General features: G+C 36.4%; 3 protein-coding genes across 11 annotated transcripts; 2 read left to right on the forward strand and 1 right to left on the reverse strand.

Annotated features, from left to right (window-relative positions):
* The first annotated feature begins 3308 nt into the window (after positions 1-3308).
* LOC127796700 (casein kinase 1-like protein 6) lies at positions 3309-22053 on the forward strand. Of its 3 annotated transcripts, none has more exons than XM_052329000.1 (15): positions 3309-3551; positions 3777-3961; positions 4146-4186; positions 4924-4993; positions 5640-5788; positions 5877-5972; positions 17857-17927; positions 19081-19142; positions 19246-19309; positions 19444-19528; positions 20139-20265; positions 20393-20466; positions 20544-20607; positions 20744-20877; positions 21520-22053. In XM_052329000.1, the coding sequence occupies exons 2-15, from the start codon at positions 3886-3888 to the stop codon at positions 21784-21786; spliced, it is 1380 nt and encodes a 459-aa protein (XP_052184960.1). In that variant the 5' UTR covers positions 3309-3551; positions 3777-3885; the 3' UTR covers positions 21787-22053. The 3 variants fall into 3 exon arrangements, with proteins under 3 accessions (XP_052184960.1, XP_052184961.1, XP_052184962.1); XM_052329001.1 differs by having other exon boundaries at positions 3309-3546; XM_052329002.1 differs by having other exon boundaries at positions 3309-3532.
* A 450-nt stretch (positions 22054-22503) lies between these two features.
* LOC127796702 (60S ribosomal protein L14-1) lies at positions 22504-27593 on the reverse strand. Its single transcript, XM_052329003.1, has 5 exons — positions 27426-27593; positions 27206-27307; positions 25599-25728; positions 25403-25515; positions 22504-22846 (listed from the first exon to the last, which is right to left on the reverse strand). The coding sequence occupies exons 1-5, from the start codon at positions 27426-27428 to the stop codon at positions 22790-22792; spliced, it is 405 nt and encodes a 134-aa protein (XP_052184963.1). The 5' UTR covers positions 27429-27593; the 3' UTR covers positions 22504-22789.
* A 3041-nt stretch (positions 27594-30634) lies between these two features.
* On the forward strand, positions 30635-40994 carry LOC127798167 (rab GTPase-activating protein 22-like). Of its 7 annotated transcripts, none has more exons than XM_052331529.1 (12): positions 30635-30772; positions 31144-31253; positions 31732-31827; positions 32167-32270; positions 33533-33750; positions 34181-34303; positions 34391-34479; positions 38349-38454; positions 39311-39408; positions 40144-40410; positions 40495-40578; positions 40697-40994. In XM_052331529.1, the coding sequence occupies exons 1-12, from the start codon at positions 30763-30765 to the stop codon at positions 40709-40711; spliced, it is 1320 nt and encodes a 439-aa protein (XP_052187489.1). In that variant the 5' UTR covers positions 30635-30762; the 3' UTR covers positions 40712-40994. The 7 variants fall into 7 exon arrangements, with proteins under 7 accessions (XP_052187489.1, XP_052187492.1, XP_052187491.1 ...); XM_052331532.1 differs by having other exon boundaries at positions 30638-30776; XM_052331531.1 differs by having other exon boundaries at positions 30638-30772; positions 31147-31253.
* Positions 40995-72089: the final 31095 nt, after the last annotated feature.

Here is a 72089-nt window from a genome sequence, read left to right on the forward strand (position 1 = left end):
CGGAATCCCTCTAGTAAGGGTATGGACATGATGAACTCTAAGAAAGGATGGCTCGGAATGTATAAGGATGCTGACGGTGGAGAAGTAAGGGTGTGGGTAGCCTGGAGCAGTTGGTGATGGCTGACTTCTGCATCATCGTCAGCCCGCTCATTGCACTGGTCACACTATTAGTTGGGGGTTAACTCGACGTGTGGGGTAGGTGAGTTTTACCGGCCCCATGGTGGGCACTAAATGTTCCTTCTCGCCCAACGGGATTGATCGTACTAACTTCAGTAGCAGCGAAATGTTGTGATTTGGTGATCTGTGTGGGATGGAGTGGTTGGCACCTACAAGCACTCCGACACTCAAGTTAGTGAGGATTCAGAATGTCAGAGTGTGGGTAAGGTTTGGAAAGAACATACATTTGCCTGTGATCAAACTGGCTTATATAGAAATGAATGTGTCTTGCGTGTCGCTAGTTGTTGTGAAATGATAGAGAGTCAAGATGCACGATAGTGATAGGGATCATTCTCGAAGATCTTGGATTTGATGAAGATTACAAGCTAATGAGGATCAGTGTGCGAGTTGTTCGGGGTTGATAGAATCCGTTACTGGCGCAAGGATCTTGGCTTAGACATAAACATTTTCCGAGCTCTTAAGCCAAGATCTAGCATGGGGACCAAGCTAAGTGCCAAGTAGTGAGCTGGCCCAATGGATCAGTACGGTCCATATTATATATCTAACCATTAAGATTAAATTAAATGGAATATATCTTGAAAATCTTACAAGTTTTACCCATTGGACAAAAAGACTAATAGTTATGAGGCAAGAAATGTTAGATATAAACCCTTAAGACCAGTTCTAGTGACACAATGGGGCTTGATCTTGTAATTCTTTAAACCCTATTTAATGGCAAGTTTTATGTTTAATTTAAATTACAATATGATTTGAATTGAACATACAAATATCCTTTAGTATAATAAGGAGTGGATACCATTCTTAATTGTTAAGAATAATTGAGACGGATAATCCACAATATGTTATATTATAAATATGTTCCTGGCCATAGAGTTCTTAACTTGGATAATTAGTAACTCGCAAAGGCTGGCACATCATTTTCCTCCTTGTTCGGTATAAGATACCGAAAGACAAGATTGGTGGGTTTCATACCACTCTGTATAAGATACAGAAGGAAGACAAGTGAGTGCTCGTTATAGGAATGAATTCACTAAACGGGACTATTAATATTGAATCACGTGGGTTTTATCTCACAAGTCAATGATTCAATATTAACTAAGGATTTGCATTAGTCCTTAGACTTGAGATGACATAGATATTTGTGTGTTGGTGGATTAGGATATCAACGATATTGTATGGTTGTCCTAATCAGGGATAGCCGTATGTATCTATGTACCTAGTTCAATGACACACAAGGTATGTGTGCATCAGACATGGAATCTATCATCTCGAGATATACGAGGAGGATATCCTATGTGATCCAGTGGTCACTTGACGATAAATACTTGGCCAAGGTAATATGACGATGGAATTTAGATTCCGTAGAGGTTGTGTCATATTAGTCAAGTGTGATTATTGGATTTGGTCATATGATGAGATCGAGAGATTTGACCTGCTGACCGTGATCTCATATCTCGTCGGGATATTATATGATAAAGGGACTGTATTGCAGGGCACCATAGTGTAAGATTCACATTCCCGCTTCACATTAAATTGGATAATCATGACATATTACTAGATGTCACTCATGATTTATGAGAATTAATAATTGATTAATTCTCGTTGCTAATTTAATTGTGAACCCAGAAAGTCCCGCCCAATAGAAATCGTTTTAAAAGAAAAATAGGGCAAATTTAATAATTATGGAATTACTAAATTATAAGTGTAATTATTTATTAAAGAAATAAGAATAATTAAATAAGTAATATGATTATTTATTTAATTATTAAATTAGATTGGGCTTTTTGCTAGCACCTAAAGTCCGGTCCAATAGCACTTAGGGTTTTAGGGTTTCTACTTATAAATAGGCCATTAAACCTAGAATCCAAGATCAATCGGTTGTATCAAATAAACGAAATTTTAGAGAAAATTTTCGTGTCCCTTTTTCTCTCAAGTCTATTGAAGTCTTGACGATTTCGGGTGGACCGACTCGACATCTCACGCGTGGGAGATATCAGGCGGATTATCGTCTACGAAATCAGATTTCGTTTCAATGTAACTTTTCGTTTTATGTCTTCGATTTAACCGTAAGATTTGAAAAACGTGATACCAATAAAATCATATTTTATTTTCTCCTGCGTATGATCAGATCATGTTTTCTAACAAGAAAAGCTATAAAAAAACATATGGGATTCAAGAAAAACAAGGAGATGTTAAGATAAATTTTTTCACAATCATACTCAAGCAAAAGAGCCCTCAAAATATACATCTTATATCAAGGAAAAAAAAAAAAAAAAGTATTCTTATCTTCACATTCTTTTCATCTCACATTTATTTGTGAGAAGTTACTTTCATTATTTGAATTCAATCTTGTAAAAACTTTTTGAAGTGTTTAAGTTGTAAGGTTTACTTCTCTTTTTGTGGTTAGTGCTTGAGCTCATAAAAAGTACAATATAAGAGATTCCAACTACTCTTTATAAAAGCTGTTTGAATCCGATTATTGATGAACTATTGAAAAGCAAAAGTTACAACTACACCTATTAAAAGCTGAAGTTTGAGCAAATCCTGAAAAAGATAAAGTGAATTATTGAAATTCTTGACAAGGAGACAAGGTAGTGAATTGGTGAAAAGTTTAAACCCATTCTCATTCGCGTCTAATTTAAACACTTTTTAAATATCATACTAGGTTTTTAATTTTTTAAAACAAAAAATTAAATAAAAACTGAAAGCAAAAAAAAATTAACAACTGTCAAACACCCCATAGGAATTTGGTTTAATTTGCTTCTACTTCAACTCAATAATCCAAATAGTACAACTAATTATGTCTTTGTCTGTTTTTTGTAATTGTTACTTAACAAGAAAAAAATAAACAAATAACCAGATCCAAGAGTGTGCCAAGCCCAAGATCTTGCAGAAGTAACCACATCAGGTCCAAGCCCAAGCTGAAGCCCACGCACATCAGAAGCCCAAGCCCAAGACCAAAGCCCGAATAAAAGAGTTAGGATGCAGCTGGGGCCTGGAGAGACGCCAGGCGGCCAACCAAACCACCACTTCGTGACAAAAAGGCATCCACTTGAGAAATAAGAATATAAAAAATAAAATAAAAAAATCAGAGGCAGGGGGGAGAGAGGAGGAGAAGAAGAAGGCAAATCCTTGTCTCTTTACTTTGGTCGATTTTTCTTCAAGCGGTTTGTCCTTTTACCAGCCTCATCGTCATCGGGCCCTGATCTTCGCTTACTTTTTCCCCAAAATCTTCTTTTTTCGGTTTCATTTTTGCAACAGATCATTTGCATATATATACACATTCTCGTGGATGTAGCAGTGGAGATTGGCGACCTTGCAATTGGATGAGGTCCGCTGGCGCTTCTGAATTATGGTCTGTGTAGCTCAGTAAGGTGCTCGGGATCGAATTTGCATATATTTTGAGTCGATCGCTTCGCAATTGCCTTTCTCGTTGTTTTCATATGTTTTTCCTTTTCAATTTGAAGTGTCAGTTCTGATATTCTCTTGGTCTTTTAATCATGAAACTGTAGAGAAACGATTTCGATCCGCTGGATTGTTGCTCGGCCAATTCTGATCCCGATTCTCCCTTTTTTGGTTTTTTATTTTATTTTTTTTAGGGGCGTGGGGGAGAAGTAGATTATATATGAAAGTTAAGTGAGAATACCTTGTGGAAGTCAGGAACTTGTTTTGGCGAAGAACTTCTATCTAAGTGTTCATCACTAAATCATGGATCATGTTGTTGGTGGAAAGTTTAAGCTCGGGAGGAAAATTGGAGGTGGCTCTTTCGGGGAACTCTATTTAGGTAAAGCTCATTACCAGTTTAATTTGCATTTTTGTGTTTCCTAGTGGTAATATTCTTTAGCATTCTATCTTTTGGAAAATTTGCGTAATGCAGTTGTTTATTCACTCAGGTGTTTCATACTAATAATCTTCTTAGCTTTGTGTCCCATGGAAATTATGTTTAATTTCGTTGTTTATTCATTCAGGAGTGAATATACAAACTGGAGAGGAAGTTGCTATCAAGCTGGTATGCTTTATTGCAATTATCTCAACGACACATGTATATGTATTGGGGTGCTCTTTTATTGCAAAGAACGTATTTTAGTTTGTTAGAAGATATCTATGGTATGCTAATCAATTATTTGTTAACTTAGTATATTTTTGTTTTGTCTGTCTGAAGTTGTCAATTACAAGTAGTGATTATGCATGAGCATTCTTTTACTTCTGACTTGAAAATCTCTTCAAAGTAAAAAGGAAGTTTAACTACATATTGGGATAAAGGCTTTGTATGCCGTTGTGTTTTATATTTTTACTTGGAAAATGCTTGTTGGTTCCATCATCATAGTGATACTTCCTGTAGGTAATGATTTATTCAGTGTTCTTAAGTTGCAGTATCAGTAGAGTTTGTCTTATTAGGCTAATTGAAATCTTTAATAACTGAATAAAAACAATGAATACATTGAAGTTTTTTTTTTCTTCAAGTTCTACGAACGGTAACAATGCTCCTATTTAGTGAGCTTCATATTATAAACACTAGGAGTTATACAACTGGGCACTGGCATAAAATTTGCTTTGAAAAATAATAAGATCACCTTTTGGTCATTATGTTCTTGATATGAAATACTGGCTACTGGATGACCTAGAATTTGTTTCTTTAGGTTTTACTGTCTTTTATTTTGGACTGTGTTGAAGGGCATATATAAGTTACTATGGCACTTCATATTATAGTTTTCAACTTTATTTTCTCATTTACTGTATTTTCAGGAACCTGTCAAGACCAAACACCCTCAACTTCATTATGAGTCCAAAATTATCATGCTTCTGCAAGGAGGAAGTATCTCTCTCTCTCTCTCTCTCTCTCTCTCTCTCTCTCTCTCACACACACACACACACACACACATGCATGTAGTACCTGGGGGTTTAAGGTTATTTATAAAGTGATTTGCTGTTGAGGAGCCCTTTTGAAATAAAATTGAGAGACATTATTAAGATGGTTTGGACATGTGAGAAGAAAACTGATAGACACACTTGTGTGGCTAGTGGATGAAATAGAGGCAGTTTGTAGCAAAAGAAGGGGAGAGACGGAAAATAATTTGGTTGGAAACTCTTAAATTTCACATAGGATATAACAACATTACAGATGATGTGGCTATAGATAAAGATGGTTAGATGTCTAGAATTCACATGGCCTGCCCAATCTAGTTGAATTAAGGCTTGTGACTGTTGTTTGTTACAGCTGAATGCAGTTTAAATTGTAGAATCAACTTTATATGATTCCTTTATGGCTTCCCTTGTATTATTTCCTTTTCCTTTACTTAGTCCTATATCTTACCCAAAAAAATCTCTTTGGTATGTGGCTATCATTCTCTGTGTCATGCTATGTTTTTATTTACATTTTTTGCTTCATAATGTAATCCTACTTCTGCACTTGGGTGGTTTTTATATTGTTTTTGTTAATTTAATCTTATATTTTTATGAAGCGGGGATTCCTAACCTCAAATGGTATGGAGTTGAGGGTGAGTACAATGTCATGGTTATTGATCTTCTTGGACCAAGCTTGGAAGATCTATTCAACTATTGCAACAGAAAATTTACGCTGAAAACAGTGTTAATGCTGGCAGATCAGTTCGTAAGTATGCATAGCTATTCTCAATTGACAAATTTGTCTTGAGCTGCCAATGAGTAATCTAATGAACTTTCAATTGTTATCTTTCTAGATTAATAGAGTGGAATATGTCCATTCAAGAGGTTTCCTTCATCGAGATATAAAGCCTGACAACTTTTTGATGGGCCTGGGAAGAAAAGCAAATCAAGTATTGAATGAACTTTTGATTAATGTTATGCTTGACTTTCTAATATTTAGGGTGCATTTCCCTGCTAGTTGTTGGAGGCTATTTGTTTATTTATTTATTTTTTTTAGGGGAAGGGGGGGGGGAGATTCTGTGCACCTTGTTTGTCTATACCTACATGCTTTCACGCTCACTAAATTGAATTATTATTATAACATCTGGAACTCTATGAACACTGTTAAGTTGGAAGACACCTTGTGAGTTATGGTATTATCCACTATTATCTAGTTGAAGATACTATTTTGTTCAAGCTGTTAATCACATCCTGTCACAGGCATGCAATTTGTAATAATTTGGGGGAAAATTGTGGTTAATTGATTGTTTAGATGGGAAGAGTAGTTAGGCAATTAGGCCTAAATTTAAATTCAAACTACTCATGTGATTGTGATCAAGTGGGCCTTGGCGCCACTAGTAGGAGCCGGATCAATATATAAACTCAATGATACCACGCTCCCAAGGCATCGAAGATCAATACACAACTCATTTCTCCCACCTAATTCTTCTCTCTCTCTCTCTCTCTCTCTCTCTCACGTCTATTCTATTGCAATGCTCTATGTTCTTCCCCCTCCATTTCCTAACTCTCCCCAATTCGAGGAGAATTCACGCCTGTTAGAGTTCAGCTCTGACATTCTAGTGTCAAAGCAGGATCCTTGGGCAGTTATCAGCACTAGAATTCGCCATGGCCAACAGCACATGCATGAAGCAAATGGAGGCACAATTGTAACAAGTCACTGCGGCGGTGATTGATATGTATATCAGGATGGGAAGTATGGAATCCTCCATGGAAGTAGTGGTGGAGAGGAGGATTGAAGGAGCGATGGATCGATGGCGGGAGGAGAATCGGGAACAAGACAACCAACTGAAGCAACAAATGCAATTGTTTGTTAGGATGGTCACCAGCCAACACCAGGTAAGGCTCTCCTTGGAATTCCCTCCCCAAGAGAGATCCAATCCAATCTTACCGAGGCATACTCTGGCCCCACGAATAGAGGACGCCTCTAAATTTGAGGCAGATCCGGTGGTGGTAGGAGAAAACACCATGGAAAGGAGACCGAGAACTCAAGTTGCTCCCTATCAGCTTGGATTTCCATTTCCTAAGTTGGAGATCCCTATGTTTAATGGAGTGAACCCAAGGTGGTGGGTGTGTAGGTGCGAAAGGATGTTCAGTTTCTATGGTGTGCTAAAACAGCAGTGAGTGACCCTCACGATTGTATACCTGAACGATGCAGGGGATGTATGGTTTTAGGGATGGATAGGATCTAAAAGGGGCTGCCAGTGGGCGGATTTATGTGGAAGGTTTGTTGACAAAAATATGATGGAAGTGGTAGAGGAGTTTAACAAGCTCTGTCAAGAGGGGACGGTGCAATCGTACCAATTGAAGTTTGAAGAGCTCAAATCCCTTATGCTAATCCTAAATCCATACTTGACCGAGGGGTACTTTGTCTCTAATTTTGTGAGTGGACTAAGTGAGGAATTGAGGCCCTCGGTACTTTGTCTCTAATTTTGTGAGTGGACTAAGTGAGGAATTGAGGCCCATTGTAAAAATGCAGCAGCCTAGAACGATAAAGCAAGCCACAAAGTGTGCAAGGCTGCAAGAGTTGATGGTAGAGGCGTTAATGAGGAAGCAAAGGGGATAGATGAGGACCATGAATTTTGGAATGATCCAGATGGGGAGCAAAGGGATAGGGAGAGAAGGGAGCAGACTGAGCCAAGGGAGCACAGGAGGGGGTCAATCCTTTGCCTTAGTCCCTATGTCCATAAACAAGGGGAAACTCACTAAGCAAAGGAGGAAGCCGGGGCTATGCTTCTGTTGTGTGATCGATATGCCCCTAGACTTCAGTGCAGGAGGCAGCTTCTGTTGATAGAAGGAGACGAGGAGATGATGGAAAATGATGATGGAGAGCTTCCCCAAGGTGATAAAGAAGGGGAAGAAAGTGTAGAGATATCACTCCATGCCCTCAGGGGTCTTGCTAACAGCAAGATCATACGAGTGGAGGGAAAGGTAAAGGATCACTAGTTAATGGTCTTGATTGATAGTGGAAGCACGCATAGCTTTCTCAATGAAGGGACGGCTAAGAGATTGAGGTGTGAGTTGACAAGGACTCATCCGTTGTCTGTGACTGTAACAAACGACAAGGTGATGTGCCGGTCTACATGTGAAGGGTTCTGTTGGGAAATGCATGGGGAACCTTTAGAAGCTGACTTGAGGTTGTTGAAGTTAGGGGGTCATGACATAGTGACGCAGCGTGTAGCGCGCGTGTGAAAAAAATACACTAAAATAAACTCTTGAAATAACAAATTTCAATGGCTGAAGCTTGGCTTCCAAGAAGACGCAAAAATAAGACTGTTTGCTAAGAAAACCCAAATAGGTTGCTAAAATTTGATTGAGAAAAACTTGATTACAAACTCTAGATCCTAGGCATATTTATATTGTTTGGCTAATCCAAATCCATCTAATATTTGTAAACAAAATCCAACTAGAATCCTAATAGAAATAAATCCTAATTAAATATGAAATAGAATTCTAAATCAAGTAGAAACATGAAGTAGAATCCTAAAAAGTATTAAAATACTATTTTGGTACTACTGTTCTGGCATGGTCGGCTCGGCCTTGGCTTGGGCCAGGTCTTGATTAGTGTCTTCATCATTCACCTCAATTTGAGAAGAATTCGTCCTCAAATTATGATCCGAGTATGATAACTCAACATCTAGCAAATACAAAGAAAGATCAACAACATTGAATGTTTTGGAAATACCCATATGATTAGGCAAATCCACAACATAAGTATTATCATCGATCTTCTTTGTAATCTTGTAAAGGACCATATTTTTTTGCCTTGAGCTTGTTCTGCTTTCCTGCTGAAATTCATTCATTCTTCAAGAATATCATGACTTCATCTCCAACCGCAAATATCATGTGCTTCCTATGCTCGTCAGCTACTGCCATGTACTTCTTATTTGCCTTATGCAACTCTTGCTTGACATCTTCCTGAACTACTTGAACATGCTCGGCTAAGTCACTAGCTGCAACACTGAAACTTGGTATCTTTGGCAATTTTAGGAACTTTCATGTATACAATGGAAAATGGCGATCTTTTTGGTTGAGCTATGCACGGCGGCGTTGTAGGCAAATTCCACTTGAGCGATGACTAGGTCCCATTGTCTTGGCTTGTCTTTGCAAACACTGCGAATCAGATTTCTCAAGGTACAATTCACCACCTCTGTCTGTCCATCAGTCTGGGATGTGCTGTGCTGCTGGAATTCAAAGATGAATCGAACATCTTCCACAAGGTAATCCAGAAGTTACTCAAGAACCTTGTATCACAATTTGAAGTAATAGTTTTAGGAACTCCATGTAGTCGAACAATCTCCTTGAAAAACAGTTTGGCTGTAGCTACTGCATCTGTCGTCTTCTTGCATGGAAGAAAGTGCGCTATCTTGGAAAACCTGTCAACCACTACAAAAACAGAATCCATACCTTGTTGGGTTCGCGGTAGACCCAATACGAAGTCCATAGACAAATCTTCCCAAATAACATTGGGAACACGCAATGGCATGTAGAGACCAGTGTTAGAAGAGTGCCCCCTAGTTGTTTGACATATATAACACCTAGCCACAATAATAGAAACATCTCTCCTTGTTCTTGGCCAATCATACCTTCCCATAACAGCTTCAATAGTCTTGTCTCTGCCAAGATGCCCTGCTAAGCCACCACCATGTAAATCTCGAATAATTTTCTCACGAAGGGATGTGCAAGGGATGCACAACTGATTTCCCTTCATGAGAAACCCATCATGCACATAGAAATCTCCTAACGATTACTGAGACATGCATTGTTCCCGCACATGTTTGAAATCCTCGTCTGTCACATATAATTCTTTCAAGCACTCAAACCCAACAATCTCAACACTAAGGGTCTTGATCAAATCCACACGCCTACTCAAAGTGTCCGCCACTCAATTATGCTGTCCCGACTTATGCACAATTTTATATGGAAATTTATCAATAAAAGCAGACCATCTAGCATGTATATCACTCCTCAATTGCCTTTGCCTACTCAAGTACTTAAGAGCTTGGTGATCCGTGTAAAGAACAAATTCTTTGGCAATCAAGTAATGTTCTCATGTCTTAAGAGCCATCACCACTGCATAAAACTCCTTATCATAAGTAGACCACTTTCTTCTGGCTTTGCACAATTTCTCACTGAAAAATGCAATTGGTCTCTTCTCTTGGGACAACACAGCACCTATACCCACTCCACTCGCATCACACTCAACTTCAAACAACTTGGCAAAGCTAAGACATGAGTGGTACATAATTTCTCTTTTATCAAGGTGAAACTTTGCTCTTGTTCTTCATCCCAATGGAACTTTCTTTTCTTTAAACACTCAATAATTGGAGCCACAATACTACTAAACTGTTTGATAAACTGCCTATAGAAAGTTGCTAACCCATGGAAACTCCGCATATCACTGACATTTTTAGGGGTTAGCCACTCTCTAATAGCTCGCACCTTTTCTTCATCTACCTTTATGCCATCTTTTCTTATAACAAAGCCCAAGAACAACAAGCTCTCACTCATAAAAATACACTTCTTCAAATTAGCATAAAGTTTGTTTTCCCTCAACACACTCAATACATCCCAAATATGCCCCACATGCTCATCAATAGACTTACTTTATATCAAAATATCATCAAAATACACCACAACGAATTTACCAATGAAATGACGTAATACTTGATTCGTTAGTCTCATGAAAGTGCTTGGTGCATTGGTTAGTCCAAAAGACATAACTAACCACTCAAACAACCCATCTCTCGTCTTGAAAGCTGTCTTTCACTCATCTTCAGGTCGAATTCTAATTTGATGATAACCACTTCTGAGATCAATTTTGGTAAAAATCACAGCCCCATCAAGTTGATTAAGCATGTCATCGAGCCTAGGAATTGAAAACTTGTACCCAATAGTAATCTTGTTGATGACTCTACTGCCAACACACATCCTCCAACTCCTTTCTTTGATGTCAATAATGTTGGCACTGCACATGGATTCATGCTAGTCTGAATGTGCCCTTTTCTCAACAATTCCTTTACCTGCTGACGCAAAATCTCATTTTCCCTAGGACTCATCCTGTAGTGTGGTAGGTTAGGCAAGTTAGCACCAGGAATCAAGTCAATGTGGTGTTGAATATCCCTCATAGGAGGTAGCTCATTAGGCAACTCCTTAGAAACCACATTGTGAAATTCCTCCAACAATCCCTTCACCCCCACTAGAATTTGATTCACCTTCAGTGGCTTACTCACGCTCTCTCCCTTGACAACTAATAAGTGAACCTCCCAAGTATTCTTACACTCCCTCACAAACTCAATGTGCTTATGTGTAATGGTAAGAAAATTTCGCCCTTCCACTTTAGAAGCTTTGGTTTGGTTCTTTTCCACTATGGGTAACAAAGTATAACTCACACCTTATTTCTCAAGTTGATATGTGTTCTTCCTACCCGAGCGCTTAGCATCCACATCAAATTGCCAAGGCCTCCCAAATAAAATATGACAAGCATCCATATCAACAATATCACAATAGACTTCGTCGGAGTACTTACCAAAAGAGAAAGGCACCCTGCAGCGTTCATCCACATACAACTTCTTTGATCCATCCAATCATGTGAGGGCTTGGATGTTTTTCAGGAGTTAACTGCATCTTCACCACCACGTCTCTTCCTATGATGTTTTCCTAACTTCTACTATCAATAATCAACTCAAAAAAATTTTCTTTCACCGTACACCTCGTGTGAAAACACTTATGCCGTTGAGTAGTATCTTCATTCTTTTGAGATAGCATTAACTTCCTAACTACACATATATACTCCCCATGTCCATAATCTTCTTCGTCATCCTCCCCATCAGGCCTACAATATACTTCCTCTTCAGTAACATTTTCCTTCCTTTCTACAATGTTAACTGTTTTCCTCCTTAGGCAATCACTAGATCGATGTCCAACCTCATTGCATTTGAAACACTTCAAAGAAATAGACTTTGCATAAGGATTAGGGGATTTTGGAAGATTAGAAGTAGTACCTCAAATGTTCCCCCCCGTTGTAGCCTTATTAGGGTTGACTATATGAAATGGATTGGAGGGTTGCGCTCCCTGAACTGACTTACCTTTATCAAAAACTACTTGTTTATTTTCATTCCCACTATACCGACGATAGTTGTCATTACGGGCTCTCTCACTTAACATTAACTCAGCCTTTAAAGCTAAGTTTCTTGCTTCTTGTACACTTAGAACCATCTGAACCCCAATTTTATCATGAATAGCAGACTTCAATCCATTCAAGTAACGAGCTGCTTGTTGGTTGTCACTTTCTGACAATTGGTTTCTCTCTGCCAATCACAAAAACTCAGAGGTATATTCATTCACACTCTTCATTCTCTATGCACATCTTTGATAAGTTTCAAACATATATTGTTCATAGTCAGGGGGTAAAAACCTACCTCTTAATAGCTGTTTCATTCGTCTCCATGTCTGAACTGGCTGTCGGTCTTCCCTCAATCTCGTCTCTCTCAATCGCTCCCATCAAATAGATGCACCGCCTTTCAATATGTAAGCTACTAACTTTACTTGTTGTTCATCTGGGATCTCCATATATTCGAAAATTCGGTCAACCTTAGTGATCCAATCCAGGAACCCCTTAATATCAAGATCTCCACTAAAGGTAGGAATATCAACCTTTAGTTTATACTCATCGTTGCCCCAATGGTTGTGTTGATGCCCATTCCTCCTAACCCCTCTACGACCAGGGTTAGCTATTGCGCGATCAAGATCATCCTCTTCATCGTTATCTTCAATCACTGGTCTTCTAGGATTAACAAGGACATGATTAATGGGTGGTCTTCCCGCTCTGGCTTGATTTACCCCATTATTCAGGTTCCTGTCATCATCAACTCGTATTAAGATGCCCAATTGGTTGCTGATTTGCTCCAATTGCTACTCCATTGTACGAGTTATTTTCCGTTGTTCTTCGATTGCTCTCCAAACCGCGGGCAACCCCCGATCACCGTCACGAGGCTGGTTGCTACCGTTACCTTCAAGATTGACCATCTAATTGGTTTATTAATCGCTCTGATATCACCTGACGCAACGTGTAGTGCATGTGTGAAAAAAACACACCAAAATAAACTCTTGAAAGAATAAATTTCAATGGTTGAAGCTTGGCTTTCAAGAAGACGTAAAAACAAGACTGTTTTGCTAAGAAAACCTAAATAGGTTGTTGAAATTTGATTGAGAAAAAATTGATTTCAAACTCTAGATCGTAGGCATATTTATAGTGTTTGGCTAATCCAAATCCATCTAATATTTGTAAATAAAATCCAACTAGAATCCTAATAGAAATAAATCCTAATTAAACATGAAATAGAATCCTAAATCAAGTAGAATCCTAAGACATGTGAAATATTAAAATATTGTTCTGGTGTTACTGTTCCGACATGGTCGGCTCGGCCTTGGCTTGGGCCGGGTCTTGATTAGTGTCCGCATCACATAGTCCTTGGTATGGACTGGATAAAGGGTGTCAGCCCTATCAGTTTTTGACTTCAACAAAATGGAAGTCACATTCGAGAAAGATGGGAGAATGATGACTCTTATTGGTAGCCCCGAGACAAGGATCTATAAGAGGATAACTAGAAGAAAGCTACAGAAGGTCCTAAAGTCCAAATGGACTCAAGGGGCCCAACTATTTTCAATTCATGCAATGGAGCATGGAAGAGGTGAGGCAAAGCATGAGGAAGCAAGGGAGACCATCCACCAACAACTATGGAAGGCACACGAAATAAACTCCCTTAATAAACTATTGCTTGAGTTTAAGGACCTATTTGAGGAACCCAAATCACTGCCACCCCATAGACAATTTGATCACTCCATTGTTTTGAAACCCAACATTGAACCCATTAATATTCAAACTTATCAGTATCCTAAATAAAAATCCGAGATCAAAAATTTGATCAAAGACTTGTTGACAAGGTCAATCATTTGACCAAGTCAAAGCCCCTATGCCTTACCCATACTTCTAGTTAAAAAGAAAGATGAGAGCTGGCATTTTGGCATAGATTATCGTCAACTCAATTCTCATACAATAAAGAACAAATTCCCTATTCCTATAATAGAAGACCTACTTGATGAACTGAAACATGCCATGGTATTCACTAAGTTGGACCTGAGATCAGGGTATCATCAGATTCTAATGAACCCTGATGATATCCCTAAAACAGCCTTCACCACTCATAAAGGGCACTATGAATTTTTGATGATGCCTTTCGGCCTAACAAATGCCCCTACCACATTTTAGGCCTTAATGAATCAAATTTTTGAACCCTACCTCCGCAAATTCGTATTAGTCTTCTTTAATGACATTCTTGTTTTCAACCCCTCGTTCCAACAACACCTAAGTCACCTAAAAATTGCCCTAGAGGTCCTAAGATTCAATCAACTGTTTATTAAGAGGTCTAAGTGTGCTTTTGCCTAGCCAAGGGTGGAATATTTGGGACATGTAATATCCAGCGCAAGAGTGAGCACTGACCTCAAGAAGATGGTTGCTATGTTGACTTGGCCGAGGCCTATATTAGTAAAGGCCTTAAGGGGATTCTTGGGCCTAATAGGCTATTACAGGAGGTTCGTGAAAGACTATGGGGTGATTAGCAAGCCCCTCACTAATTTACTAAAGAAGAAGGGATTTAAATGGGATGAGAAGGCAGAACAAGCTTTTAAGAAGCTCAAAAAGGCGATGAGTGAAGTACTTACCCTGGGACTCACTGATTTCTCCAAACCATTCATTTTGGAGACTGACGCTAGTAGTACAGGAGTAGGGGCAGTGTTATCCCAAGAGGGAAGGCCTTTGGCCTTTATTAGCCAAGCTCTGAGCCCAAGGCATCAAGGACTTAGTGTATATGATAAGGAGATGATGGCAGTGCTGATTGCAGTGAATAAATGGTGTCACTACTTGGAGGGCAGGCAATTTGTTATAAAAACAAACCACGAGAGCCTAAAATTCCTCCTGCAATAGAGGCTACACACCCGTCTTCAAAAGAAGGGCATGGCAAGACTGATGGGACTGGATTATGTCATCCAATACCGGAGGGGAAGAGAGAATAAGGCTGCTGATGCCTTATCCAGATGCATCGAGGAGGTTGTGGCGAGCTCCATTGCAATGGTTGTCCCTAATTAGTGCCAAGAGGTCAATGCTAGCTATGAATAGGATGAGTGGACGAAGGGGATTATGGAGCAGCTCATTCTTGACCCTACCCCTAGACCAGGGTTTACTATCCAAAATGGAGTGTTGAGGTACCAAGGGAGATTAGTCATTGGAGATAATGAGGCCTTAAAGAGGCAAATTTTGGACACTTTACATGGATCCCCACTTGGGGGCCATTCAGGAATACAAAATACTTACCAGAGGGTTAAGCAACTATTCTATTGGCCTCAACTAAAAAAATAGGTAGTGGAGTATGTGTTGTAGTGCGATATTTGTAAGAGGTGCAAAACAAAGACAATAACAACCCCTAGGCTACTGCAACCACTCCCTGTACCTATGCAAGCGTGGTCTAACATCTCTATGGACTTTGTGGAAGGGCTTCCAAAGTCCAAGGGGAAGGATTGCATTTTGGTTGGGGGGGGATAGGCTCACTAAATTCTCTCATTTTATTTGATTGACCCACCCTTTCACTACTCAAGAGGTAGCACGACTTTTCTTAGACAAGGTGGTGCAATTGCATGGAGTACCCCAATCCATCGTATATGATAGAGACAAGGTGTTCACCAGTCTCTTTTGGAAGGAATTGTTCTAGCAGCTGGGAGCCAAGCTACATATGTCCTTAGTCTATCACCCAGAGTCCGATGGACAAACTAAATGGGTGAACCAATGCTTGGAGCCCTACTTGAGATGCTTAAGCTTCTTACTACCTAAGGAATGGCATAGATGGTTATCATTGGCTCAGTGGTGGTATAATACATGCCATCAAAGTTCTATTCAGATGACTTCCTTTGAGGCTTTATATGGATACATACCTCCCTTACTCCCTACTATATGAGGAGAAACCACAGTAACTACAGTGGACTCCAATCTACAACAGAGACAACAAGTGCTTCGAGTTCTACAGGAGGAATTAGCCAATGCCTAGAATAAGACCAGGCAATTTGCAGACAGGAAGCAGAGTGACAAAAAATTCACAAAAGGAGAGGAAGTCTACCTGGGACTCAGATAAGCTCACTGAAAGGCTCTAGCACCAAGGCAGCACTCCAAGCTCAGTCCAAGGTACTATGGGCACTATCCCATTGTAGCCATGATTGGAAAGGTGCCTTACAAGCTTCAGCTACCCCAAAACTCTCAGATCCACCCGGTATTTCATGTGTCCTTATTAAAGAAGTCAGCAGGAGCCAACTCAGTGAGCACAACCTTGCCTCCCTTACTGCCACACCCTACTAAGGCTATTGAACCCATGGCCATCCTTGATTAAAGGATCTTATACCGACAAGGCGCCCCCCTAACACAAGTCTTGGTGAGATGGTCCAATCTACACCTAGAAAACAACACTTGGGAGTACCTCCCTAACATGCTCAAACAATTCCCAAAGATAGCAGGACTACTTTAACCTACTTGTGGACAGGAGGGGGAGGGGGGGGGGGAAATTGTGGTTAATTTAATTGATTGTTTAGGCAGGAAGAATAGTTAGGTAGTTAGGCCAGAATTTAAATGCAAACTACTCATGTAATTGTGATCAAGTAGGCCTTGACACCACTAGTAGGAGCCGGATCAGTATATAAACTCACTAATACCACGCTCCCAAGGCATCGAAGATCAATACACTACTCATTACTCCCGCCTAATTCTTTTCTCTCTCTCTCATGTCTATTCTCTCTGTTCTTCCCCTCCATTTCCTAGTTCTCCCCAATTCGGGGAGAATTTACCCCTATCAAAGTTCGGCTCTAACACATTCCTTATCTTCTATGAGTCTCATCATATATGGGGGGGATTCTGTGAACCCTTGGTTTGTCTATACCTAGATGCTTTCATGCTAGCTAAATTGAATCATTATTATAACATCTGGAACTCTATAAACACTGCTAAGTTAGAAGGCACCTTTTGATTTCTGATATTATCTATTATTACCAAGTTACAACAACAATAACATCCCAAGGCTTTATCCCACTATGTGGGGCTATTATTATCAAGTTGCAGATATTATTTTGTTCAAGCTGTTGATAATGTCCCTTATCATCTATGAGTCTTATCCTGTGTGTTTAGATAATAGTTTATGTGAAAAGGCTCATCTGTTTACTCTTTCCTTATCAATGTAAAGATAAGCGTGTACTACTTTTGCCTTCCTTACAGTCTGGCTATATTTGCTTTGTCCACCATTACAGTCTGAATTTATTTTCATGCAAATACATTTATGTGTTTGCTGCAAACTGACTTGCTACTTCCTTACCTCGGTATTCCTTGCTTAAACAGTAACTATCTCATTTTTCAACATAAAATGGAGAAATATTGTTCTTGACCGAAAGAAGGAAAAGAATAAAAAAAAAAAAGAAAAATATTTTTGGTGATGAAAGTATACCAAGCATAAAGGAAAGTCCTTCCCAGTAAAGGAGAATAAGTATCTTGAACAAAGTTAAAAAATAACAATCCCCAAAGGGAATGACCCTAATTTCTTTGCATAACTTGCTGCATGCTTGGATAGAGATTTGTGTAAAATTTGCATCTAATTTTAATTCCATGTATACATCTTTAGAAAATTTGCATATGATATGCTCCCGGGGTTAATAATAATTCTTAACGTTCCCGATTTTGTGTCACAGGTATACATTATCGATTTTGGCCTCGCAAAAAAGTATAGGGATCTTCAGACCCATAAGCACATACCATACAGGTAATAGCATATGCCTGTCAATTGATGGTTTGATCTTTTCATGCTCCCACAAAAGAATTTTAGTTGTGTTGAACGTAGTCTATTCTCTGAAGTTTATCATGTAAAAGCTGGTTTGGGCTGGCACTTAGCTCATGCACCACTGGAAGTCCGCTCTACTTACCATTCCATATCCCATGTTCATTGTGAAAGCTTATTGTGTGCAAACAATTTGTCTGTTTGTGCAGCACCATTACTCTCTCTTAGTCGCTTACACAAAAATGTGTGGATCATAAAATTGGGTTGGAATGAATGCTTGAATCATATAAAAACTTCTCTACATGATTAGAAAAACGAGCATTATTAGGAACTTCTCTACATAAACTTGACGGAGGAACGAGAGATGATTTCTTTTCGTATTTCCTAAACCATAACAGTGTTGAAGAGGTTTACTATAGTTACCAAAAGAATTCAACAGACTCTTTGTAACGTTCAAAAGTATCAAGGGACAAACCTACCTTCGTTGCCACTCAACTATTTTCTTCCCCTTTTTGATTATCACATGACAATACAAACTATAAAGAAAATGCTATTTTGCTTGGTAAATACCTTCAGTTCTTGAAGAGCAGCAATTATTTCATTTTCCTAAGTGCACCAGTTGAAGAGGAAAGGGTTACCTTTTTTAACAACTCCACCATCATACTGCCTATAAAAGCTTGAAAATATGCACATTCCAAACAAGATAAGGGATGAAAAAGGTGATTTATCAATTGCTGCACCTCCTCATATGTACAATTAATATATTTCTTCTCTTAAGGTATCTACTTGAGGGGTTTTTGGGTGCATTGTCAGCCATGTGAACTAGTTTGTGAAGGCTTGTCAACCACATAAAGTAGTTTATTTGGTTTTTTCTTCTCTTTTGGTAAATCTTTCATTTATTTTCTATTTCATGAAGGGATTTTGTTTTCCAAGACATTCTTACTGGTGTAATTTTATAATTGGATCTACTTTCCTCAAGGAAGTTTTTCCATGGACATGCAACTGGCTAAGAGAGAATAATTGGCCTATGTTAAACAATCCTGCGTTGATTCTAAATTTTTAAAACTAGTTCCACTTTCTGCTAATAAACTATTTGTTATCTATTTACCATGAAATCTTCTCGATCTCTCTTTTGCAGAGAAAATAAGAATCTCACAGGCACAGCTCGTTATGCTAGTGTCAACACACACCTTGGAGTTGGTGAGTTCACCAAATCTTTGCTGCCAATGAATGATGTGAGATAGATTATCAGAAATTCAGATACGTAGAGTATATTGATCTATTTGTTTGATTTTGCTGGCAGAACAAAGCAGGAGGGATGATCTGGAATCTCTTGGTTACGTGTTAATGTATTTTTTAAGAGGAAGGTTGAAAATATTTACCAGAATCAATTTTATTTTACTATTTCTTGGTACCTACCTGGAATTAGTATTTGGCACAGCATTATTTTTCTTTGCCTTTCTTAAATCTTAATCTGTTGCATATGATTTTTTTGCATCAGTCTTCCCTGGCAGGGGCTGAGAGCAGGCACCAAAAAGCAGAAATATGACAAGATTAGTGAAAAGAAGATGCTAACTCCAATAGAGGTATTGCATCCAATTGTGCCCATACAATACATTATAATGTTGCTTCTCAATCAAAAATAAATCTCTATCCTCTGAGGTCTGATTGAGATGCTGCATGATCAAATTGTTCCTCTGACCTAAAGCGGCAGTCTCGCGGCCAAATTATTGAACAATGCCTGAACATGCCATGTAGACTAATAAAGATGGCTGGCTCTTTAGCCATAAGTAACATTCCAGCGGGTACAGTAGCCCTATGTTCAAACTACAGCCCATCCTTGTGATTATGGATTTATAATGCAGCTTTTCGTTTTTTTTTTTTTTCCCAACAAGCAACGATGTGACTTCAAGGCATTCTTCATAAATACATTTCTGTTATTATATGAGTAGCATGCCATAAGGACTTTATCGCCATTCACCATTTTTGTCAGCATGGCTATATCCAGGTTCCACTAAGTTTCTCCTGACAATTGATCCAAGGTGCTATACCTTGGTCACATTTGGGCCATTTCATATTGGGCCTATATGACACTCAGATTCAGTTAGTGGGCAGAACTATAATTGTAGATCGTGCTACTTTCCTTGTGATCTTGCCAGATTGATAGATGATTGAAGATTCAGTTGTGTTGAATAGGTGCTATGTAAATCATATCCATCCGAGTTTGTATCATACTTCCACTATTGCCGATCATTACGATTTGAAGACAAACCAGATTATTCATACCTGAAGAGGCTTTTCCGTGACTTGTTTATTCGAGAAGGTAACTGCATATTTATGCCCCAATTTCTAGTACACTCAGCTCATTTTCCCATCATCAGTAACTCTCTTATCCCACAGAGTTTTTCAAGCATCCATATTTTTATCTTAGTAGTATCTTCATACTGCAGGTTATCAGTTTGACTATGTCTTTGATTGGACCGTATTGAAGTATCCTCAAATTGGTAGCAGTTCTAGAGGACAGGTCAGTGCTTGAAAATTTTATGAAAATCATTTCTTTTCTCTGAAGAATATGTCTGAATGCTGTTCCCCGTCATTTAGAATCCAAGTGGGAATATGGGCTTAAACCCTGGACCAGCTGCGGAAAAACCAAAAAGGATCTCAGGTATTCCCTCTAAATAGAAGTAATTGGTATGAACTTGCTGTATGTGCTGATTTCTAAAGCGCAGAAATCAGTGGACAAGTGGAAGGCTGTTAGATGCACTTGCTGACTCTTCTTTTTTTTATTTTATTTTATCCAGTGGTGCCAGAGATTAGAGATAAACTCTCAGGTGCAGTCGAAGTATTTTCTAGAAGACATGCCTCAGGTTCTGGTCGGCACGGTGACCACACTAAATACCAAGTTTCAGAGGATATTCCTTCATCCAAGGATGTGGTAATTTTTTTTTCAAAGAGAAATGTATGCATGATTGTTGTAAGTTTATAACTTAATTATTCCTTCATGCTATCCTGTTTATTCCAAGTCTACTATATATTGCTCATGTTTATGTTAAAAGAATCACATGTTACTCATGCTAGTCAAGTTGCTTAATTATTGTTTACATGGATATCTTTTCCGTCATCTAATCTAATATTAAGTTGCAATCTTAGAAAAAATTATGGTGCAAATTCTGTCTGTAGTGGCTCTACACTTAATTGCATTAGCAGACTTCAGGCATAACCACCAAGCTATACCCTCAAATATCAACAGCTCAGGAGTGCCTGCACATGTTCCTTTACTGAAATAGTTAGTTTCTTTCTATTTCTACTGTCCCTACAGCTGGTATTCTTTTTTTCTAAACACCAGATTGGTTTATGGACCATACTAAAGTCTGTATGTGCCGATGATGTAGATTTTGAGTTTTACTCTTTCCAGTAAATGTACTATAATACCAATCGCCTTATTACGTTCTGGTCATTCCAAAAAGCCTTAAATGTCTATTGTTTTTGTATTCTGCATTGTATAGAAAGTTGTCTGCAATTAAATGTCTATTGTTTTTGTATTCTGCATTGTATAGAAAGTTGTTTGCATTTGCAGGAACCTGATTCAGAGAGAGGCCAAACTTCTCGAGCGGGCAGCTCTTCAAGACGAGCTATCTCCTCCAGCAGACCAACTTCCCTTGCAGAACCCAGTGAACTGCCCCCAAGCAGGCTAGCGTCGAGTGTTGGGCGCTCATCCACCATACAGAAACCCCAACCACTGGTGGAGCCAAAATTGTCATCTTTTGCTCGTTCTTCTGTCATGAAGGGGGCTACGCGCAATGACCCTCTTCGCAGCTTCGAGTTTCTCTCACTGCGGAAGTAAATGAAGTTTATTTATCCTTCAAAAAAGTACATGTGTTTGAAACAGACAACTCCCATCTAGCTCTGCGTTCACTCTTGTATATGGAAGTCAAAATGCCATACACAACTAAATGTCATGTAAGCTGGCCTTTTTGCAGCAAGTTTTGTGTCTTGGTATTCAGTTGTTAGCCACTCTGATACATTTGTTTCTCTTATTGTTATTATGTTGAAAATTCTCCTCATTAGTTGCAACAATAGAATGAAGGTAACTTAAATAGGTTTCCTCCAACATCTTTTCTCAAAAATGAATTTGTGCGTTTCACTTGTTACATGCCTCATATTTGTGGTCATAAGAAGGAGCATCTGTGTTTTATACAGCTTCTTAACCTTGCTTTTTGTGAAGATACAATCTTTGCATGGATATTAATACTAGTCAAAATGGTCTGAACAAACCGGAGCCTAGCACAAGCCCCTTGTACATGCCAATGCCCAAACCCAATCCCAAGTTCGAAGCCAAGCATGGTCCAATCCCTAGCCCAGACACAAGCATAGCCTAATTCAGCAAGTCCTGGATCAACAAGCCCATGCCCAGTTCCAATCGATGTTTTAGTTTTTCTTTCTTCTTGCCAATTTGATTTCCCTTAGATTGGGTTTGAAAATCAATTTCACTTCTGCTGCTTACCACCTTTCGTTCTTGCAGTTTTAACTACTTATATTTTACTTATAAATGCGGAGCAAGTAATGAAATCAGTATTACGTATAAATATAAACAATATCCAGTATAATCTGATGGTAGAACCACATCAACATGAGTGTTGAAAACACAGGTTGCCTGATGAAGAATCACCCCTTAGAAAAAGGTTGCAAACGAGAATAATTGGGTAACGTGACGTTGATAATGTTAATAATTGGTCATCTCTCTTGCAGTTAAGTAATCCATACACCAATGAAGATAAAACTGAAATCCAGGTACCAAAAATTTTGCTAAATGCCAAGGAAATTTCTGGATGGGGCGGGGGATTCAATTAGGCTGCAGTCTGCTTCTTAAGCTTTGCAAGCTCCTGCCTGACAACTCCCGCTCTCTGCAAAACATATCAATATCTCGTAAATTCCAATTACCGGTACTCGTGACAGATTATTTCCCCTTGTTAAGAAGATTGAATAACAAGTAATTTCATTTTTAAGCAGCGTGCATCAATTCCACAACTTTAGGAGAAAAAAGCCCTAAATGACTCTTGGAGTCACGAGTCATCCCGCTTTAGATTCCTAATCCTCGTAAGCAAGGTTGAATTAGGAGTCCTCCTATGAAATACCCGAAAAATTCTTGAGGTTATAAATGAAATTTTACAAAAGGTATAGGTGAAATTTTTGAAAGAGTGGAGCTATAGGGTACATTATCACAAATTTGAGTGACCAAATCAATCACAAGAGTGTCCCAAACCCTAGATATTTAAGGAAAATTGTACAGTACTGACGAGTGTTCTAAGATAGGATTTATGGTATTAAAAGAAATTGGAATCGATATTGTTTTCGATATAGATGTGATTCAAGCTAAAAAATCGAATCGTCATACAGGACTTCCGAAAAGTCAACAAAACCTTAAAGGGGCTCCGATTTTACATAAGGATTAACCCTGAAGTGGTTTTGAGATGAAACAAAAGTCCCGTGAGAACGCGGGGGCGAAATCGTCCTTATCGAGTAAGTTTTGAGTTATTAATTTTGGAATTTTGATATTTTAATCCAAATGAAATTGATATGTGAGGATATAATTGCAATTATGCAATGCTTAAAATGGAATTAAGAATTTAATTGAGGAATTTATAATAATTTTAATAAATTATACATTATGTATAATATATTATATAAATTACATATATACATGTATATATATCTGTGTACTGTGAATGAAATCAGGGGGGTAATACAATAGGCTATGCGTGGTGCCCAAGAATTGTGAATATATAATATATATATTTATGTGGGTGAAATGTGCGTGAAAGGCAATGAGCTCCTCGAATGCAATTATTATATGCATATATAGAGTAGAGGCCAAGTGATAGCTATAATATATAATATTCATATATATGCTTGGAGCCCAAGCCTAGACAAGTATATATAGGCTTAGGCGAAGGGGCAGAAGGCAGGGAGAGAATAGAGAGGAGGAGGAAGGAGGAGGAGGGGGGAAGAAAAAAGAAAGAGAAAAAAAAGGAAAAAATAGTAGCAAGTTTTTGAAAAATTTTAGAAATTTATTTGAAGTTCAAGGAATGTGTTGAGGCTCGAAATTTAGTATTTAAAAGTTTGACACCAGAGTTGAGGTTGAACTCGAATTTCGAGGCATTCTGAATTACATTTAAGGTGAGTGTTCGCCCCCAAAACTTGGTTTTATTGTGAGTAGTTCTATCCTAAAAATTTGGTATTTATTCTACCTAAATGTATTGTGATTTCATGCAAAATGATTTTGTTGCATGCGAATGGTAACCGGAGATGGTTGGTTTCATGTGGAAGGTTCGTCCTAAAACATTTTATACATGTGCGATGTATTTTATAAAATGTTGTTTATATAATGCATTGATTTGTGACATGTGGCATTGTCATGCGTTTTGTGTTGCTCCTATGGGATGTTAGTCGAGAACGTTGTCCGAATAGTATAGTCGTATCAGAATAATGTATAGGGGTATCTTGTGCTGGTGTGCATGCCGAAATAGCCGCCTAGGTTTCCGTGTCGAGCCATATGGCTAGGGAAGTTGCACTAAGACGACTGGTGGTCCATATGGGATATGAATTGGGATTGGGTAATGGTTTCTAAATGCTTTTGAGTGGGAATGTAATCCCTGACGTAATTATGGTGAGTCGGGTTCCTACGTCGATGTGACCCTCCTGGGCCGGGAGTAGTTACGATTGTTCTCGAGATATTGGGGAGATGCGTTGACATTGCCCCTCTTAAGCTAGGACCGTGTTGTGTCAATGTGTCAGTGTGGTGATGTTGCCTTTAGAGATATTGTTCTTTCCCCGTGGTTAAGTTAAGCGTTGTGAGGGATTCTCTTGAGCTAGGTCTTATCGGTTTGTATCATGTCTTGCATACATTCATGAAAACGTGTTTTGAACTCTCACTTAGATTATTCATCATCTAATTTAGACTATGTCCCTGGAATATTCAAACGTTCTAGGTGAAGGCAGCAGTGCGAAAGGAAAAAAGATTGCCGAGAAGTGACAGCGATTAGTGGATAGTTTATAGTATGTCGTTTTCAATTATGTTGTATATTTTTATAACGTCATGTAAAACGATGGTTTGACTTTAAAGTTATGAATAAGATGGTTTCGGTTGTATACCATTTGAAGTTTCGATCTACCTTCTGCATTTGAGGTGATTTACCTGTCTTAGTATATTAATGATTCTGAGTTAATATACTAAAAAGGTGTAACGGGATTGTCGGGGAACGGTTTATATGTTGAGTTTTTGTTGGAAAAAAAATATATTCCCGAAATCTTACGTTATCTAATGCCCTGGGAAAGCGGGGTGTTACATCCTAAGCAAGGATTGCCCCTCAAATTGACACAAACATACTAGTAGTTTCTCAAAAAATTAAAGTAACATAACTCAGAAAAATCCAGAATATACTTATTAAAGTATTCCAAACCTTGATTTTTGCCAGCATAATCTTAAACCTATCAAAATCATTGAGAGAAGCCCTTCTTTTCTGCACAATAAGCTTCCTGCCCCAAGAACTGTTCTCCCATTTGTTCTTGACATCTGCAATCAGATTTGAAGAGTTTAAATATTGAATCATGCAAATAACAATGGGGAAAGGGCACATTTACTCACTCATTACTCACCAGCAGCTTCCATTGCAGCAATTAGAGTTTTCTTCTTTGGAACCCTTTTGATGTCAATTGTGATATCAGTGAGTGTAAGCCTCTTAAAATTCATTTGGGTCCGGACCATGTCAGGGGCATCCACAAGAGCCTGCACATGTGCAACGAGCCAACAAAAGATGGCCAAATCCCCCATTGTGTTTTAAATGCAGGAGGAAGTCAGCACCATATGTTATCAACCCCCAACATAGTATCAATCAATTAATGAGTAGGCATGAAAAAATTGACAAATTTTAAGAAGGGTGAAGAAAGGAGCAAAAGACAGTCACTTAACAAGCCACCTCAAAGTTACACAGATCACTTAAGTTTCCAGAAAAATGAGACAACAGTGATACAACCAGAATATAATAAAATTATGAAGAGAACAGACAAGAAATAAAACTAAAAATAGAACTGATAGTGGAACCCTGCAGAACCTACCATGTCATCGTGTTGCCCAAGTCATCATGCCTACTTTGAGTTTCCTTTTTGAGCGATGTCATCCTTGTAGAGCGAAAGCAATAATAGAGCCTTCAAAAGAATTCAGCATTCTTTTTTTTTTTTTTTTCTTTACAAAAACAGTCAAGAATTTAGCATTCTGTTTTTTGCATTTGAAGCATTCTGATTTCCATAGTTTTGTAATTCAGAAAGGGTAGTCCATCCAATCATGACTATTTTGTACAATCTTGATTACTTGCACTAGCCTAAGGATATATAGCCCTTTCCTTAGCTTACTATTTACTTGTAAAAGACTCATTGCCTGTAAAAGACTCATTGCCTTATGGCGCTTTCTTTCTCTAATATTCTTGCAAGTCATAAAAGCCGAAAGAAAAAGGTTTGTTCTTACATACACATGAAACAGAGTTGCCTGTAGGCAACTACTGGATTAGCGTATGCATTCAAGAAGTCTATAGTATAATAACTATGTTTCAATAACATTCTAACATTATTACATGGCATGACAACATTCTAAAATTATGATTTAGTATATACCTTACAATCAAGACTTCAACAAGGGTTTGGATAAGCAAATACCTTTATAGCGAGAGTTAGCCTTATTTGGAGATAGAGGAAAACAATAAATCCAGTATGCCAAACAAGGAATACATTATCATACAATCATTCGACATTCTCATAATAAACTCCACTCCCAAGTACAAATACTGGCACCAAATTTAATGTCTCCACCAGTTAATATTGAAAACTTTAGTTTTTACATGGTCTGAAGAGTTTTCCATGCAGCCACTACCTGCCCAAGCACCTAATTGACTCCAACGATCACACCATATTTCCTACTTTGAGCTGACACGGACCAAACTAACTCATCGAAATGTATAAAGAAAGCAAGGACCAATACAACTAACTTCTTTTTCCCGGTAAGTAATAATGTAAAAACAACCAGATTAAGCATCGGACAGACACAAATATATTACACACGTGAAACAGAACACAATATGTAAAAAACGAACAGCAAGTTTGGCGTTCTTCTTCAGTTTCTCTTTCATTGAAATCAATTTGAAGTCCTCCCAAGCTATCAAAAGTTAGAATGCGAAAAAAGGGAGCAGGAGAGAAATTAAAAAAAAAAATACCCTATTTTGATCAATGACGTCAACAATGACAACGAGCTTGCCGTAATCCTTGCCGTAATTGACAAGAGCAACCCTCCCAATCTCCACGTACCTCTTGAACGGCTACGATACCAACAGAAGTAAATAGCCAAAGAAACACCAAAATCATTACTACATATGCCGTCTGGATAGAAAGACACAAAGGAAGGCATTGTAAATGAGAAAATAGGCTGAAACTCACCATTTTCGTCGATCTTGGGGGTTCCTTTCTGGTGCGAGCAGACTATCGATAGACGAAGAGGTGTCACTAAACTAGGGTTTGGGAACGAAGAAGAGGTTGATATAGCATTGTGTAACTAGGGTTTCTCGGATTATAACTTAGGCTTGTAATCGCGGCGGATCGATACCTGGCAAAGTTGTCGACGTGTCCACATTAAGCTGGTCGTGTAGTACATGTTGGAACAATATAATTCTTTTTTATTTTGTTTGGCTAAAAAATATATAGTTCCTTTTTTGGCCAATTAATTCTCTTTTGATCTTCAATTTATTCATTGTTAAATTATGATTTAACCACCCTTTTATTAGCTAACAGAATATAATTCTTTTTCTTCAATGTAATTTTTTTCAATTTATTTGTTGTGCATGTCCACTAAGATAGCAAATGAGTTGAACCATTCATGAGCAACTCGATAAAAGTTTGTTTGAATTCATTCGTTAAGATAAACAAGTTAAATTTGAGGTTAATTTTAAAATTTGATTTGTAAATAAGCCGACCTTGACCTCAATAAAACTTGAATCGTTAATTTACGAACAGATTTGATTAGAGACTTGTGAGCAGATCCGATTAGAAATTTACAATTAACTCGTGAAAACAAACTCGTTTATAAAATGTATTAATAAATTTATTCATAATTTTATAAATATATTATTTAGCATGCATATATATTATTATGATATCATTTATTAAATTATATATTAGATATATATATTTTATAAATATATTATTTAATATATACATATATATAGATACATATTAGCACTATATGTATTTTTCCCCCACTTTTCTCTCGTCTCTAAAACTCACTTTTCCTCTTCTTCTTTTCCTTTGGCCGCATATTACTATTATTTTCTAACCCTATTTCCTTTATCGTCTTCCTCTCTCTGTTATCTTGTCTTTCGCTGTTGCCTTTCATCTTGTTGTTGATCATTGCTCATCACTCATCCTTCATCTTCACCATCTCTCACCACCACTGCACACTCCTATTTTTGTTGTCTTCGCAGCACAACCTCCTATTTGTGGCAAGCCAAGCTCGAGTTTGGTTCATGTTAATCAAGCTCAAGTTTACCAAGTCGAGTTGAGCTTAACTATCTCAATTGCAACCCTAATGTGCACCCAATATTCTCATTGCATATCAACTTTGCCCTCTACTAAATCATGTAGTTTTTCGTTATATTAATTAATGACAAAGGGCTTAGTCACTAATTGAATCTATAAGATTTAACACAAAATAAAAATTATATGTCAAGCTAATCTAGCCTTAGGATTATTGCATAAACAAAAAAAGAATAAATATTATGTCTTGACCAAAATAAACTCATCTGATATTTGAGTCAGTAAATAATCCAAAAGCGATTCTGTAAACATATTGAAAATAGCACTGAATCTCATATTATAGGCACACCCCTTGTCATCTTTTTATATCCTAGAGTTAAGTTTTGTTATGAGAATGAGACAATTTTGCCAATATTGCAAAAAAAATTGTTGATTTTTCTTAATTCGCAAAATTGGAATTGAATTATATTAAAATTGTTGAATAAGTACAAGTTGTCTTAGCCTAGATTCAAGAAGATTGGGACACGTGATATTAAAGAGTCTTGGAATGCCTATCCTATGATATTCTATACTAGGTTTAGATTTATTTGTTCTCCAAGTCTTGGGAATTGCTTTGAGTCGAGGGTTTAGCATATAAGAATTGCTTCCAAAGGAGGATTTAATTGATTGTCTTTTGTTTAGGTTGTGCTTGCAATGACTATACATATCTTGCCATGAAGGATACATACCTTAGTGTCTCTTTTCTACTTAAATTAAGTTTCTTTATCTTGTGTCATTTTTAGAAATTCGACAATATAATTAATCTAAAATTCTAATTCTTTATAACAACATATTTATTTGATCCTAAGTTAAATTGCAGGTTAATAGAGCATTGACTTCCAATGTAACTTTAGTAACATGTCCCTTTGTTTAACATAAATTTTCTTTATTTATCTCGACTCAGTCACTAGTTTTTTTTTTTTTACATTTTCGTTATTAAAAATTTAAAATAAATGCTTATTTTTAAAGGGTAATGCTTAACTTATGTAATTTAGCTTTTATTTTAATTTTGTTTGCAAATTTTAAATGAAAAGTGGTGCAATAACCAAGTTATTTAACCCTATTATATTTTGAAAATCGTAGTTTTAAGTTAATAAATAGTTTTTTTTGGTCATTATAAAAATAATTTTCAAAAATATAAAAAGGCTTAGAGCTCCAAACATCACGCTTACTTTGACACCTTTTTAGTTATAGAATTTGGTTTCAATACAATTATGTAAGTTTTTAGACCAAAACTCAACTCTATCCATATTGATTAAGTTTGGTTGATTGGCTTTAATTATGTTTAGTTATATTTTAAATATGAGATTGTAAATTCATTTTCTTATATAAATTTTGAATTGATATAATTGCCGAGTACACCTAAATATAATAAGAGATGCGTCACGTGTTATGCATATATAAATAAAAAAATGGAAGACTTCAATTGATATTTTTTTAATATTATTTTTATTCTATTCTGTTACAAATTGAAGTATTGAAAATACCCATATTAGTTGTATTTTTGTTGGACAAAATGCTAAATGCCATTATATTTTGGTACTAAGGCTAAATTATTCATTATACTTTAAGATTAGAGGTCAAATTGATCATTATACTTTAAACAACTCTAAACTATAATTATGTAAAAATTTTCAAATCTAAATTTGAAGTTTGATTTCTATGTTCGTGATTGTTTAATATAATTTTGATAAGAGATTAAGTTGATACAATATAATTAAATCATGGTTGAACGATGTTAAAAAAACTTATATTATAATAGTGAATTTTGTTTTGAGTTTAAAAATATAATATTTTATTTGATAATTTTTAAAATATAATAATTAAATTAGTGTTGAATATGAAAATACAATAACTTATTTGATATTTCTTTCTTAAAATGCAATGATCAAATTAGTCCGTAACCAAACCATACCCATTAAAACATAATCAAAATAGAGTAAATTATTTAACATTTTTGCTATTTTTTTTAGCAAAATAAATAAAAAGAAATTATTAGAAAATGAAAGAGAGTATCCCTAATTTAGTAATTTCATATGCAAGCTGTTTGCAGGCAGCTTTATGAATTATGATGATATTTTCTCTTTTCAAATTTATTCTAAGCCATTTTCAGTACACAAAGCACTTCATTCATTCCGATTATCTCGCGGTCACAGCAAACTGATCCCTAATTTCTTCCGATCCGATCTCATCTCTGCCGGTTCGTATGTGCACGCGTGGGTAATCCTTCTCCATCTGTATTTATGTCACTAGGACACGCAATTTAGCTGTACCATCTCTTCATTTGTTTCAAATTTTCTGTTGAACCAGTGCTTGTTCAAACTTCAAACTAATCGCCAATCATTGTAATAAGTTATTGTTCGTTGTCGTTGTGAGATCATTAAAACTGAGGCGTTTCGTTTTTTCAATTTCAAAATTGATATGGAGGTGGGACTGATTTGGGGACTTGAATTCAGTCGATTTTGTGGAAATTATGTGTTTTTTGTTTAATTTGCGCCTCTTTGGTTTCCTGGTAAACATCTTGATAGTAGTGTTAGGTTTTACTGAAGAATGATGTGAGGGACTCACTAGATGCCGGTGTGAGCAGCAGCAGGTTTTCTTATGAAGAATTCGTCCACAGCTGGGGAGGTGGACTCTCGGTTTGAAGTTAAACCAGAATGCCAAGGCGATGTACCCAAGACCCATTTCAAGCCCAGGGTGCGCCAAATATCTTAATCTGATGAGTTTTCCAACTTACACGGTCTATTACCTTGATTGAATTGAATACATATCGGAGACTCACAACTTAGCAGCAATTTATTTTCTTATATAAATTGATTTTGCTATTGTTTTTCCAAAAAAAAAAAAAACTGTTTCTGTTTAGTCCACAACCAGCACTTGCATAACTTCCATTCTACAAGAACGTTGGAAAATACTATTTTAGAATGGAAGATCCGGGGTGATTATATTTATGAAGTAATTATTTCATAGTCAGTGTGCTGGTGTTATGGAAGCAACATGAATATGTAGGAATAATGATATTGAAGGATAGAAACATAATTTATTGATGCTCCTTTTGTTTATATGTAGAAGGATATGTCATTTTGTTATGCAATCATGATGCCATATCCTAGTGTTATCATAACATGCCATGGTTTTTTTCTATAAACATGCTTGCTGTTTATCTATTTTATAGCGTCGGAAAACTCTTAGTGCAAGAAGATGGCAAGCTGCATTTTCTAAAGATGGTCATTTGGACATTGCAGGCGTACTGAGAAGGATTCAGAGAGGAGTAAGTTTATCATTTGTTGATTGATTCATAAGTACCACTATACTATTGCTGCAACTCCTATATTTATTTTGTCTATTAACGTTACCATTTTTTATTGGAAAATAAAAGCTAAAATCACCTAGATTGGGCGATCTTTAGATGATTTTGTTTTTGGTATGCTTGTTGGCAATGATAGTGCAGCTGAAAGAGTAGGCTTTTCTATGGGGATACTGCATAGATAGTTTTAATCTATTGATCAGTTTTGTAAATTTGGTTTAGTTATTAATTTAGTGCCTTTGGTGGCATATGAAACCAAATGAGTATTGATGCTTGTGGGTGCTCTTTCCTTATCTGTGCTAGGGTATTCATCCGTCAATCAAAGGGGCTGTGTGGGAGTTCTTGTTGGGTTGCTTTGACCCAAACAGCACTTTTGATGAAAGAAATGAGCTCAGGCAACGTCGGAGGTTAGATCCCCCCAAAAGATTATATTTCACTTTGAAGACCATACACATCAAATTCTGTTTTCTAGGGATGTACAGATCCTCTCCTGTTTCCTCACGGCATCCAACAGGAGTTGACTGGAAGATAAACATCATTTCCATATGATAGTCTTTGTCATTTTATTTTCTTGGTGATTAGGATTGATGACATTGAAAATCATGGAGTCATAACACTATCATTTAGAGATTGATGACATTGAAAAGCATGGAGTCATAACACTATCATCTAGACTTCTGAATCTAAATTAGAAATATGGTCATTCAGTTATCTATTTAAATCATGATCATGTTGAGTGTGCAAATATAAGGAATGATAACAAAAAATAAGGGAGGCAAAAATATTAAATGCTGTCTCAAAAAGAAAAAATAAAAGTAAATAAGAATCAATTATAAATATAGAGGTGTCAAACATGGCCTGCTGGCCCACTAAGAAATATTTAAAAAAAAATAAAATTATATTTATAAATAAATATATTAAGGTAAAATTTAGCATATACATCATTGTAGTATATTATTTGTAACTTTTTACATTATATTTTGTAAATTATAAGTTAGTATGTATTTTATAATTTTTTACTTGTCAGTGTTTTGAGACAATAAAATTATTTTAGGTATTATTCAATACAAAAAAAATTGTATTATATGATTTTGTGTATGATTTCAGTAAAATGATAAAATAGTCAATAAAATATTTTCAATGTACTACTAAAAAATGTTCTGAATTTAAAAAAAATAAAATAAAAAACAGTGGGCCAAGTGTGCCAGCCTGTGTGGAACAGCCCAGCATGGCACAACTGTGCCAACCCCGCCCAGCTTGGCCTGTTTTACATCTCTAATCAATTAGAAGGCCTTTCATTTTTTTTTTTTTGGGAAGAAAAAGAGGTCTCCAATAAAATCAATGAAATGGGACAGATTAGAGTGCATGGAGTCATGGAGAGGAAAAAAGAAAGGATTCCTTTGAGCATAGGAGGCCCAGCATTGCTATTAGATCATTGATAGAGCGTGCCCCAGGAGGCAAATTAATTGGAGAGATTAGATGGGTGTATAATCAGAAAGCAGTTAGCAAGAGGTTGTTTTCATTTAGGGAATGAGGTTGAATATATATGTGTTACATAAATCTATTACATGTGCATATGCATGCATGGTGCTGTATTATGCTATTCATTAGTAAATTGAGTTCTATCTGCATCGAACACTGTGACTTAGTATAGCAGTTATATTCTTAGGGAGCAGTATGAAGCATGGAAGGCTGAATGTCAGAAGATGGTTCCTTTTATTGGTAGTGGGAAGTTTCTTATGACACCTATAGTTACTCATGATGGTCAACCAGTCAAAGATCCTTCAATCTACAATAATCCAGGAGATAACAATGACGCCGCAGGTAGCAGTGATACTGGTCTAGACAAGAAATTGATCGGGTGGAAGCTTAGCTTGCATCAAATTGGTTTGTAGCTGGTGCAAACTTGTTTCTTTTGTAAAGTATTTATGAAGTTTATTTTGGTTATTGTTGCAGTCTTCACTTCCCATTTTGCTTCTTGCAGCTGCTCTTCCATTTTTGCTTTTCTAACACAAGCATTGTCTCTTAAGAAGTAATCCTACAGTGTGTGCTTTGATTACTTGTCCTCGTGTCAAATTTCCTTGTTAATTGTTTATACATCCAATATGGACCCTGCTGTGAAATATAATAAGAATATGCGATGGAAAATTGAATTGTGTCATGTTGGAGCCAAAATACTAAACTTTTTTTTACATTGTAATTCACAAGTAGGAACTCCACACACAGTTTATTAGGATGCTTCCAGAATTGGTGCTCATTTTTCCTTTGTATTGACTCTCAGTGCATCTTAATATTTCTGGTGAAATTTGTGTACTAGGTTTGGATGTCATACGCACTGATCGTTCTCTAGTGTTTTATGAAAGCGAGTCTAATCGGGCAAAGCTTTGGAACATTCTGGCTATTTACGCCTGGGTGGACAATGTTATTGGTTATGTGCAAGGCAAGTTCCTCTGCATTGAAGGGCAGTTAAAACACTTTTTAAGTTTAAATTCTTACATGTATTTTCAAAAGTCCTTTTATTGTACAGGAATGAATGATATTTGCTCTCCAATGGTTATTCTTATGGAAAATGAAGCAGATGCATTTTGGTGCTTTGAGCGGGCAATGCGTAAACTGGTGAGATTTCTTTCAGTTCCCGTTGGTGATATTGTTATAAAACATAATCCTCTTGTGGACTTTGCTTTGCCAGTCGTTGCCTATGGAACCAATATATTTTGGGTAAATTACAAAAAAAAAAAAAAAAAAAAAAAAACTGAAGTTTTAGGTTTATTACAATTTTAAAACAAACTTTTAAATTTTGCAATTCACTAACCTAACTATTAAGTTTAGGGTTTAGTGTTTGTTACAATTCTATAACTAAACCCTGAACTATTAAGTTTGTTACAATTTTGTAACTAACTTTTAATTTTTGCAATTCACGAACCAAATTCAGAAGGTTGTTACAATCATAGAATGCTTTTAGGAATTATTAATCTATTAGCTTTTACCATCAAATAATGACTTGGCAGATGAGATGGACAAAGAAAAATGTGAGGTGGTTGATCTAGTGTTACTTTGAAGCTTTCAAACTGAAAATTGTGGTTAGCTTGGCTCCTAGTGTTACTTTGGCTATGTGTAGTAGAAATTTGAATGAATGGCTACTATTAAAAAAAAAATAGGGGATATTATTTGATAAAATGGCTGATTTATTTTTTTAGAATGCATATATACAGTTAACTTTCTGATGTTTTTGAGGAACCCCCCCCCCTCCCCCTCTCTCTCTGTGATCATTTCTTTGTTGTTTCTCTTGAATTAGAAGTCCTACAATCCAGAATAGGTCTTCCCTATGCTGGCGGAATGATAAAACAAAATAAGCACCTTTGTGCAATCAATATGACTAAGGGGGCCTTAATTTCTACGTTCTTGTTTACTTATCAAGTGGGCATCAACCTGGCGTAGGACCAAAAAAGAAGAAAGAAGATAAAGAAGACAGACGAAGAGACGAGAAATAAGGTGGAATGGTTTTGGCAAGAGATCACAGAGGCCTTTTTTTTGGGGGGGGGGGGGGGGGGGTGTGGAATCAACTACCAGATTCTGTATATTCAATTCATCACAAACATTGAGTAAAATCTTTACATTAGTGAAATATTTTATATATTCATATAACACGGCCAAATTAGGAATACAAATTAAAGTTGGAAACAAATAAAAACATAACATTCCAAATCCTCTAAAGTTTCCAAACAAATTCTAAATAATGTAATGCTTCACATTCCCTAGGTTTTGGTCTGCATATGTGTTTGAATAGGAAATTCGAAAGAAATTGAGGGGGATTTAGATTGAAAGAGGAGAAAATACAGCAAGAATTGGGGTAGAATTACAGAAAGAACAGAGAGAGAGAGAGAGATAGGATATGGGAAAGAAACTTCTGTATCATTCGGTGCCCCATTCCTCATGCCCATCGGGTACATATAAAGCCCACCTCCTAACTGATATAACAGAAGAGGTTGGACTGTTGTACCGTTAGCTCTTCAACTCTCTAACCACCCAACTGCCTAACCACTTACAACTTCCAGCTAACTAATACAAGTTGTTAGTTATTTCCCCAGCTAACTAATACAAGTGGTTATTTATCCCGGAAAATCCCTTTTTACCCCTAGGGTCGTGACATTTTCCCTTCCTCTTCAAACAATTCTTGTCCCCAAGAATTAAAGTAAAGTTCTGATTATGGCCATTGATTCTGCATGCCTCCCCCAGGTGAAATTACTTCATCCAATCCCTGCTTTCACGATCTGATTCATCCATCTTAGACTGTTCCTTGGCCATCTTTTTTTCTTTTTCCTTTTCTTCTTTCTCCTTCGTGGCCTTTTCCTTTTCCTTTTATTTTTCCTTTTCTTGCAATTGTAGGATATGGTCCTCAAATATCTCTTTGGCAAAGCTCTCCTCTCCAAGTGATCTGTATTCTGAGGAAAACTCAAAATGCTGTTTGCTTTGCCCTTAACAGAAACTCCAGTGATTTCTTTGATGGTGCCTAAAAAATCAGTAGTCTTTTGCCAGATGTGAATGATTTTTAATTTCTTTTTCCTCCTCTCTGACTCTATCCAGTAAATCCTCAATTAATAGCTTTGCATTGACATCAGGTATTGGAGGAGTACCTATTCCTTCGAGAACAACAGGCTTATAATCTTCAAAACCCAAAATTGATGTGCCTGTAACCTTCTCCCACTTCTTAGCATCTTTTGCTTCCTGCTTGGCGTACACCAAAGGTTCATCTTCAACAGGTTTCTTCCCTGATGGTGTTGCCATGATCTTTCCAGCAACTGCTGTTCCATTCTGGGCATCTCCGACTTGGTTCCTAGCCGGAATATCTAATGACTCAATATCTTACCAATTCTGGTTGTTCCTTAGCTTCCTAAAAGTCAGAAGTCGGAGGAAGGATTCTAGCACCATTATCCGCACAATTGAATAATTCATCAGTCAGACTTGCCAAATCCAAGGCAGGTGTTTCATCAACTTCTTGCCGCCAACCAGAAATAGCCGGTAGGATTTCGGCATCCTCTATAATTGGTTCAGCAGCGGATTTTGAAGGAAGAGCCACTGGTAGTGGGATCTGGAATGTTCTAGATATCAGAATGAGTAGGTCATCCAGCTTGTTGCTGAGGTTAACGATTTGATTGCGTTCTTCAGCGCATTTTTCCCTGAATGTTTTTCCCCATGATCGTGTACCTTCACAAAGTTCTTCAGCCATCTCAACAGTTTCAATCCTTAAAAAATTCACTTCCGTATCAGCCTCCAGCTATTCGCCTTCCGGTGCTTCCCAAATCAGTAGCCTTTGAGAATGAACCTGATCTGAGTTCGTCACTTAAAGCAATTGCCGATGGCCCGATGTAGATCAACGATCCTCCGGTTCTGCGTTCGATTCGTTGCGGATTCAAGATCGCTTGGACTCTTATTCCAGTCACTGTGGTTCAACAATCGCCCCAGGCCTGCTTCCCCTTTACGCTTTCCAATCCTAATCCAAATCAAACAACAGCCGAGGATTGATCACCTCTGAATCTTCAATCAAGATCACTTCTTGAACCTGCGCCCACTTCATACCTTCCTTCTCGCCAAAATCCCAGTTGCAATTGCTGGGATCCGCACTCTCAGTGTCGATCAAGATCGCCTCTTGATCAACTTCTGAAGACACCCTGACTTGTGTCGATGGGTCTGCTACTGGATTTTGTTGCCGGAATCGTCATAATCATCACTGGAATTAGTTGGATCCACAGCCAAGAACCATTGGCTCTTATACCACTTGTCACGATCCTAGAGTTTGCTTAGGGTTTGAATAGGAAATTCAGAAGAAATTGAGGGGGATTTAGACTGAAAGAGGAGGAAATACAGCAAGAATTGGGGAAGAATGGCAGAAAGAACAGAGAGAGAGAGAGAGAGAGAGAGAGAGAGAGAGAGAGGATATTGGGAAGAAACTTATGTATCATTCGATGCCCTGTTCCTCTTTCCCATCGGCTACATATAAAGCCCACCTCCTAACTGATATAACAGAAGAGGTTGGACTGTTGTACAGTTAGCTCTTCAACTCCCTAACCACCCAACTGCCTAACCACTTACAACTTCCAGCTAACTAATAAAAGTAGTTAGTTATTTCCCCAGATAACTAACACAAGTGGTTATTTATCCCGGAAAATCCCTTTTTACCCCTAGGGTTGTGACAATATGCACATACTTATCTCAAAAAAGAAAAAATATTAAAAAAGGAGTGCTTAATATCCATATCTATAGTAATTAGCATGCTTTGAACATGCTAATTAATTTTGTTATGCAGACTGTGGTTTTACATGATTACTCATGTATGTTATGTTCATCTAGGCTTTTATTTAAGGCTTTTTTAAAATTGATTTATTATCTTTCCTTCTCAAATTTGCAAAATCTAATTCAATCCCTAGCTTCTCATCTTTCATACTACTTGGATTTTTTTCTCATTTCCCCACTTCTGTTTTTTGAAGAGAGAAAATTTCAGGTCCAGCGCAAGTTCTATAGGGGTGCAGTCTCAGTTGCATACTCTTGCAGAAATAATTAAAGTTATTGATCCAAAGCTTCATCAACACCTTGGTATGGGCTTGACCCTGTTACAACTCTTTCTTAGTTTATGTTTGGTTGGATATTATGTTTACTATTTAGTCTCTGAAACTCAATTGCATGGTTTTTCTACTTGTCACTCCACCATCCAAAGAGGTTACTCAAAAGAACGCAGGGATCAGATAATTTTTTGGTAATCAAAGTGATGAAAATGCTAATTATTGGATAAAGGCTAACATGGCTGTCACAGCCCCTGTAGGCATAAGCATAACTGGCCATGGACTCCTTGCCAAAACTTGAGGAACATGATGCCTAACATCCAATAATCTCCTGTGTCATTAAGCCCAGAAAACCAATATTTACTTATATAAGAATTTTAGAGTCTTGGCATTATGATAGAGTAATAAAGAAACGAAGTGCACAATAAAGTAACAACATGGTTTAAGAGCCCACTGTATCTTCTGTTTTCTCCCCATTGAATCATTCCCATCTTTTTTAAGTTAGCTATGAGTCTTTTTTTGGTGTAGTGCCATTGAAGATGAAAACTTCAGTTGTCTTTATTGATGTTCTAATGGAGTGGTTGATTCGGTATAATTTTTATGGACACAAGTTTATTGAAGCGGGCAAATATGAGTAAAGCCTAAATGCTTCAGCAACAAAAACTAGCTACACACTCTAAAGTTCATGCTGGCACAATCTTTTGCGGGCTTGAGGAATACATCATCTGCACATTAATTTTGGAAAAGGGACTGAGAGAATAAAGATTAGGGTGCCTGGCTTGAATTCATGAAATAAAGGAGCTATACTCTGTTGCAATTGATAATATCTTCTCTCTTGCCATCAAGTAGACCTTAATTATTAATTAATTTCTCATTTCTCTGTTTGGCAGAGGAATTAGATGGTGGGGAATATCTGTTTGCCCTTCGTATGCTGATGGTTCTTTTCCGGAGAGAGTTGTCATTTGTGGATGCTTTGTATCTTTGGGAGGTAAGGTAATCAAGGGCCTTTAGCCATGTTTGATTATCCAAATAATTAGGCTGCGTTCTCTTTGTTATTTTCAAGTGATTTTTAATTTTCAGTTTTTTAAAATAAAAAAAACTCGTTCTCTTAACTGTTTTTAAAAATGCATTTTTGAAAACAAAAAAAAAAAAAATTACAAAGAAAACTCAAAACAATAAAAAGTTGTTTTGAGTGTTTTCATTCAAAACAAACTCAAAACTTAAAACACATTTATTTATTTGTATTTTATTATTATAATAGGAAAAAATATTACAAAATTCAATAACTTTAAAATATATATATATTTTAATAATATATTAACATTGAATATTTTTAATTTATTAAATAATCAAATTTATTGAATAAAATATTATTAACAAATTATTTTCAAAAGTTCAAAGAGAACACGTTTTCTAATTTTCTGTTTTGAGAAATAGTTTTTCAAAATAACAAAGAGAATGCGGTTTTAATTTTCTAAAAATAGACTATCAAAACAGAAAACTAAAAATGAATTCAAAACTTAAAATTAAAAATTGAAAAGTAAAGAGAACGGAACCTTAATTTTTATCTATTTATGTAGTTTCCAAAGAGACATGATTTTGATAACCTAGTTTAGAGCTCATGGATTTCTTATATTGCTTTCCTGTTGGGTTTAGTTTGATTTCCACCATGTTGGGTTTAGTTTGATTTCCACCCAGATTATCTAATATGTAGTATTATCAGGTGATGTGGGCTATGGAATACAATCCCAACATCTTTGTATTATATGAAGAGTCAAGTACTAGATCAAATGTGGGTATGGAGAAGAATGTTCCCTCCAGGAAAGATTATCGGCTGCTGAAGCAGTATGGCAAATTTGAGAGGATAAGAATAAAGACTGGACTGACAGACCAATCTAGTTCTCTTTCTGTTTTCCTTGTTGCAAGTGTCCTTGAAATCAAGAATAAACGACTTCTGAAAGAGGCTAAGGGTCCAGATGATGTCGTTAAGGTCCACACGACTCCCGCTAGTTCTGTTTCATCTTTCTGGTCAGTCAGACATGTATTTTCCTGACACATTTAAACTTTTATCCAGATTGTTGGTGATGTAACTTCAAATCTGGATGCAAAAAAGGCATTGAAGGATGCACTAAAGGTTCAGAAGAAGTACCTACGCAAGGCAAGCCGCATCATATCATCTTCTCATTTGTTCAACTTTTCCTCTTTTATAACACATGCAGGCATATCATTTAGATTTCTCTTTGCCTTATTGCTTAATCACTTGTATGTGCCTGCAGGCAAAACGATCATAGAAAATGCTCTCGAGCACCGACAACATTCACATTTTGATGGAGGTTTTATTCAAAATTCTTTCTTCCTTTTTTGCAGTACCAATTGTTTTTTCTGTTTAAAACATTTCATTTGTGTGCGTGCGTGTATAATAGTTCTTGATGTGTTCTTGGCAAAATTAACATTGGTTTGTTCTGAGGCAAGATGATGAGATGGGCATGTACTATATGACATGCTTTAGCTACTGCATGAGAGATTGTATCAGTTCGATTGATATCAAGACATGAGAGTGGCCCCATTTGGCTATGTCCTAGAGATTTTCTATGCTCTCTTGGTTATGATTAGATCCTTTATTCGATGGATGAACATTGTTTCTGAAAGTGCTCTTCCTTAAAAATATGAGGTTTCATTTTGTAAGTGTCGGTAGAGGTTTATTTTTTATAGGTAATTTTATTTTCTTATTTGCCTCATTAGGTCATCTCCAATCCATCTTCCTATCACAATCTCTATTATATTATAAATAAATCACTCTCTATTTTTAACTTGTCTCTATTCCATTTTTTTTATTTCATATTTTATTTATTTATTTTTATAAACTTTAATTCTATTTATTTTACTTTATTTATAATTTTAACACATACATAAAATTAATAATTAAATACACAAATTAATAACTAAATATACAAAATAATCAAATACACATAAATAAAATTAATAATTAAATACACAAAATTATCAAATATACACATACATAAAATTAATAAATAAATACACAAAAAAATTCCCCAAACAATTTCACCAAAAATTTCTAAACAATTCTATAGAAATTTCTTGATTTGGTCCTCATTTAGTTTGGAGAAGACGGTCTGCTTCTCGTCATTGACACTAGATCTGGTTGTCATTTTGCTCATCGTCGTTGATCGTTGTTGTTGTTGCTGTTGTTCCTCGTCGTCGTTGCTACTGTTGCTCTTCATCGCCACTACTATTGCTTGTCATCGACGTCTTCTTCAAATTTCAAATCTACAATAGAGAGTCCTTGGAGAAATAGAGTTGAGGAGCTCCTCACCTCTAGCAAACTATTTGAAACTCAATAAAAATTTGAGGGAGAAGACAAATAAGGAGGCTTGCTGGAGATGATTTCTAGCAATTTTCTCTTTAAATTTTGGTTTAGTGAGGATTTGTTCCACATGTTAGAGATGGCCTAACTCTTTGCAAGAGATTGTTTTCACAATCCAGCTCATTAACTTTTCAATTACAATAGAGTAATTTTATTATTACCATAGAGGTTCCTGAAATATTGTCCTAGGTTGTAAAAATTTGTTCACAAAATAAAAGTTAATTAGCAGCAAACCTTGAAACAACTAGAGAAATTAATTGAAGCTTCTTTCTATCTTTTGGACCCCTTGGCCTTAAAATGTTGTTACCTGAGAAGCACGAACATACCATTTATATGAAAAATGCAATGTCTGGGCAATGTTGGACATGGAGACAACGCCTGACATAGCTCCAACGGTGTTCTACACGCCAATTTAATAAAAAAATTCAAAAAAATTAAATCAGACACATGACACGTGTGTCTAATATGCTAGATAAGCATGTTAGACACGTGTCACATGTAGATATATATATATATATATATATATATAGTGGCAAGGAAAATTGGTGGCTTTGCTCTCAAAGTATGACACAAGTGGTAAAACTCAAGTTTTCTTGAGAGTGGAAGGAGATCAACTTTTGGTGAAGGCAAAAATATTCTATTTAATGAGAACTGATCGTATGTCCGCTTGAGAGTGTAATAAGCTTGTGACTGCATTTGATTTATCCGGAGATTGAACCAAAGGGAAGGCCGATCTCATCCAAGATTAGGCGAGCGAAACCCAGATACCTGGCCCATCCAAAAAATAAAAATAAAAATTGGTAGCCTAGCCAAAAGTAAACCCTAGCCTTTTGTCTCAGTGCCTTCTCAAGCTCAACCTCTACACTCTAATGCTAACGCCAACGTTGTCATCGCTTCTGCCTCTGTGAGTCATTGTTGTCTTTGCCTCAGTGCCTTTCACTATTAGCCTTTGTGACTCTATGCTGTCATCGTCTCTACCTCTTATTGCCAACCTCTACAACTCCACATTGTTGTCTTCTCTACCTTGTGACTCCCAACACTGTCATCGTCTTCGGCTTGGTGCCTCTCACTCTTTGTCTCTACGACTCCACGTCGTCGCCTCTGCCTTTACAACTCTGATGTCGTCGTCGTTTCTATCTCATAGATGTTGTCTCTGCCCTCTTTGTCCCTGTGATTCCAAGCATCTACTGACTCTAACTCCAAGTCTTTGACAAATGGATAATGCTATTTGCACTGTTGTTAGAATCTTACGATTCACGATTCGAATCATACGATTCGACTCGATTTCTATATAAATCGAGTCAAATCTATAGGGTGAATCTAAAATCCATTCGAATCATACGATTCACAATTCGAATCATACGATTTGACTCCATTCATATAGAAATTGAGTCGAATTTATAAGGTGAATCAAAAATCCCTTATAATCAACTATGAATCGGACGAATCGACTGTGAATCGCATGAATAGCACAATTCATCTAATTCATGTGACTTCATCTGCATGTGCGCTTTAATCAAATATTTGTTCGATTTTACTATCTTTTAAAATAAAGAAAATGATGATGCTCTTGAACTTGAAGATGAAGATGATTGATAACTAGTGAAGATTATGGACAATGGAGTTTATTAGTAACCTTATAGTTGTAGGTTTTTTTTTTTTTTTTTTTCTATCTTGTTATTTTGAAAATGGTTTGGTTTGGTGCAATTTGAATTTAAAAGTAACATGAATATACTTTTGCCTTTTGGTATAATTTTAAACTTAACAAATATATTTAGAAGTTTATTTATCTATTTATATTTAAAAAAATTGAGCATGGTAGGCACATTATTTATTTTCTAGGGATATATATTATTTATAATTGAAATTGAGAATGTGTACCGAATTTTACAATTCGATTTGATTCTCGATTCACGATTCATAAAATAAGGATTTCGATTCTCGATTTGAATCTCGATTCACGATTTATAAAATAAGGATTTTGATTCTCGATTTGAATCTCGATTTAACAACTATGGTTATTTGTACAGAAATAGCTTCATAGGTGGGTTTACAGAATGATATTCTCGCGATAAATTGAAGATTTATCGCGAGAATATTGCGACTTCTCTTCTCTTCTCTCCTTTCATCTCTCTCTCTCTCTCTCCCCTTTCCCCTTCAGTCGCTGTCGTTAGGAGTATACAAAAAAATCGTCAAACCACGGAAACCGCCCACACCAAATTGCATCGCACTAAACCGCGCGATTTTTTTGGGATGCGGTTCAGCACGGTTTGAGAAATTCTCAAACCGTGTGATTTGCGGTTTTTTTGGTTTGGTTAAAACCGAACCGGCCACGTAGTATATTAATAAAAAATTAAAAATATCTAATAATTTAAAAATTAAAAATATATGCTTGCTTGACCATGAATTATATTGTAGATTTTTGTGTTATTTTTATATTATGGACATGTGATTATGTTGTAGATTTAAAACTTTTAAGTTTGTATTTTTTATTAGATTGTAACTTATTTTACTTTTAAACTCCAAAATACTATAAGAATTTAAAAACTATGATTTTATACATTGATTTTTATGTTTTAATTAAAAATTTACAAGCAAGTAGAGGAAGCACCAAATGAAACAATAAAGAAGCACCAAACCGCGGAAACTGCACCAAATCGGGCGGTCTGGTTTAATGCCAAACTGCACATGCAGTTTGGCGTATTAAATCCCTCCTAAACCGCCCAAATTGCACCATGCACACCCCTAGCTGTCGCTGCCTCTGCCTCGCTGCCCCTTTCGGTCAGGCGAGAGGCAAGGCGCGAGAGGTGAGCGATGGCCGTCAACAGTCGGCCAGGCAAGGCAACAGTCGGCCTCGGCGGGCGGTGCTGAAGAGGGAGGATAAGAGAGGAGGAAGGAGAGAGAAGATATAAAAGAGTAAAATGGTCATTGAAATAAGAGAAATGGGGACAAAATAGACTTTTCACCTTATCTATAAACCCACATGTAAGTGAGCTTCTGTACAAATAGCATGATCCTTGACAAATACAGCTACATGAGATATGTAGCTTTATATATATATATATATATATATATATAAAGATTTTGAAGTCTTCTCTCATTTAAATACTTAATTTATATTTTTTTATAATTATTATTTAGAATTGAAAGCAATGAATACCCCCAAATGAAGGTGGTAATGGTTATAGTGGGGTTAGTGAAAATGATAAAAATAAACTCTCGTGGAAGTATGTGGCTAAATTGGGAAGAATGGAAGGAAGTGAAAATATGTCTTTTACTTGTAATTATTGTAATATCACATTCAAGGGCTCATATTCGAGGGTGAAGGAACACCTGTTAAAAATTCTAAATTTTGGAATTATACAATGTTTTAAAGTTACTACGCAACATTTGAATGAGATGAAAAAGTTACAAGATGTAATTGAGTTGAGAGTAAAAACTTTCGTGCCAAAAAATGTGCCTATGTCATCTTTTTCTTCAAGCCAGTCATATCTTTTATTCTGCCAGCATAGATATAAACCTTACAACGAACCCTTCTAAAATTTTGACTTATTTTAGGAAACAAGGATATGAAATTAAAAAAAAGAAAGGTTTCAGAGAAGTCTGCTCTTGAGAATGCATTTAATATGTAAGTTAGGAACCAATTAGATCGTGAAATTGAAAGAATGTTTTATTCAGTTGATCTTCTTTTTAACCTTTTCAGGAATTCTTATTACAAGAATTCCTATACTTTTGTTGCAAATAATTAATTATATTGGAGGTTACATGCCTCCAAGTTATAATGCTTTTAAAATAATATTGCTTAAGAAAGGGCAAATATTGAGAGGTTGGCTGAACCAATTAGAGGGACATGGAGAGATAAAAGGAATAGTTTAGTATGTGATGATTGGTTTGATCCTTAAAAAGAAGACCACTAATTAATTTTTTGGTTGTGACAGAAAAGAGGACCTAAGTTCATAAAAGTTGTTAATTGTGAAGGTGAATATAAAGAAAGATGGTTCATTTCTAATTTGATTAAGCGGGTAATAGAGAAGATTGGGCTATCTCATGTCATTCAGGTGATCATTGATAATGCTCCGTTCTGTAGCAGTGTTGGATTATTTATTGAGCACTTATCCTCATATATTTTGGGGCATTATGTGTTGTGCATACTTTAAATCTTGCATTGAAAAATACTTGTGCTGTAAAACATACTGAGACCAATGAAATCGAATATAGAGAATGTCATTGGATCATTGAGATTGCAGGGGATGCAACAATGGTAAAAGATTTTATCATGAATTATAACATGAGACTTCCTATATTCAATGACTCATCAAACTTGAAATTGTTTGCTATTGTTGAGACTCGATTTGCATCCACTATTGTTATGTTAAGAAGATTCAGAAAAATAAAAAATAGCTTGCAAGCAATGGTTATTAGTGAGAGATGGTCTATTTATTGTGATGATGATGTTGGAAAGGTAAGGTTTGCGAAAGAAAAATTGTTAGATGATGTATGGTGGGACAAAGTTGATTACATTCTTAATTTTACTAAACCAATTTATGAGATATTGAAAATGACAACAACAACAACAACATACCCAGCCTTTATCCCACTATGTGGGGTCAGCTACATGAATTCTAGATTTCCATGTATTTCTGTCTTTTGTCATATCCTCATTTAGATCCATATATTTCATATCAAATTTTAATGTCTCCCCCAAAGTCTTATTGGGTCTACCTCTACCTCTTTTTGTGACTAATTGTTCCATTTCATCAACTCTCCTCATAGGAGCATCTCTTAGTCTCCTTCTCACATGACCAAACCATCTTAGTCTAGTCTCTCTCATCTTCTCCTCGATTGGCACTACTCCTACCTTATTACGAATAACTTCATTTCTAATTTTATCCTTTCTTATATGTCCGCACATCCATCTTAACATCCTCATTTTCGCTACACTCGTCTTTTGCTCATGTTGGTATTTGACTGCCCAACATTCTGAGCCATACAGCAAGACTGATCTTATAGCTGTCCTATAAAATTTTCCTTTCAATTTTAATGGAATTTTACCATCACATAACACCCCCGATGCATTTCTCCATTTTAGCCAACCTGCCTTAATTCTATGTGCGACATTCTCGTGGATTTCTCCATCTTTTTGAATCACTGATCCCAAATATCGAAAATGGTCTTTTCTTTGTAAGATTTGGTCTTCTAATTTTATTATAGCATTATCCACTCTTGCATTTTTATTAAATTTGCATTCCATATATTCTGTTTTCTTTCTACTTAATTTAAATCCCTTAGATTCTAAATTGTTTCTCCACAACTCAAGCTTAGTGTTCACTTATTCTTTTGTTTCATCCACCAACACTATGTCGTCTACAAATAGCATACACCATGGCACATCTGTCTGAATATCTTTAGTAAGTTCATCCATTACTAGGGCAAATAAGTATGGACTTAGTGCAGAACCTTGATGCAGTCCTATTATAGTTGTAAATGGTTCAATATCTCCTCCACATGTTCTGACCCTTGTCTCTACACCATGATACATGTCCTTAAGGGCTTGTATATAGGCTATTTTGACTCATTTCTTCTCTAAAACCCTCCATAATACTTCTCTAGGGACCCTATCATAGGCCTTTTCTAGATCTATAAACACCATATGTAGGTCCTTCTGATGATCTCGATACCTTTCCATTAGACGCCTCAGTAAATATATAGCTTCCATTGTTGACCTACCAGGCATGAAACCAAACTGATTTTTTAACACCTTTGTTTCCTTTCTGAGCCTCTGCTCTATTATTCTCTCCCAGAGTTTCATGGTATGACTCATTAACTTAATTCCTCTATAATTTTCACAGTTTTGAACATCTCCTTTGTTCTTGTATATAGGAACCAAAGTACTCTTCCTTCACTCATCTGACATCTTTTTTGATTTAAGGATGGCGTTAAATAGTTGCGTTAGCCAGGAGATGCCCTCTTCTCCCATGCATTTCCATGCTTCTATTGGTATATTATCTGGTCCCACTGCCTTATGATTTTTCATCTTTTTTAATGCTTGCCTTATTTCATTTGAACTTATGCGTCGATAGAATGTGTAGCTCACATTCTCTTCGGAGTTACTAAGATGTCCCAACCTAACTTTTGTGTCACCACCATCATTGAATAATTTTGTGAAATACTCTTTCCATCTCTCCTTAATCGCTCCCTCATTTACTAAAACATTTTGATTGTCATCTTTTATGCATTTCACTTGATTTAAATCCCGTGTTTTTCTTTCTCTTGCTTTAGCTAATTTATATATATCCCTTTCTCCATCTTTTGTATCAAGTCGTTTATATAGATTCTCATATGCTTTTGACCTTGCTTCACTAACAGCTCTTTTTACTGCTTTTTTTGCTTCTTTATAATTTTTTGATTTTCTTCATTGTTGCATTGATATACCGCCTTATAGCAAGTTTTCTTATTTTTAATTTTCCATTGTACCTCTTCATTCTACCACCAAGACTCCTTAAGGTTAGGGGCTCTACCATTTGTCTCTCCAAGGACTACCTTTGCTGTGCTTCTCAGAGCATTAGCCATTTCTTTCCACATTTGGTTTGTCTGTCTTTCTCCATTCCATTCCCTTTTACCCCTTAATTTTTCTTTGAAGATTAGTTGTTTCTCCCCTTTTAAATTTCACCACCTGATTCTTGGATTTTGTTTTATGTGATTTTTTCTCTTCCAATTTCTTACTTGGACGTCAAGTACTAGAAGTCTATGTTGAGTAGTCAAACACTCTCCCGGTATCACCTTATAATTCCTACAACATAACTGATCCTCTTGTCTCATGAGGAAGTAATCTATTTGGGTGCTTGAGGTGATATTTTTATATGTGATTAAGTGTTCATCCCGTTTTTTGAACCTAGTATTGGTTATAATGAGCCCATATGCCATAGCAAAATCTAGGATAGATTTACCCTCATTATTAATTTTCCCGAATCCATACCCTCCATGTACCTCTCTATATCCGTTTCTGTCTCTACCCACGTGCCCATTTAAGTCACCTCCTATAATCACTTTCTCTCCTCTTGGTATCATTTGTATGAGTCCCTCTAGGTCCTCCCAGAATTTTGCTTTTATCTCATCACCTAACCCCGCTTGTGGTGCATATGTACTAAAGATATTCATAGTCATTCTTCCTAGACTAATCTTCACCATAATAATCCTATCCCTTATTCTCTTTACATCCACTACCTCATCTATTAAGCTTTTATCCATAATAATCCCCACTCCATTTTTCGCTCGATCAGTTCCTGTGTACCATATTTTATATCCAGTTTCTGATCAAGTTTTTGTTTTTTTCCCTACCCATCTCGTCTCTTGAAGGCACATAATATTAATTTTTCTTCTAATCATCACATCCACCACTTTCATAGCTTTGTCGGTTAATGTTCCTATGTTCCATGACCCAATCCTTAATCTATGATTTTGTTTTTGGCCTTGACTTTGGATTTGATTTTGTTTTTTATTTTGATTTTGGTTTTGATTTTGATTTTGGTTTTGATTTTGATTTTGATTTTGGACTAGCTTCTTTACCCACATCCGTCCAAGCAAATGTGGGAACCCTTGCTCATTTATCACTACATTCGGGCGTCGATGCAGCAGCCCTAGCTCACTTGTCACTACACGGGAGCAGTGTAGCACGTCGCTATGAAGGGTTATGCCCATGCCCAAACGATTTTTCATAATTTGTCTAGAGTTCATGTTTTGGATCCGACTAAGTTTTACGTTGACTGTCGGCTACCTAACACAACCCTCCTCCTTTGATTTATGACGTGGGATTATATGTTAGTTAAAATAAAAACTGACATGTATAGAGATTCAAAAGGAAATGAAAAAATAATCACTCGAGTTTTTGTAATGTTGTGGAGAAAATTTTGAAAGATAGATAGAATAAGTTCATTTTTTGAATGCTGGCTAACTTAAGTCAAATGTGTTCTTGAAATTTATTATTTATATAATCACTTAATTTATATATTTATATATATATATATATTGTTAAAACACTCCAGGAATGAATTTTGGAAAGTTAAACTCATATTACTCCATAAAGTGATCTAGAAATTTTTAAAATGAAAAAACCTTATTTGATGTGTTATTTTCCAAATGAAAGAGGAGCAAATAATGGTTAATATTGAGCTTGCAAATTTTTTTGATGGCACCGAAGAATTTGGAGATGCGGAATAATTACGAGATAGGTATGATGGTTGATTTATAGTACTTCATCTCCTTTAATTACCAGATAGGTATGATGGTTGATTTATCGTGTTGCCATTAAAATACTTGGCTAAATCTCATCATGTTCTTCCTCTTCTTCTTATGAGAGAAACTAGAGTACTTATACAAACGATCAATTAAGAGAAACAAAATTACACTCCAACCAGTAGAAGACTTGGTTTATATACATACTAATTTTCATTTTTTATTAAGAAAAATCTCCACAATATATAGATGGTGAAAGCAAGATGTAGAATGCTGTTGGAGATGTCTATGAGAGCATGGACGATGTTGGGATATTACAATTTGTAAATCTATCTCTTAATGAGCTTGAATTTAAATCTCTGTTATTTTTAAATAATAATGATAAACCAACGAATTTGAAAGACAATAATTTTACAATTCTTTTGAAATTTGATGAACTATTTAGATTTTATATCATTGTGCTGATTTAATGATAAACTCTTTTGTAACTATTTTAATTATTTGTATAATTGTGTGAAATTTGAATTTATGAATTACATTTTTTTTACAATTATATAGGAATACTAATAATATAATATGTGTGTATATATATATTGTCATGTCTCTATGTCCCAATTTTTTTTTTAATTTTTTTTATCATATCTCTTTTTCATATCAGATCGTGCACATATTAGTTGTTGCACATATTAGTTTTGATAGAAAGATTCATGCAATATGCTTGGGGGATGTTACGTAAGAAAATGATTTTTTTTTTTAATCTAAGCTTTTATTTGATATTTAAATTAACTTTAAATTTCAATTTTATGAATTCACCTAATTGAAATTTGTTAAGAAATTTTTGTTATTGTGTATTAAAAAAATATGTAAATAGATAATTAATGATTGGAATATAGTTTTATGAAAGTGTGATGATCATATAAAATTATGACTTATTGAAAAGAAAAAAAAGAAAAAAAGATTGTAATACTATTAGGGGTGAGTTGATAAAAATGAAATCCAAAAAAAAAAAAAAGAAAGAAAATAAAAGCAAAACAAAACTTTGCCAATTCTCCTCTCTCTACCTTTTCCAGGCAACGCAAGGGTGATCACTGATCTTCATACACAATCGGCCCTTATCCTCGGCTCAATCCCTCGTCAGATGTGCCATTTACAATATTCAAGCTCTCCCTAACAATGGTGGAGGTGTTAGAAGGGTACCTAGAGGCTTGGGCTCTTTGAGTTTTGGTATTAAGTCAAGGGTTAGAAAGGTTAAGGTCGTTTGTTGCAATTTTGGTCGAGTTTCTTGTCATGCTTGCGTTCCTCCACATGCGTCTGCTCCATGATCTTTAGAACATTTTGTGGTTGGCACAAGCGGTGGTGAGGTCCATAATGAAGTTCCTCCAATGGTTGTTTCTTTAGACAATGTTGTTGCAATGGTGGATTCAGTGATTCAAGATATGTAGTTGCAAATGCAGTTGTCGGTGTGGCAAGTAGGGGATGAAAATTAGATAGAGAATGTCAAGGAAGAGAGCCTTTGAGCCATGCCTGATCGTGTTCTTTTTCCTACCTCAAATGTTGTCGAAGCAGCAACCAGCTTTTAGGACCTCCTTGATACAAGGAGAGGCTGGTGATTTGGTTGCTGGTTTTGAGCCAAAGGAGATTCACTCATTGGTGGCGATTGTAGATAGTGTTGGAGGCGATGATGGGTCTCTTAAGTAATCGTCAATCATGGTTAGACAAGGTGGGTTTAACATCGGATCACGACAAAGGATGTTGGTTCAATCGATGGTGGAGCATCCTACAGGCATCAAAGGTGTTGATGGTTCTATCAGCTATTGGTCATTGTTGTCGAACGTGATGGTTGGCTCACAAGGTGGCAATGAAGCTGTTGTTCAACCAAGGTCGTGGGCGGAAGTGGTGGGCATGGTGGTTAAGGGTTCCCATACTTTGAGGACCATCGCCAGCCACAATGATGCCATAAGGGCCTCTAAAATGGTGGGAACCGTTGAGATTATTATTAATCAACCATCAAATTGTTGGAAATAAATGGATAGATGCGAATGGGAAGTGTACGAAACTTGAGGCATGATAGCAAATTTCACTTAACTTAAGAATAATTTTCACCCCTCACAAATGATGCAAGAGCCCTGTGGCTATCCCCCAGGATACAACGAGCCCTTCCAAATACGCGTGTACTTATGTGATTTGGGAACAAATGAAGAGTAAGAAACAATGTGCAAGAACCTAGCGAATCGACTATAGGAGCAACAAGGAGTTTCGGGTAAGGTAAGAAAAAGAAAAGTGAACAAAAAATTACAATGTGCGGTCTAACTTGCATGTAGGGGGCAAATTGTCGATTTTGCCTTGGATTGACCTATTCTCAAGAGCACAAAGCTTAACTTTCTAACAGCTCTCATAAGCCTAAGTAGATTCAATGCATATATAAAGATAAGGAAAGCTTTCTATTATACCAATATGGGACAAAGACTCTATATTGACCATTTGAAATATCACATGATTTACAACAATCCCTCACATATTTCAAATGGATTCAATTAAGAGGAATGGCAATTGTTGGGTTAAGCACTTGATTGTAACACCTCGAACCTAGTGTCTTTTGGACTATGAACTAGGTCTAGAAAGAATAAGACATAATTTATAGTCACTGGTGAAACTTATAGTTTCTATGAACCAAAAAATATTCTTGTAAATTATGATTCTCACTAATCATATTACACCCTTTCAATTCTTACTGCTCATCGCGGTTTTGCACTAATAGGCCATCCATTTAGTTGGTTATTTCATGAGTACTCTAGAGATTTTACACAAATCTCATAGGAGCTGCCTCATTCCATACTCTTGTAGGTGATTACATCAAGTGTATATTGTAATCTAATACATCACCCATAAGGGATATGTAATTCATTAAGAGCTATGCTCATCCTCACTAGATATACAGTATAAGCACTGCTCACACATCATAGGTGGGATTTAAAATTTTATATAGTGCTATACAATATTGATAAATGACTTGTTATTATCCATATGAACCTAAGTCATGGGATCTCCAATCACATAGGTTGGGTTCTTATCATTGTCAACATTTCAAGTTAGCTTTAATCCCATTTTCCTTGATGTTTCTAATATTAATTTCCTACCAAGAGGTTTAGTCAGAAGATCGGCTAAATTCACTTATGACTTCACATAATCTATGAAAATAATTCCATCTTTAAGCAATTGTTTTATCACATTATGTCTCAATCGAATATGTTGATTTTTACCATTGAAAGTTTTGTTCTTTGCAATGGTTGTTGCCGCTTGGCAATCACAATGCATTGAGACTAAAGGTGTTGGTTTTATTCCTAATGAAATATCCACTATTTTTTTTTTTCAACCACTCAGCCTCATTACCAGCTAACTCCATAGTTATAAACTTTGATTCCATGGTGGATCTAGCAATAATAGTTTGCTTAGCTGATTTCCAAGACACTGCACCCTCACCAAAGGTGAACACATAACCACTAGTAGATTTTGTCTCATCCGAATATGAGATATAGTTAGCATCACTGTATTCTTCTAATACAACGGGAAATCCACTAAACAAAATACCATAATTTATGGTACCCTTCAAATTATAAACTTTGATTCCATGGTGGATCTAACAATAATAGTTTGCTTAGTTGATTTCCAAGACACTGCACCCTCACCAAAGGTGAACACATAACCACTAGTAGATTTTGTCTCATCTGAATATGAGATATAGTTAGTATCACTGTATCCTTCTAATACAACGGGAAATCCACTAAACAAAATACCATAATTTATGGTACCCTTCAAATATCTTATAATTCGGATTAATGCAGTCCAGTGATCTCAATTGAAATTTTGTGTATACTTGCTTAGTCTACACACATCATAGGCTATATCAGGTTGAGAAAAATTCATTAAATGCATCAGACTCCCAATAATTTGTGCATACTCAGACTGGACAACTGGATCACCTTGATTTTTCTTTAGATGAGTGTTAACATTATAAGGATTACTCATTGGTGTCACATCAAAATTTCCAAGCTTCTTAAAAAGTTTCTCAATATAATGTTCTTATGACAACATAATACCATAATTACTCCTTTTGATCTTAACATCCAGAATGACACTAGCTTTACCCATGTCTTTCATGTCAAATTTGGAAGCTAAAAAACTTTTAGTACTATGCATTATCTCATGATAAGTACAAAAAATAAGCATATCATCCACATACAAACTTATAATTACACATTCATTATCAATGAATTTTTTGTACATATATTTATCTATTTCAATATAAGAAAAACCATTACTAACCAAAACTTGATCAATTTTTTCATATCACTGTTTAGGTGCTTGCTTTAATCTATATAAGGATTTAAGTATTTTATAAACTTTATTTTATGGACCAGGGATAACACAATCTTCAAGTTGCACCATGTAAATCCGTTCCTTTAAATCCCCATTCAAAATGTAGTTTTAACATTCATTTGGTGAATATAAAGTTTTTAAATTAAAGCTAAGGTAATTAGAACACGTATAGATGAGATTCTAGTCACTGGAGCAAATGTATCAAAACAATCAATATTTTATTTTTGAGTAAAGATTTTGATTACTAAGCTAGCTTTGTACTTGTTAATGGAACCATCAGGATTAAATTTTCTTTTAAAAATCCATTTGTAGTCAATGAGTTTTGCTCGAATAGGTAAATCAACTAATTCCTAAGTTTTATTTTGTACAATGAAATCAATATTGCTTTCTCCCAAAATAATTTATCATGAGAAGATATAGCATCATAAGTTAAAGGATCATTATCAATAAGATTACTGTAAAAATCATCTCCAAAGGAAATTTCCTTTCTTAATCTCTTACCCCTCTTAAACTCTTTATTTATGTTTTCAGAAACATTTTTAAGAGATGTGCATGAGTAATTCTTTCAGATTTTAAAGGAAAAATATTTTCAAAGAATTCAACATTCTTTGTTTCAACTATAATATTACAATCAAGTATATCACTTATCAATACAAGAAACCTTTATGCAACATGCAAGAAACCTTTATGCAACACTATGTTTAGCATAACCAATAAACATGCAATAAGATGTTTTTGAACCTATTTTTCTTTTCTTAGAATCAGGGAAGCATTACTTTTGCAAGACACCCTCACACTTTCAAATATTTCAAGTTAGGAGTGTAACATTTTCATAATTCATAAGGTGTTTTACCCATTTTCTTATAAGGAATCCTATTTTGTAAATGACAAGTTGACAAAATTGCTTCCCCCAAAGATTATTAGGTGCATTAAAACTAACAAGTATGGAATTCATAATTTTTTTTAAAGTCCTATTTTTCCTTTTTGTTATGCCATTTGATTCAGAAGAATAAGGAGGAGTGATCTCATGAATTATTCATTCTTTTTAACAGAAGTCATTAAATAAATAATATTCACCTCATCTGTCTGACCTAACTCTTTTTATCCTTTTTATTTAATTGATTCTCTATTTCTGCTTTGTAAACAAGAAACATACTAAAGGCCTTATCTTTATTTCTTATTAAATATACTTTTGTATATCTAGAACAATCATTTATAAATGTGACATAATATTTTTTGCTCCCTCTAGTCATGGTTTGCTTTAAACCCCCTAGATCAGTATGAATTAGGTTTAAAGTTCAAATTCTCTTTAAGTAGAAGCACATGTTTTCTTATTTGATTTAGCTTCTACACATATCTCACATTTATTTAAATAAGAATTATTTATTTTAATTATGAGTTCAAGAGATTGCATTTTCTTAATATATGAAATACTAACATGTCCTATTCTAGCTATCACATATCAATAGAATCAAGCATGCAAACAAAAGAAGTAGCATTCGCATTAATTATTTTAAAAATATTAAGCACAAAAAAGACCCTGATTACAATAGTCTTTGCTCACAAACGTATTATTTTTGGTCATTATAATCTTGTCAAATTTAGATGACACTTTAACCCTAACATTTCTTAACAAAGATACATAAACCAAGTTAGCTCTAATGTTTGGAACATAAAGATACAAAAACCAAGTTAGCTTTAATGTTTGGAATATAAAGTACATCAATTAGAGCAAGAGTTTTTTTTCAAATGTGAGTTTGAGAAGAATATTTATTTTTTCAAGAATTGGTGTAGTTCTTGAATCACCAAGATAAATTGTTTCTTTTCCTTCTCCTTCTTCTGCTGGAATGTAAGAGGAAAATGCACTTTTATTTGCACATATGTGTCTGGTAACCTCAGAGTCTACCACCCAATCTTTCACATTAGCCACAATGACTGCAATAATAATATCATCTGTTGCAACCAAATTTGTTTTTGGTTTAGCAGGTTTATCATTTCTCACTCTCTTTCTACATTGAGGTGCATGGTGCCCTGGTTTTCCACAAACAAAGCAAGAACCTTCTTTTTCTTAAAACTAGGGTTAGTTGCTTTAGGCTTATTGTAACACCCTTGCATTTTGGAAAAATAATAATAAGGAATTTAGTATGTTGGAATGATTTATTTATAATTTAATTGTGAATTGTAGCGTCGAAGAATTTAATTGAGGGCATTAAAATTTTTATGTGCAAAATGAGAGAAATTAATTTTGAAAGTTTTTGTTTTTTTTAGAATTTTTGGACTAAAAAGATTCAGATGATAAGATTTTACAAGTAACTCTTGAGTGGTTCGAAGAATTAGAGTCGATATAAGAACTGAATTAATAAGTGACCAAATCAACTACAAGGAATGCTCTAAAATTTAGATATCTAAGAAAAAAGATAGGTGACTGACGAGCTTCTCAAGACAAGATTTATGACAATGAAAGCAATCAGAACATGGATAATTTTTGGCACAACTAAGATACAGCCTAAAAAATTGAATGATCATAAGGGATTTCTGAAAAGTCAATGGAATCCTGAGGGGGTTCAAGTTTTGGAAAAGGAATAACCCTAAAGTGGTTTCAGGATGAAACAAGGGTCCTGTGAAGGCGCAGAGATGAAACTGTACTTATCGAGTAACTTTGAGTTATTAATTTTGAATTTTAAGTATATCAATGAATATTATAATTCAATGTTTAAGGGTGTAGTAGCAATTAAAGAAATGCGAAATGGAAATACGAAAAATATTGGGGGGGGGGGAATTTTCCTATTTATATTACATATAGATATAATATGTATAATAATATAATATACCATATACATGTGTGTGGAAGAAGAAACAAGAAGCAAAGATGAAAGCTAAAGGTTGTCGCATGGCAACCATGTGTTGGCTGTTGAGGGCTTGAGAAAGCCTTACTATTTGCATCTAATTTCTCCTCCATTTTGTACCCACTTTCAGCCATGCAAATCCTCATCAATTTCAAGGAAACTCTAGTTGTTTAAGGGGTAATGGAAACCATCATTTGCATTGAGTCTTGAAATTAAATCAATGGATTTAAACTATGGATTGGGAGGAAATCAAGGGCGTCTAAAGCTTATAAATAAGAGGTACCCAGTTGTGAAAATTGAAGACAAGTAGAAGCAAAGGTAGAGAGGAATTGTAAAGAATGCGATAGCTTGGTAAAAAGGTGAGAGAAATTTCATGGAAATTGCTTGTTTAAATTAGTTAATTTAGTGAGTTAATGAATTAATTCAGTAAACAAATTTAGTAAATTAATTTGATGGATTTAATAGAAAGGCAGTTTAGTGGGCTTAGTATATGGGTATTTAATTAATCTTTGAACCTTATGTTATAAATATTTTGTTAAGGAAATTTTGGGTGCGTCGACGGTAGGTCAAATGAGTCCATAGACGGCAAATATTTTAAGGTAAGGGTTTAATATGATTTGTGTGTAAATTACTTTTATTATGGCTTACATAAGATGTTGAGGAAGTGCCTAGGCATGAGTTTGTGGACTTCTGACCATGGGAGTCTTGAGGGGTAAAATTAATAAACACTTACTGAACTTTAAACTTGTAATTATTTGCTCACTCAACTTTAAATTGTAACCACTTACTCACTGAACTTTACTCATTGTTAACCATCCATCACTCGTTATAACTGCGTCAAATATTACAAACGAAAAATGTTAACGGAATCTGATGTGGCTAACGGAATCTGATGTGACAAAAGTAAATTTAACAAACACTCACTGAATTTTAAAAATGTAACTACTTACTCACTGAACTTTGCTCAACGTTAATCATCCATCACCTCGTTACATCACAGTTTGATCTTGAAACACTTGTTACATCACCGTTTGATCTTGAAACATATTAAAAACTTTTTGTATGCATTTGAGATCACTTACTTTTTAAACCAAAAGCCAAAAATTAAACTAATAATTTAAATTAAAAAAACTACTAATGCAAATCAAAAGTAAAAAAAAAAAATCTGTTTAATTTTTTTTTACCTCCATTACGAATAACGAAATTCACAAAAAAAGTATTCAATAATGAGACCAAGATCCAAAAACTAATTACAAAAATCGTATTTCTTCTATGCCAAAAATCAACAATCTTTAATCCATCATCCCCTCAAGCAAAACACCTACCCATCCAAATAATGTGACTCTATGACCATCTTAGGAAAACAAAAACTCAATCCTAAATAGTGGTCACCAAGTTCACTCATTACATCTATGCCAATTTGATATAATGCATCATTGTGGGTGTAACAATAGCGAAAAGAAATAATAAATTATCAAGCTAAGATGTGAATGCTGGTTTCCTGCTCTTAGGAGCAACAAAGGGCAATGACCTCCTTGCAATTCTTTTGTTCCTTGCTGCCATAGCCTTCATCTTTGCTTGCTCCTCATGCTCCATTATTTGTTGTAGGTCATCTACCATAGTGTCTACGTTAAAACTTTGACCTTGATCTTCAACGATGTTTGCTGAATAAAGTGCATGTGGGATGGGTCCATCGTTGTTCATGCGAGATGCATTTGATGGCCCTATACCTGGAGTTGGCATGAATTGAAATTAGGATGCCTCCATCAAAGGGTCAAGAGCTACTCTAGTTGAAGGCATTATAGTAGATCTTCTAGGTTGAAGTTTACTCTGTATAATTGAAAAATACAATAGTTAAAGATGCTAGTAAATGAAAATACAATGAATTAGAGTTAAAGAAAATACAACAGTTGCTCTACTATTTATTAAGTTAAATATGCTAGGCAACAAATCAGAGGCAATACCCTAGATTGTGGTGGCTGGTCTACACTTTGACTATATGCATCAACAGGTTGATCCCTTGGTTGCCCAAACCAATCCTGTGCATTCAGAGTTCAAAAGTTAGTATATATAATTAATTGTTTTATATTACATTAAGAGAGTAGTAAACCAACCTCGCGAGGTGTATCTGCTCTGTTGTGGTACCGTTTGTTATGACTGGGTAAACCACATAAACTACAAGTCATAACAATTGACCTTGTTTTCTTGATCTTACTAGTTCCACTTTTCAGCTTAACAACAACCTCTTCAGCTTGCAGTCTCCTCTTCTTCTGTCTTCTACCTCTTTTGGTCACTTGCCATCCGGGTAGGCTGAGAGGTGCTTTATCCACAAGAGGCCACAACTTCTTGCCATTAAGTGGCATAACGAGGTTCTCATAGCAAGTTAAGTAAGTGCTCACCTTGTAGCAATCATTTACGTAGTGCACAAGAAGGTCCATTTTCTCTATGATTGCCACACAAGCATGGCCACATGGAATGCCGGTGAGATCCCACCTCCTACAAGTGCAAGTGCGAGCAGGGAGATCAACCACAAACTCACCATCCTTGCTTCTTATATACCACTGTGCTCCCCCAGACCAATCCACCTCGCTACCATCTGCAACTTCAAGGTTCTTCACTAATTTGTCATGAATTTTAGGGCATAGAGGGCCTATGACTCTCCTCATCTTGTCCCTTCTTGTTTGAATCCTCTTCATTGTGCTAATGTGCATGTCTATTAGCATTGTCACAATTAACTTCTCCCTATCTTCCAAAAGTAGCTTATTGAAGCACTCGCATAAGTTGTTTAACAATATATCACTCTTTACCTTCATTAGAAAATGTGACTTGCTCCATTCGTTTGCAGGCCTGTCCAACAACCACTCATATGCAGGTTTGGACTCCTTCTGCATCTTTTGCATCCAAAAGTTGTAGTCTGCAACTGTAGTTGATTTTGCAGCCCTCCAAAGGATCTCTTTCAAAGCCAATCCCTTGAAGTCCTTTCTGAAGAAATTAGTGTACATGTGGTGCACACAAAATCTATGTTCTGCATTCGGATACATCTCCTCAATCACATTCTGCAATCCTTTTTGGCAATCACTCATAAAGGTCCATTCGTTGCAGTTAACAATCTTTAAGTCCCCACCTAGATGTCTCATAAACCATCTCAAGGTGGAAGTATTCTCCCTTTGAACAATAGCAAATGCAATTGGATAGATGCAATCATTAGCATCTAAGGAAACTACAACTAACATCTAACCCCCAAATGTACCCTTCAAAAAACACCCATCCAATCCTATTAGTTGCCTACACCCTGCAACAAATCCTTTCTTGGAAGCATCTAGGCATACATAAATTCCCTGGAATTTGGATTCATGCACTGCAATCCTACAGGTGGAACCTGGGTTTGTTCTCAACAACTCCTTTGTAAAGCTCCTTAGTAACCCAAACTGATGGCCATCCGTCCCCTCAATCAAAATCCTAGCCCATCTCCTAGCCCTCCAAGCAGTCTATCTCACAATATTTATTTTCAAGTCATCCCTAACTCTTTTCATAATTAACATAATCTTCCATTCTAGATCCAACCTAAAGGTTTCCAAATATCTCTCAGCTATATACTTAGCTGTGCAGTGCCTATTTGTGCCATTTCTAATACAGGTGTGGATGGGATTATAAGTCTTTATTTGTATGCAATTCAACTTCTTATTCTCCGATGCCCAAATCCTCCACTTACACCCATTTTTGCATATGACCTGTGCTCTCTTATCATCATTCGTTTTTATCCTCAAATTGCACCTCATGGCTACCCCATGGTGTTTTACAGCTTTCCCAAACTGTGTGTCATCCTTAAATGTCTTACCTACCTCAAATTGAGGATCCCACATCTCTTTCTCTTCGTTAAATACAGGGAGTTTAATGTTATCCTCCTCACCTGATGAGTAGTTGGTGTTCAACTCCTCGGACAACGAATCATATGAACAATCAGAGTCACTATCCTCTCCAACTACGTCTGCGTGTTCCTCTTTAACAATAGGGTCGCAGTTCAGACCAATCGATACTCTCTCTGGAGCATTGCTGTCATATTAGAAATCACCATCGTTCACATCATCTTCGGAGTCAGAAAGCTCTATTCCAGCATCATCCAACTCATCCTCAAGATTTGCAATTAGATTTCATTTCTACAATTATGGTTCTGGGAAAGCTTTCACATGTAGCACAATAAGGGATAGAAAAGGAAAAAAATTACAACACATAAATCCAAAAGATGAATAATTTATTTGAAACATAGAATCTTTTAGTTAAAACAAAAAAAAAATTACCTTCATGTGGTCCACCATCTCGTGTCTCCAATAAAGCATCCTCAACAATGCCTGTGTGGTCCATTCTCCTTACTTGTGGGTCACCTTTGTCCTGGAAAATGGAAGCACTAGTTGTAAATACACAAAGCAAGTAGCACTGGTTGTGGGTCACCTTAGGGCGAGAGAGGATTTAAATACACAAAGAGATTGAGATGGAGAGGATAGAAGTTAACTGTGAAAGCCTGAGAGAGTCACTTCCAAAAAAAGCAAGAAGCACTTCCAACTGAGCATTCGCGCGGCAAAGGAGAGTAGTAGCCATGAGCACGGAGCAATCGTGCGATGAGGGGGAACCCACGAGCACCGAGCAATCGCACGGGGAGGACCCACGAGTACCCAGCAATCTTGCAGCAAATGAGAACAGTTGCCATGAGCACTGAGCAACCGTGCGGCGAGGAAGAACGGTGGAAGAGAATGGCAGGAGCCCTTGATTTTGTGCTGCGCGTGTGTATCTCGTGACCAACATAAACCCTTAATTTTAATTCAATTTGGTCACTTACAAGAAGCTTAGAGACGAAATTCAATTCCATCTCTAAGCTTCTAGTTAATTAATCTCACTTAAATGAGTTGGCAAATGACTTGGAGCTGATGAGGAGCTGACTAGGCTAAAAATGAATATTTTATTGGGTAATTTTGGATTCCGTTAGCCATGTCAGATTCTGTTAGTGTAATATTTGGCGGGGTTATAATGAGTGATGGATGGTTAACAATGAGTAAAGTTCAGTGAGTAAGTGGTTACAATTTAAAGTTAAGTGAACAAATAATTACAACTTTAAAGTTTAGTGAGTGTTTATTAATTTTACCCGAGTCTTGAGAGAAGGTCTTAGTAGGAACCACTAAGGGCCACCAAAAGCCTGATATAGGTGAGGTGGACGGTCTTGCATGCACGCTGCAATTCATATTTATCTATGATGTCATGCTTATTAATTTACTGCATTGCATATTTTTTTTATTGAGTCCTAGGACTTACCCCTCTATCCCCACTAACCACACAGATGGCTCTGGATCCAGTAAAGGAAAGGTAGTGTATGTCGATGACCAGCCAATTGATGAGAGTGGCAATTCATGATGGGGTGCGGGTCAAGTGGCTTGTAATTATTACCTTTAACAGTTGTGCCGGACACTGTCAGTGTATGTCTAAGTTACTAGTAACTTATGCTTGTCAGTTGGGCTTATTTTTTTATGAACACTTTGTGTGTGCAGACCAAAAATATATTTAAATTACAACTTATTAATTTGCGTATAAGACGCAGTCATATGCGAGATTCGAGTATCCTTCCATTACTTATGAGTCTTAGATCTCGAGTTTGTTGGCCGGAGGCGGTGAAGCCTGAACCCCACCCAGGGCACCCATATTATTTTATTCCCCTGTTATTAGGGCATAGCTGGCCTCCGAAGTGGGTCTTTTGTGTAACCTTGGGTTACGGTGACACCTGAGTGTGGGGCCAGGGCATCACAATTATAATCCATTTTATTTTTGTGTTCATGCATTTTGTTGTACCAAGTTAGCCTTGTACGCCATCTCCTTTCCTTTACAGATTTTAGCTCTTTGTAGTTTGTTTCTTCAATGATGATGCATAGAAATAGGTCTTTGAGTGATAGTTGTTTGTGCTTGTGCTTGAGTTGGTTCTTGTAGTCATTCCATGATTTGGGCAATTTTTCAATGAGTAGGTCGGTTACAAATTCTTCTTGCAACACGATGTTTTTAGCTTTCAAATCCTCTAAGAGCTTGTGGTACTCGTTGATTTGAACCTACCATTTCCCATCGATAGAATTTTCTAATCATGAACTTTTGTTTGCCAACATCTTCGACTGTATACTTAGCATTCATGGAATCTTAAATTTTCTTCGCTTCCTTATAGGGACAGTAGACATCAAATAATTCGTTAAATAATGTACTAATTATCGTGTGCCTATATACCTTATTTACATACGTCTAATGGTCCAATAACTTGGCATCGACACTAGCTTCATTAGGCTTGAATTCACTAAGTGCATATGCCACACCGTGTACATTAAGGATTGAATGTACCCACTTCTGCCATATTTTGAAGTTCTTTCCATCGAATAATTCAATCTTGGACATGTCGAGAAATGGCTTGGCAAATTGCATAAGCGAGATGGAAGGAAGCACAAAAGGAGTAGTGGATGACGATGATCCACCAACATGGTTGACAATAGAAGGGATGATAGTGTTGGTAGTAGCAACATAGTTGGTTGTAACAACATCAGTAACGACATGGTGGGCTACATAAACACTAGTAGCGGCAGCAACATAATCAGCTGCAATAGTGTTGGTGGAATGGGCAGTATTGGCGATTGCACGATTGATAGTGGCAATGTGGAAATAGTCATCCATCATTATCCTTAAGAAAGTTGGAAATAAACAGATAGAGGCGGACATGAAGTGTATGAAACTCGAGGCGTGACAACTGTAACGCCCCGTTTTCCCACAACGAGCGTTAACTCGAGATTTCAGGAATATTTTTTTTTTTTCAACATCGAACACACAACATAAGTCTCTCAATACATATACCTTCGTCATAATCATTTCCCGTCAATCCCGATCGTACCTTCTTAGCATATCAAAATTTAATAATAAATAAACTAAGACATGTATCAACAATTACATCAGCGGAAGCAAGATCGAAACCTCAATGATATATAACCGACAATTCCTTTACAATAACCAAATCGATGTTTCACATGAAAATATCAAAATATTACATAACCTCTGAACATCGTAATCATGGACAAAACCTACGAAAACTAAACATAGCCGCTACATCTCGATGATATTCTTTCCCTTGGCGCCACCGCTTTCACCTGGAACGTTTGAATATTCCAGGGACATAGTCCAAATTAGATGCTGAATCATCTAAGTGAGAGTTCAAAAACGTTTTCATGCAGATATGAAAAATCATATACAAAATCAATAAATCCCGACATGTACCAGCCTAAGAGAATCCCACATAGCACTTAACCCTAATCGGGGAAAATGCAATCTCTCTAAAGGCGACACAACCACTTCGGCCCATTGGCAAAACAATCATGCTTAAGAAGGACAACCTCGACATATGAACCCGAGAATCACCCCATTGTCATTATTAGGCTTTACGCTCCAACTCAAAAGCAATCCAAAACTCAACGCAACCCTAGCCCCAAGAGTGTCACATCAGCACTATCCTTGGAATCGACGTCACCTTGGCATTAATGCTATTGCTCAAAGGAACCTGGGGTGGTGTCCACTCGCAGCCCCGCCACTTGAGCCAACAACCGGGGTGGTGTCCACTCTCAGCCCCGCCACTTGGGTCCCGTAGGGTGAAGTCCGTCTCAGTCCCGTCCCAAGTGGGTCACCTAGCATTAATCCTAGGTACACATCCCGAGTGCCGTCACTCTGGGCTACGTCACAAATTACCAACCCACGTCCCACATGGACGACACAAAACAAGCCAATGCCGAAAAATCATAACATGCATAAAATCAACATCTCAATGTATGCAATTTACCGTACGAAATTCAATGCATGTGTAAATAATTGTTTGGACAACCATAATAAACCAAGCCATAGGGATGAACGTTCACAGTAAACCATTCACATGTCACTTAAATCCTTTTCGGGTAGAACCACTCACAAGTCAAAACAAAGTTGGGGGCGAACACTCACCTTTGGTGATATTTCGGTACGCCTCGATTTGCGTGCCTGCCTCGATCTTCGCACGAGTCACTTCGTCTCAACCCTCAAGGCACCCTAATCATCACATTTATCCAACAATTATAATTTTCCTTAATTTTCTCACAATTTTCCTATTTTTCTCTCATTTTCTTCTCTAAGAATCCAAAATAAATATCTACACAACTATTTTCTCAAATATTTTTACATAATAATTCATAAAACAATATTTATAAGCCTCTGGGATTTTCTGGAAATTTTCCAGATTTTTCTCCTATTTTCTCAAATTTCCATAATTACTTTTCCTTGAGAAAATTTATTTCTCATATATTTACTTCGAATATACTTCAAGAAAAATCACCAAAACTCATAAAATAAATTCCTTATACTTCTGGAATTTTTCCAGAATTTTATAAAAATTCCTCCTATTTATTTTCTATTTACATTTCATTTCAAAAATAAAAAATAATTATTTCCCCAAGAAATTTCCAAGATAAAAATTCACCAAATTAAACTATTCATCTTTCTAGAATTTCTGGATATTTTTCCAGAATTTTAATTCCTTTAATTCTATTTTGTATCAAATTTTCTATATTTTCAGTATTTAAAAAAACACAAAAATACCTCCGGTCATCTTCTCCGGCGACGGTATACCGGAAAATCGAAGCGACGACACCAGGCTGTTCCTCTCTATTAGTCGATCCCAATGGTACCAATATTGCTCGGAAAAAACCACCGGAAGCCTTCCGATTTGGCCAAAAACAGTCGGCCGAAGCTATCCCGCCACTGAACTCCGGCGAATCAAATTGACCCTCGATTCGAACTCCGATTGGCACGAAACTTTCCAGATCAGTTACCCATCACCTTTCGAACAAAAGCCCCTTATTAGATTGCTCGATCGATCACTCTACAACCCGATTGCAAAATGTATATATATATATATACGGCCGAATGTATATATATGCGAAAACACCCTCTATACTACCCCAAAAATTCCCAAAATCTCCAGAAATGATCCTCTTCCCTCAAGGAACAAAAGCCCCTTATTGGTTTCCCTCGATTTGCTCTCAAAATCGAGAAATTTGATGCTTCATTTTCGGCCGAAACCCTTGGCTATTTATAGCCAAATTCGACCCCCACGTGGCCGATTTCCGGCCAAAACTCCTCCTACACTCCACCAGGACAGTCCTTGGCCATGCCCTGATGATCCTAGGCTGCCAAATGGCCGGATTTTCCGGCCAAATCGGCCATGCTTGTACAATTTTCTGAAAATTGCACTTTGGTCCTTTGAAATTTCTCTTTTGCATTTTGGCCCTTACCCTCAAGCCCCTGATCTCTTTAGCACCCTCACTAAGACCCTCAAGATTAGGACTTCTCATTTCTCCCTTGAAATTTCTGAAAATTTACCGTTTTGACTTCCCTCGGGCATTTTTAGAAAATTACACTTAGGCCCGACTGATTTATTTGACCTCAAATCCACTCGATTCAACCTGAAACCTCTTAAGGGTTGTTCTATACATCGAATACTAGTCCTTGACACTCTCCGTTGACTTTTTGGACGTCGTTTAGAGCAATTCGGTAATACGACCTAATTGGCAGCTGTATTTTTGTTGTACCGAAAACTGTTCCCGATCTCATTTCTTTTATCACTAAAAATCATAATTTTAATTGCTCGTCAGTACTATACCATTTTCCTTGGCTATCTAGAGTCCGAGGTACTCCCTCTGATTAATTCGGTCGTCCAAAGCTGTGTTAGTGTGCCCTATAGTCTTATTTTTCCCAAAATTCCAATTATGCCCTTTATCAAACATCATTTTTATCCTCAAAATTATTCTCGGGTGTTACAACAACAAACGTCATTGACCTTAAGGATAATTTTCACCCCTCACAAATGGTGCAAGAGCCCATGTGGCTATCCTTTATGATACAACAAGCCTTTCCAAATACATGTGCACTCACCTGATTTGGGAACAAACAGAGAGCAAGAAACAATGTGCAAGAATCCAATAGATCGATGATATGATCAATAATGAGAATGAACTAAGAGGAAGAGCAAATGATTTACATGTATCTCAAGTGCAACAAGGGGCTTATTTTATAGGTGAAGAAAGGTGTACGTTGGGAAAGATAATCGGTCAAAGAAGATAAGGTAAAAGCTAAAAGATCAATTCAACTGTTGAAGAAGATAAAAAGTAAAGACTTGGTTAACAAAGACTGGTCTCTCTCAATTGTTGAAGACCAATTCAAAGGAGTTTTGGGTAAGGTAAGAAAAAGAAAAAGAAAATCGAACAAAAGGTTGCAATTGATGTGCAATCTAACTCGTGCGTGGGGGGCAAATTATCAAATTTTCCCTGGATTAACCCATTCTCATGCGTGCGAGGCCCAACTCTCTAACAACTCTCATAAGCCTAAGTAGACTCAATGCATATATAAAGATGAGGGGAAAGCTTTCTATCCTACCAATGTGGGACAAAGACTCTCTATTGACCATTTGAAATATGACATGATTTACAACACAAATGAGGCATTTAATGCCTTTTCTCCAAGCAACGACAATCAAGGGTTTTCGATAGTGGGAAGTAGTGCGGTCTAGGGTGTTGGTGCGATGGTAGTTAATGCGGTGGGGTTAACATATTTGCATGGCCAAAGTTCATTTAACGAGGCCTTTACAAAAAGTGATGGAACTCAGGCCTTGTCACTTTTGCATAGGGTTGTTCCACGTGAAGATCTGGAGCAAGATTTAGGGCCTGTTCTCTTTGTCGTTTTCAGGTCGTTTTCTGTTTTCAGTTTTTCAAAACACTCAAAACATGTTCTCTTTGTTATTTTCAAAAACAAGAGAAAATTTTGTAAAGGAAATCCAAAACAACAAAAAATCATTTTGGCTATTTTCAGCCAAAACATGGTTAAAAGTTTAAAACACGAAAAATAGCTGCATTTCCTTCTTATGCAGTGTAGACGCTTCCAAGTCCAGACTCCATCTCTCTGCCTTCTCATTTTCTAAACTCAAGCACTCCATCTTCCTTCTCTCTTCCAAGCTCTAGCAACCCAAATCTTTGCATTCTCATTTCCAAAAACTCAAGCACTCCATCTTCCTTCTCTCTTCCATCTTTCTCATTTCTTGAAACTCAAGTACTCCATCTTCCTTCTCTCTTCCAATCTCCAGCAACCCAGATCTCTGCCTTCTCATTTCCTGAAACTCAAGCACTCCATCTTTCTCATTTCTTGAAACTCAAGTACTCCATCTTCCTTCTCTCTTCCAATCTCCAGCAACCCAGATCTCTTCCTTCTCATTTCCTGAAACTCAAGTACTCCATCTTCCTTCTCTCTTCCAAGCTCCAGCAACCCAGATCTTCCTGGCTGTCGATCGTGCCTGCCACGACCATCACCGCCACCAGCTGTCGTCAACCGTCATCTCTTTCCCTCTTCTAGATTTGAGCAGATCTGACTCCATCTCGGCCATCGATCACACATCTCTTCCTTGTTGGCCGTCGATCGCGACTCTTTTTCTCCCTTCAAGCTGTTATCGACTCCCTCTCTTCCTTGTTGGCTGTCACAACGCCATCCATTGCCATCGCCGCCACTGCACATCGTTGCCACCAGCAACCCAGATCTGCAACGCCTCACCTTCGCCTATGCCGGTCTTTTCTTCTTCCCCTTGGCCGTTCGCTTACGTCGATCGTGTGTTCTTCCCCGTCATTGGTCGCAGTTCGCCTACGCCGTCTGTCACTTCCTTCTACGGATCTTGTCTTCAGGTCAAACCCTTTGTATTCTGATTTCAATTATTTTGTTCATAATTTTATTTGTATTATGATTTAAGTGATTTTAGTAATTTTGTTTCTAAGATGCTTAGATCTAGATCTATGTTTGTAATTTTGGGATGTATGAATTTGTTCTCATGAGGAAATAGGGTTTCGGATTTAAAAAATATGATGTGTTCCTTGATTCTTTTAGAGATTTTTGGAATGGCTATTGGGTTGATTGAGTTTGTTTGATGATTGTTGGGATTCTTATAGATAGTTTTTTTAAGTGTAATTTTGTCTTTAATATATTTAAAATGTAATATATATATATATATATATATGGAATTGCAGGCAGGGATTTGGTTGACAAAATGTCCTCGCGACTTCACAATTGGTAGGTTATTTTGTTATATTAGGATAAAGTTTTGCTTGTTTTTTTTTTAATTAAATTAACTTTCGTTTGCTTATACGTGCAAGTTGTATGCCATATATATATATATATATATAACCCTAGTTTTGTTTGGAATTAATGCATATTTGGCAATGTGTTTGCCATATTTGACAATGTGCAAGTTCTAAGCATATTTGACAGTGTGCAATATGTATGCCATATATATAATCTTTAATGCAAATTTGACGTGTACAAGTTGTATTCCATATATATAACCCTAGTTTTGTTTGCTTATACATGCAGTGTGTTTGGAGATATGTGTATCTATGGTTTGTTTGTATAATGCAATTTTTTTTTTTTTTTGTATATGCCTACTTGACAAAAGAATAAAAAGTACCTACTCAAAAATATCATATGTGAAAAGTCTTTCTTAGAAGTTCTTGTTGATATATCTCTCCTTAAAACCTTTTCCAATAGCATGTTTCGGTGATGCATTACTAGTGAGTATGTTTATTTCACTTAACCTTTTTCAACAGCGTGTTTATTCACTCAAGTTGTCTTGAAAAACTTTTCCTCACTTATTATGGTCATGCATTAATGCATTATGTTCCATTGACCATGACATGAAATCTAGGTGACCAATGCTAAGACCCCCACAACACAAACTGGGCTTTTACTCTCGGTATGCATATTTAAAAAAAAAATTGTTGATGGTGGTATAGTAGCTAGTGCCCTATGTTTAAAATGAGATAAGTCATTTGAAGTTTAACTAGAGATCATGAGCTACCCAGTTTTTGAATGAAAGGCATCAAGTTTTTAAATTTAAATGTAAACATAAAAATGTTTAGAATGCAAGCTGCTGTTGCGGAAAACTCTACAAAACAGAGAGTTAGAACTCAATCGAAATCAAACCAAAAATAATCGAATGCAAGAACAAATCGAGGCAGAAAATTAAACTCCTTGTTTAGCAACAATGGCAGTCACGAAGACTGCTACAAGGCTCAGATCTAGGCTCGTTCAATCACCACTTAGGTAACGCCAACGAATAGGGACACCAAGCCACAAAGGATCCCAAAAGCCCCAAGAACCGAAGCCCTCAAACCCCCAAATCTCTTGGCCGATCGACACCCCTTACCCAAGCCACACAAGCTTCCACACACAGTAGGATCCACCAAGGAACGGAGGGAAATCACAAAGGTATGGGTTCAACAATGGCCGAAAAACTTACCTCAAAGTGAAGACAGCAACTCGGACTAAATAGGCATTGCAAACGCCATTGACGAATAGCCACCACGCACAAGGAAAGTGCGGCACACAGCAAAGGAAAGAAGCATCCATCCGAGAAGGAAAGAAACCCCAAGAGGATCGCCATCAATGAGAGGAGATTCGACCGAGAGAGGAAACAAGAGAGAGAACACAATCGGTCGCCACACCTAAGGCACAAAAGGGGAAGAATCCCTTTTATATTGTGGGCTTAGGGAAAAAGAGGAAATGGGCTTGGGCTTCATGGGCTTCCTCCCTCCCTTGAGCAAATGGGTCAAGGCCCATTTCTCCTCCAAAGGGAGGGTTAAGGGCTTATGGCCCGACTTCTATAAATGGGCTGCCAATAAGTGGGTTGAACCGTTGCTTCAATCCCGAGTCGAAGCCTATGAAGATAACTCGAACCATCGTCATCGCCTTGGGCCTCATTAGGAAACACAAAACCCAACAACTGCATTTATGATTAGAATTAACATTGAATTATTTTTACACCACATAACATTGAATTATTTTTTATTCTAACATTGTTAAAATTAACATTGATTCTAATTTTGGTATTGTTACTACCTATTTCTTTTTACTATTAGTGTTGCATTTTTTTTTTTGTTGTGTTTATTTTTGTTTTCCTTTTCTTTTCCTTGGTCCAAGGGTGGGTCTATCAAATCATGATGTTGAATTTTTTTTCATGTCGTGTGGAGTATATTTTGGTAAGTTGGAGTATATTTTTCATGTCGTTTTCATATTTTTTTTATTATCTTCAATATAGAACATGGGTGGTCATAGAGGTAAGACTAAGGAACTAATGTCGTGGTCTGATGAGAACGAGCACGCATTTATTGGTATTCTTTACGAGAATGTGAAATCAAGGATATTGCAATGTTCTACATTCACAAAAGACGATTGGGGCAAGATCAATCAAGCCATGATTATTCTCACAAAAATGGATTACGACATAGATAGATTAAAGGGGAAATGAAACCGTTTACGTAAGGTACATCGCTTGTTCTCTGAACTTTTAGGACATACAGGTGTTACATGGGATCCAAATACTAACAAATTTAATGCTCCAGAGGAAGTTTGGCAACACTTTTATACGATATATATCTTTATTAAAGAATATTTTTTACCATCATTTTTTTATCATATCAATCTTACCCCTTTTTGCTATACAATATGATAATGTGTTTTATTTTTACTATTGTAGATTAACAAGTCTGAGTACAAAATATTCAAGAAGGAAGGATGTAAGCACTATGAAACTCTTGGAGAGATATTTAGTGGGACTACAACTACTAGAGGATTAGGCAATGCTTCCACTCAGCTTCCTTCAACATCTGAGGAAGAAAGACAATTAAAAGATGATTTTTTGAATAAAGGAGTTCATGTACGTGTGGAGAATGTTGATGAAGTTACAAATACTTGTTGGCGTGA

This window comes from Diospyros lotus, chromosome 3, assembly GCF_014633365.1.
Source record: "Diospyros lotus cultivar Yz01 chromosome 3, ASM1463336v1, whole genome shotgun sequence".
NCBI lineage: Eukaryota > Viridiplantae > Streptophyta > Magnoliopsida > Ericales > Ebenaceae > Diospyros > Diospyros lotus.

What these genes read in the sequence shown, in the direction of transcription:
- LOC127796702 (XM_052329003.1), bottom strand. An exon ending in ACGTCATTGATCAAAATAGG is followed by an intron (nt 25,729 to 27,205) that starts GTATTTTTTTTT and finishes GCACATGTGCAG; the next exon opens with GCTCTTGTGGATGCCCCTGA. An exon ending in TGCTGCAATGGAAGCTGCTG is followed by an intron (nt 25,516 to 25,598) that starts GTGAGTAATGAG and finishes ATCTGATTGCAG; the next exon opens with ATGTCAAGAACAAATGGGAG.
- LOC127796700 (XM_052329000.1), top strand. Translation starts at nt 3,886, where the DNA reads ATGGATCATGTTGTTGGTGGAAAGTTTAAGCTCGGGAGGAAAATTGGA. An exon ending in CATGCTTCTGCAAGGAGGAA is followed by an intron (nt 4,994 to 5,639) that starts GTATCTCTCTCT and finishes ATTTTTATGAAG; the next exon opens with CGGGGATTCCTAACCTCAAA. An exon ending in TGACTTGTTTATTCGAGAAG is followed by an intron (nt 20,266 to 20,392) that starts GTAACTGCATAT and finishes TTCATACTGCAG; the next exon opens with GTTATCAGTTTGACTATGTC.
- LOC127798167 (XM_052331529.1), top strand. An exon ending in TGTTATTGGTTATGTGCAAG is followed by an intron (nt 34,304 to 34,390) that starts GCAAGTTCCTCT and finishes TTTATTGTACAG; the next exon opens with GAATGAATGATATTTGCTCT. An exon ending in GTCCAGATGATGTCGTTAAG is followed by an intron (nt 40,411 to 40,494) that starts GTCCACACGACT and finishes ACTTTTATCCAG; the next exon opens with ATTGTTGGTGATGTAACTTC.